The 71784-nt window shown below is 43.8% G+C and overlaps 5 protein-coding genes across 6 annotated transcripts; all 5 read left to right on the plus strand.

The window, feature by feature from the left end:
- Positions 1–16225: 16225 nt before the first annotated feature.
- LOC124667055 (general transcription factor IIF subunit 2-like) lies at positions 16226–19725 on the plus strand. Its single transcript, XM_047204387.1, has 6 exons — positions 16226–16483; positions 17253–17361; positions 18706–18836; positions 18933–19007; positions 19207–19356; positions 19453–19725. Exons 1-6 carry the CDS (start codon positions 16277–16279, stop codon positions 19570–19572), a joined length of 792 nt encoding a protein of 263 aa, XP_047060343.1. The 5' UTR covers positions 16226–16276; the 3' UTR covers positions 19573–19725.
- A 1948-nt stretch (positions 19726–21673) lies between these two features.
- Positions 21674–23825, plus strand: LOC124662849 (histone-lysine N-methyltransferase SUVR3). Its single transcript, XM_047200636.1, has 2 exons — positions 21674–22289; positions 23420–23825. Exons 1-2 carry the CDS (start codon positions 21674–21676, stop codon positions 23806–23808), a joined length of 1005 nt encoding a protein of 334 aa, XP_047056592.1. The 3' UTR covers positions 23809–23825.
- Positions 23826–25417: 1592 nt separating this feature from the next.
- LOC124662850 (LOB domain-containing protein 20) lies at positions 25418–26086 on the plus strand. The gene has a single exon (XM_047200637.1). The coding sequence runs from the start codon at positions 25418–25420 to the stop codon at positions 26084–26086; it is 669 nt and encodes a 222-aa protein (XP_047056593.1).
- A 532-nt stretch (positions 26087–26618) lies between these two features.
- Positions 26619–29801, plus strand: LOC124665585. Of its 2 annotated transcripts, XR_006990632.1 has the most exons (7): positions 26619–26731; positions 26818–27035; positions 28070–28162; positions 28309–28401; positions 28640–28904; positions 29029–29113; positions 29160–29801. XR_006990632.1 is itself a non-coding variant. In XM_047202984.1 (6 exons), exons 2-6 carry the CDS (start codon positions 27016–27018, stop codon positions 29047–29049), a joined length of 492 nt encoding a protein of 163 aa, XP_047058940.1. In that variant the 5' UTR covers positions 26619–26731; positions 26818–27015; the 3' UTR covers positions 29050–29794. The 2 variants fall into 2 exon arrangements, 1 of the variants encoding a protein (XP_047058940.1); XM_047202984.1 differs by having other exon boundaries at positions 29029–29794.
- A 22109-nt stretch (positions 29802–51910) lies between these two features.
- Positions 51911–54080, plus strand: LOC124665462. Its single transcript, XM_047202879.1, has 2 exons — positions 51911–53332; positions 53659–54080. Exons 1-2 carry the CDS (start codon positions 52210–52212, stop codon positions 53700–53702), a joined length of 1167 nt encoding a protein of 388 aa, XP_047058835.1. The 5' UTR covers positions 51911–52209; the 3' UTR covers positions 53703–54080.
- The last annotated feature ends 17704 nt before the right edge of the window (positions 54081–71784 follow it).

The following is a 71784-nucleotide window of genomic DNA, read 5'->3' on the forward strand; positions in this document are numbered from 1 at the left end:
AACTTCTCCCAACACGTGTGAACTAACAAACACACCACAAAATCTCAGGCTAGCTTGTATGAGGTCAGATATCTCAAGTGAAAGAGTGAATTCGAAGTGACACAGGCTACCAAACACACCCTAAGTTGCTCGCCATTCCACGCTCGACCTTCTAATGCAAAGAGGCTCGGCTAGTGAGTGTTGGCCATGTAAAGTTCCTTTTGAAGCCTTCTTCTTCTATTTTGTTTGGCTTTGTACTTTAACTCCTTCTTGATGTCTCCTTCTAATACATTATGATACACACTTTTCGTGTGTGTGTTTGACATAAAAACATCAAACTAGCAAGCATATGGTAACTAAAAAAGACCAAGCAATGTAGTTATACACTTAATTAAACGTGATGTACTCCCTCGAGTGACTACTACAAAATGATTGTTGGTTTTTTACAAGGGGGTTAAGATGATTCTCAGCATAAAATTCTCCAGCGCGGAAATAACTTGTTCCCACATGTTATTCGCTCAAATATGATGAAAATATGGGCCAAATGTTAAAAGGAAATGTCAAGTCATGGTCTCGATCTCAGATTATGTCAATGATTTTGACCTTGTATTTCATCTTGAGGTTGATTATCTTAGAGAATGCTAATAATGTGCCCCGTCTTTCCAAGAAAAGATAAGTACAACCTTTAAGCTAGAAGTTAACTAGGCAAAAATTCTAAACAAAAAGCAGAAATAGCGGTTCAGGGTCTCTACTGGAGAAAACCTTACTCATTTTTTTGGGGAGTAGGGTATTACTAAGTTGGATGTGGAAGAAGAATATAAAGACCAACATAAACCAAGGAAAAAAATCAATTGGATTAGTCATGAGCACTAAAAATATGATTTCTTGAACTTTGTTACTAAAATGCAGCTTAGAGATTTTAGTGATTGTTTTAATGAGGTAAACTGGATTCTTTTTCCCAAATAGTTGCATCCTCCTTAAGGATTCTTTGATGTTTTCAAAAGTGTGAGCTTGGTGGATTTGGCTAAGTCTTATCCAATTGATTTCAATTCCATCAAATAGAAGGATATTGCTCATCGGCTTCCTTTATAATGTGTAACCATACCATATTTGCGAGTATGGAAAGAATTTTTGAACTTACTAAGCTGATGGTCACTACAAAAAAACATCTTGCATTTCCTTTGTTCTATGAACTCCTCAAGCTAGTATTAGTTTCTTCTGTCGCTGCAACATTTGTGGAGAGGTGTTTTCAGTAATAAAAACAACCAACACAATACTATGTAATTGCATTACTGATAGTTTCATGAACCATTGCATCGTTTGCTTATTGGAGCAAAGATTTATATTTTCAATTCCAAGGAAAGGATGTGATTGATCACTTTCGCAAGGTAAAAAGCTGTAGAAGCCAACACAAATAAAGAGGCAGTTACTCTTGAAATTGGTCCCTATTAATTATTGTTGGAGTTTACTTGTGTGAGTTTGTTGATTTTTTTATTATATATACGGTAGCTAATACCAGCTAAGCATTTGAGTGTATGAGCTATACGTTACTGATCATTTTTAAGGCACACAAACCTCTACTTGTTTGTGTCAACATTAGGGACCTTTTTGCCTGACTTTGCCCCTGGTTATGCCCACAACTCATGGCTTGGCCAGGCCATGTTGGCATGCATCATGTACATGCCATCCTAGACGTTCGCGAGGGGGATGGGGAACGAGCACGCGCGTGTGTGTGTGTGTGAGAGAGAGAGAGTGAGAGGATGCAACTGACATAGGCATCCCAAATGGGCCTGCCAAAGATAGTACCCGGGGTTTAATGGAGGCCCACTACCCGAAGAATAAGAAGGTTCGAGAGCCCAAGATATATTAAGGAAAGTAGAATTGTAATAGGAAGTATTGTTTGTAATCTGGCGGGATGAGTTAGAAACCGTCCCGGACTCTGTAACTTGTACAAAACGAAACCCTCGGCTCCACCTCTTATATAAAGGGGGAGTCGAGGGACGAGGAGATCATCGAATCATTGTTCACAAACCCTAGTTTTCGTAATCGTCGAGTACTTTTCGGCTGAAACCTTCGAGATCTACTTGCCCTCTACTTCTAACTAAACCCTAGCCTATAACCCGTAGGCATTGACAAGTTAATCCCTTGTCAATTGGCGCCGTCCGTGGGAACTAGAGGCGTAAGGATCCGATCTCGATGGCACGTTCAAGATCTTCGACATCGTCAACCGGAAGCAACACTATGGATCGAGGTAAACAGATCGCTGCTGGTCTTGTTGATTTTGTTCCTCACCCACCCTCCCGTTTGGATGCATATGCGTATCTGGCGGAGCCCATGGAGATGACGTTCGGAAGGTTTCACTTTCGCATCGAGAAGGAAGGATCGTATCGTGTCGAAATTCCGATTTCGTCGGGATCGTCGGCGGTCGATTCCGATTTTTCAAGCTATGCATCGTCAACCGAGTCGAAGAAGAAACTTCGGCAACACGTTACGTCGGCATCGAGCAAGAGAGAAACTCGCCAAGATCTTCGGCGACACATCGTTTGAGTCATCTGCGGACTCATATATAGCGATGGCTCAAGCGATGTCGACGAGTTACGACTTCATCGACAAATCCATCACAGTGGGCAAGGTCTTCATCAATCTCAACAATGATGTCACCAAACCCAACATAGATCTGAGTACAAAATATCATCAGATTTATGCTATCGAAAATCAAGAAGAAACATCGGAGGCTTTCGACGATTTGGGTAATCCCTATGTCGATCCCTCGGATCTAAGGAGAGGTATGGGCACTAAATATGACGGGCCCACACCACGTGTCAGAGTTCAACTTCCGCAAGCAGCCTGGGATAGAGCCGCAAAAGCTTTAGATGGTTCGGAGCCAATGACGACAACGGCTACAGCTCAAGAACTGCAAGCTTATCAATATAGGCTCGCACGCACTGCCAGAAAAATCGAAAAACAGACGGCTGAGTTGAACAGGAGAAAGGAGGCAGCTTCTGCATCCAGCAGGAGAAGGGCAGATCTAAGTCGACAATCTAGAGTTTCGGATGATAGCCACAGGGAGGCTCGGAACAGAGGAAGATCAAGGTTACAACACATACCCGAAGCGTGAAAGAGAGCACTTGGTTCAAAACCTCGACATGTCCTTTATGTCGATAGATACAAGAGGAAACATTATCCCTAAGACACCGGAAGCTGGGTATATGGCGACACAAGCTTACATCCTCGCATCTAGGCCACCCCCGGGAGATCCAAGGGAAACATTATACAATATGACGTTAGCGGGGGTTGGAGCTATGGGGACAGCGTTTGTATCAACGCCTCCCGAAGGAGCGGCAAGGCAAAATAGTCCACGACCTGCGGCGAGCAACGGCGGTGGTTCTCGAAGGACCAAGCGGAGCAAGAGACACAGGAGCACAAGCAAGGGTCGATAGAGCGAGGCAAAGCAGAAGGGATCATCGGCAATCCCCGGAGCTTAACGACGAGGATATGTGCGGCCTGCCGTGCTTCACAAGGAGAGTACGAAAAACTCGAGTCCCTTCGGGATTTAAGTTGCCTGATCACTTCAAAAAATTCGACGGCCTGCAAGATCCAGAGGATTGGCTAATTGATTACCTCGAGACGGTGAAGTTAACTGGAGGAACTAGAGCAACAGCCATGCAAAGTATTCAGGTGCACTTAAGTGGAGCCGCACGATCTTGGATCAAAAAACTTCCGCCAGGATCTATCGACAGCTGGGAAAGTTTCGAGGACGTATTCGTCAAAAACTTCAGGTCCACGTGCAAAAAACCTGCGTCGTTAGAAGAACTGAGAGCGTGTCGACAAAAGCCAGATGAGTCAATGAGAAAATACATCCAAAGGTGGAACATCATAAAAAACTCGGCAGAAAATATATCTGACGAGAGAGCAATAGATGCGTTTGTCGCAGGAATTAGGCGTGGAGATTTTGTCGAGGACTTGGGAAGGACCAATCCAAAGACAGTATCCGCGTTGATGGAGATAGCAAATAGATGGGCAGATGGAGAAGACGCTGTCCACAATAAACGACACGAGGTCGCCGGAGGACGACCGTGGTCGAAATTATCAATCGAGGCGACGATTTCCTCGGCGGTATCCAAACTATGACGCTCCGGGGCAAATTTCGGCAGGATTTCGGGCAAACACAGGAGGAAACAACGAGAGATGATTATCGGAGAAGCAATGAGCAGCGAAGCGATAATAGGGACGACTCCCGCAACGGACAAAATAGTGGGCCAAGGTTTCCAAGACCTTTCGTGTCCCCCGAAGAAATGCTGAACGGACCGTGCCGGATGCACTTTTTCCTCGACAGACAACGGGAAAAGACAGTCGGGGCACCTGCGGAAAGACCGTCGAAATTTTCAGGCAATGTTCGGATGTGCGAGAAACGCTCACGCTCGAGCAGCACGGAGAAATCCTCGGGAGCCCGGGAGCGAAGTTCACCTACCGCCACCTCCCGCGATTACGGACGACAATCGGCATCAGCTCGGAATAGCGGCAGCACCTCCACCACCACCTTATGTCGATCCTAACTCAAACGGAGCGGTGTCGATGATTCGAAGGGAAGGCCGTCCAACGGAACTCAAAAAGTAATCTCGAGACAGGTGTTCATGGCAGAGAAAATGCCCCCACCAACGAGTTGAATACCTCAATTGGTCGGGGCTAGACATCGGCTTCACCATAGCGGATCATCCGCAGCAAGTTCCTCGACCGGGGCGGTCGAGCACTTATTCGCCGGCGAGTTATTGCGGGATTCGATGTTTCTCGAGTATTCATAGATGGTGGCAGCAGCTTAAACCTTATGTATGCAGATACATTGAGGAAGATGAACATATCCTTAGCAAACTTGAAGCCAACAGACACAAGGTTCCACGGCATCACACCGGAGAAACCAAGTTACCCATTGGGAAAGATCAACCTCGACGTTCAGTTTGGAACCCGAGAAAATTATAGAATCGAGAAACTGGAGTTTGAAGTCGTGGATTTTCCATCGCAGTACCACGCTTTGTTGGGACGACCAGCATATGCTAGATTTATGGCAGTACCACACTATACATACCTGTTGTGGAGATTGCCCGGACCCAAGGGACCAATCACAGTCAAAGGGAGCTTCGCCTTAGCTGATAAGTGCGACAAGGATTTCCATCGGTTATCAGAAACTTTCGGGATGCAAGCTGAGTATTTGGCGTCGAAAAGTATGACCGATTACGACGTACTGCCCGACGTTGGAAGGCCAAATAAAGAATCAACTTTCAATACAGAGAAAAATTCTAAGGAGGTGCAGATTCACCCGACGGACTCGAAAAAACGACATCCATTGCAAACAACATGGATATCGCATAGGAAAGCGCGCTCGTCGAGTTCCTCCGTGAGAACTGGAAAATCTTCGCATGGTGTCCAGCTGACATGCCAGGAGTACCCAGGGAACTTGCCGAGCACCACCTAAATTTGGATCCATCAGCGAGACCAATCAAACAACCTTTGCGGCGTTTTTCGGAACCAAACCGCAAAGCTATGCTGTCAGAAATCAATCGACTACAAGAAGCTGGTTTTATCAAAGAGATATTCACGAAGCCACATGGGTAGCAAATCCCGTGATGGTGCCAAAGAAAAACACTAAGGTCCTTCGCATGTGCGTCGACTTTACGTGTCTCAACAAACATTGTCCAAAGGATCACTTCCCCTCCCGAGGATCGATCAAATTATCGACTCCACGGCTGGATGCGAACGTCTTTCCTTCTTGGACGCGTATTCTGGTTATAACCAGATCAGGTTGAAAGAAGAAGATGAAGTAAAGACTGCGTTCATTACACCTTATGGCGTGTTTTGTTACAGAACAATGCCCTTTGGTCTAAAAAACGCGGGAGCAACATATCAGAGGATGATGCAGAAGTGCTTGGCGACACAGATTGGAAAAAACGTGCAAGTATACATCGACGACGTCGTCATAACATCAAAAGAAGGAACAACACTGATCGAGGACCTCAAGGAAACGTTCGACAACCTCAACAAATTCTGCCTGAAGTTAAACCCGACGAAGTGTTCCTTTGGTGTCCCAGCAGGAGAACTCTTGGGGTTTCTAGTCTCAGCAAGAGGGATTGAAGCAAATCCCGATAAAATACAAGCTATTGTAACAATGAGAAAGCCAACAAAGTTGAAAGAGATACAACAGACTAACCGGGCGAGTCGCAGCTTTGAGCGGATTCGTCGCCGGGCTAGGAGAAAAAGCGTTACCATTCTACGCTTTGATAAAACAAGGAGACAAATTCCGAGTGGAACGAAGAAGCCGACAGAGCTTTCGAAGATTTGAAGCGCAAAATCTCGACACCACCAATCTTGGTGGCACCGAAGGAAAAGGAACCTCTCCTGTTATATATCGCAGCCACGCCCCAAGTGGTGAACACGGCGCTGGTTGTCGAAAGAGAAGAAGAAGGAAAACTCCACGGAGTACGAGAGGCCGGCTTACTTCGTCGGCGAAGTTTTATCGCCGTCAAAACAAAGGTACCCTCGGTACCGAAGCTAGCATACGGAGTGTTCACAACGAGCACGAAAATTGCGCCACTATTTTTCGGCACACCCGATCATAGTAGTCAATGAGGCTCCTCTGTCAAATATACTGAACAACCCAGAAGCTACGGGTCGTGTCTCCCTTTGGGGAATAGAACTTTCCCCTCGGGACATCACATATGAAAAAAGAAAAGCAATCAAGTCGCAAGTTCTGCCAGACATCATCGCAGAATGGATGGAGTTGCAAAACACAGGACCCCCAGACCTATCGAGAACCTGGAGCATGAATTTCGACGGGTCCAAAAGAGTAGAAGGAGCTGGCGCAGGAGTAGTATTGATATCACCTGAAGGCGACAAATTGAAGTACATCCTTCGGATGACGTTCCCCAACGCATCCAACAATGAAGCAGAATATGAAGCCCTCATACACGGGATGAAGATGGCGAAAGCATGCGGCGCAACTCGACTAAAAATCTTTGGCGACTCACAATTGGTGGCCCAGCAAGTAATGAATCAATGTGATGCAGTCAATGATAGCATGGTAGCATACAAGGAGGTGTACAATGAACTCGAGAAGCTATTCGATGGATGCGAGGTAAACCACATCAGTAGATTGAGCAACGATGAAGCCGACGTCCTCGCAAACATCGGGTCGCAGTGCCTCCCAGTCCGCCAGGAGTGTTTTGGGAAGAAATATCGGAGAGATCTACAAAACCAAAAAAGGTGCAGAAAAAGAAAAAACTTCGACACCCCTCACAGAAACCACGGAGGATGAAGAGGAACAAGAGCTTGTGATGATGGTACAGGTTCCTTGGATGCAAGCATATATATCATACATCCTCAGGAAAGAAATACCCGACGATCCAGTTGAAGCAAGGCGAATAATTCGACGGTCTAAAGCTTTCACGGTAATCAAAGGAGAACTGTACAAGCGAAGTATTTCAGGCGTTCTGCAAAGGTGTGTAACACCCGAAGAAGGAAGAATAATCCTGAAGGATGTACACGAAGGAATATGCGGCCACCACGCGAGTAGTCGAGCCATCGCAGCCAAGGTTTTTCGGGCAGGATTCTACTGGTTGACAGCAATCGAGGACGCCAAAGAAATAGTAAGGACTTGCGATGCGTGTCAAAGGTTCGCCGCAAAACCTCACTCTCCGGCAGCAGAACTAGCACCAATACCATTGTCGTGGCCCTTTGCACAATGGGGACTCGATATGGTAGGAAAGTTACACAAATCATGGCCAGGCGGAAAGGAATACATGCTAGTAGCTGTCGACAAATTTACAAAGTGGATAGAAGCGAAGCCGATAAATTCGCCGGATGGAGCATCCGCAGTAAAATTCATAAAAGGCCTCGTCTTCAGATTTGGAGTGCCTCATAGCATCGTCACGGACAATGGCAGTAACTTTACATCCAACGAATTCAAAGATTACTGCAAAGAAGTGGGTATCAAGCTGCACTTTGCGTCAGTTGCACATCCTCAAACCAACGGGCAGGTCGAGAAGGCCAATGGCATTATCTGCAATGGCATCAAGAAACGCCTGTTGGGACCACTAGAAAAAGCTCGACATACCTGGCCTGAAGAACTACCAAGTGTGTTGTGGAGCATCCGAACAACACCAAATACAGCGACACAAGAAACCCCGTTTTTTCTGGTCCATGGCGCGGAGGCAGTACTACCAATAGAAATAGAGCACGACTCCCCGAGAGTCACAGCGTATAATGAAGAAGCTTCAAGGACAGCATTGGAAGACGACGTAGACGCACTCGACGAAGCTCGAGACGAAGTATTATCAAGGGTCACCAAATATCAACGGGACTTGAAGAATTACCACAGTCGACGTTTGCGGCCAAGATCCTTTCAAGTGGGAGACTTAGTTCTTCGGCTCACGCAAAAAAGTCATGAAAAACTCGAGTCACCATGGCTTGGTCCCTATATCGTCACGGAAGTAATCGGAGGAGGAGCATACAGGATAAAGGACAAGAAGACGAGGGGTGGAGGAGCAAAACCCCTGGAACGTGGCGCAACTCGGGCGGTTCTACGCCTAGAGCTAAAATATAGTCCTTGTAAAACTTCAATGTACTTGAAACGCCCACGAGTTTTCGGACGCACTCTTTTCCTTTTTCGGGGCACCGAGTGGGGCCGGGAAAGGTTTTTAATGAGGCGGGCTCGTGGTGCTGCAATATAATAAAGATAGTGGAGATATACTTCTTATTTTTCGACACGCTCGGGGGCTCAACGCCTAAGTCTCAAAATACATACAATATAGATTCACCGAAATATTTCGCCTTGGTACATTAATACCTCGCCAAATATAAAAATCGGAAGCCAGCAATCATAAATATAGTGTACACGTCAAAAATCTTAAAGTGCTCTGGTCTAAGAACCTCGCAATAAAAATATAGAACTTCGACATCAAAGATACTCGAAGATTGGCAATCCATCCAAGGGAAAAACAAGGATGTCTTATTACAACAAGACAAGATAGATTTCAAGGAGGAAAAAAATAGTACAACCTTTGCCCAGTTAGGCTCGGGGGCTTCAACAATATAGAGGGCTTCGGCAATATACAATAAATTCCTTCGGAAATATAAAAAAAAAGGGGAAATCAAAAAAGAGTGAGATACAAGGTTTCCAATATAATACAAGTCAGTTAAATCCCAAGATACTATCTACGGACAAGCCTCTGGTTGTTTTATGTTCAGCATAAGAACCCTTGATAAAGAACTCTGAGTCCATCCGAAGAAGTTCATCTATCATCGATTCGGCCACGGGAGCTACCATATCATCGATTGAGTCAATATCATTTTTCCGACGCGTTTTCTTGGCCAGGCAATCAGCAACAATCTTCGTCGGGTCCAACTTTGGATGACAGATGTTTATCATAATCATGGCGAATCTCGCTCCAGCGAGAGAGTTGAGCCCGCACAAAGTTATGAATGCGGGGAGCATCTCTGAATACCTCTAATAATTCGGGAAGAGTTTTGGGAACCTCGTTTCGAGGAAATAAATTCCTATAGACAAGGGTTAATGTCGTCGTGCAAAAACCGAGAAATTCGCGCACTTGGCAAGCACGGTCTTGGAACCTAACAATTTGTTGGGTTCGTTCAGGAGTGGCCCAGAACAAACAGCCATGGTTAAGGGAAAGATTGACAAGAAGATTTGTTCTCTCATTCACTCTCTGATCTTCGGCAGCAGAATCAAGAACTGAGCCTGTTAAAGCGACAGGGCAAGAAATTGGAAGAAAGGCACAGCAAAATAAAGAGAAGGCATCATAAGATCGCAAAAACGTACCTAACATATCTGTGCTAGCTTCCAGCATTAGCTCAAGCATACTATTTTCTCGGGTCGCAGCAGCATCCTTAGCAGCCATAGCTTCTTTGGCTTGATGAAGAGCAAGTTTTTCTCGTTCAGATGCTTTCCGAGATTGTTCCATCATGGCCAAAGTCTGTTTCTTCATAGATTGAAGTTGTTGTCGAAGTTCTTGCAAATCTTCCGACAAATGTCTGCTTGACGAACTTTCGAGAGGATTATGGTCGACTAGTACTATCTTCGAGAAGGAAGATGCAGGTGAAGCAGCGGCAGAGCAAGGAGTGGTCGAGTAATTATCAAATATTAACTGGATAAGAAAGGCCCAGGATCAATGAAAAGCACGAAGAGGAATTTCATTACTTTCTAGAAAATTTACACGGACATTACAAAAGAAAGTTCTCCAGAGGGACTAACAGAGTAATTGTCGCCAAGGCTAAAATGGCGACAAGAGCAAAAGAAACAGAGAAAGAAAAAACAAGGAGGCATGCAACTAGACCTCCGGCCTCGAGGAGCTAGGAGTCGAAGCTGGCTTGATCCCGAGATACGCCAAGATCTTCTTCGTGTTGGGCTTGGCCGCCTTAATCAGCGACCTCCATCTCGACTGCTCTATCTGATCGGTGTCGCCAACTTCATCCAATCAAGCATCTGTTGGCTGTCAGCAACCAGGGCAACAGTGTTTTCGACAGCAACCTTCATATTTTCCTGACGCATCTTCAGTCCAAGGTCTTCTGATGAATTGAAAATCTTGGCAAGGGCAAGGAAAGTCGAAGGTTCCTCTTTCTTCGGGAAGAAGTAGGGGAACAACGCCGACAAACCTGCACTAGCATTTGCCACGCCTTCACGAATCTCGCGCCCATGAAACTCCAGAAGAGAAAGTGCGTCAAGGAGAGGGTCATTGACGGGATTCTCCAGATCAAAATCTTGGTTTGTTTGGGCTGCCACACGAGACAAAACATTAGTCAAAAATCAAGAAACAGGAAGTACAATAAAATAGAAGGGATTGATAATATTACTCGTAGTACGTCGACTTTGCGACTTCAGACGCTTGAGGATCCCTTGCTCACGAGCAGCTTGTGCAGCTTTCTGCTCGTCTAAAGCAGACTCGGCATCTTTAAGCCTTTTCTGCAGTTCCTCGACACTAGCAGCTTTTGCTTTGGCATCATTAGCCTCGGCTTTAGCTTTGCTAGCAACAAGTTCGGCTTTCTCGTGAGCCGCCTCACTTTGCTCCAGTTTATGAGCAAGTGCGTCGGCACGTTTATTGGCCTCTGCAAGTTTCTCTATCGAGATAAAAAAGGGGGAGGAAAGATCAAAAAATCGCGACAAACAACAGGAGCAAAAGCCAGGAAGAACGGCAAATATAAAGGTTGTTACCTTCGGTTCTGCTGGCATACTCGCGGTACCCAATAAATTGGGATCCGATGCGGATAAGATCCTTGATCATAGGCTATCAAAGAAGAAGAACGCAAGAGAAAACATCGGCATTAAAAAAAAAGTGAGGGCAAGCAAAATAGAGGAAATATAGATGTCGACAAACTTACATCATCCAAGAGCTGGGACGAAGAGCTGCTCAATTGAGGGGGAGGCTCAATGATCATTTCAACCCTTGCCCTTTTTGGTGAAGGGACAAGGGGGCTCGAAGGAGGAGGAGATGTGCCAACATTTTGTTGAGGAGGCGACGATTCTTCTCCTTCAACGGGCTTCTCCGAAATAACTAAAGTATGTGACGTGCTCGTCCGAGGAGCCACGTCACGAGTTGGTACTTCTTCCTCGTCATCACTGCGAGTGAGGATCAATAGCATAAAAAGCAAGACAAGAAAAAAACTTCGACTACAGAAATAAGGGGAAATCAAGGTGACTTACGAGCTGACGAGGGATTCAATATAAGGATCGTAAGCTGCCTTCGGATGAGAAGGAACAACTTCTTCGGCTTTGGATGTGCCGGAATCTTCGGCATTGCTCCTCTTCCTTTTCCTTTGTGGGGAAACAGCGGGAGGAGGAGATTGGACCGACGTAGTGTCCTCGGAAGATCCCGCCGATTTTCGAGAATCCACGGGATCATTCACAAAGGATGGAGCTTCTTGATTGTCGTCAGTGACAATGCCCATTTCTTCGACTTCTCCATCCTCAGGAAGAGGAGGAAGGGAAGCCATAGTAGGATGATTCTGCAGGAAAATAGCGGTAAAAGGAAAATTAGAGAGATGTCAATACAATGAGATGCAGGGAAAGTTCGGAACAAGATAAAAATTCGAGAAGACAAAATACCTCGGGGAGAGGATTGGCGGAGCTGTATGGTTCCACGCGACAAGAGGAAGGAATAGGATCCTTCTTGTTTAGCGAGGTAATTCTTCGAATTAACTTCTCCAAGTCCTTCAAAGAAAGATCATTGGAGAGTCTATTGGCGTCATTTTCACCAGAATACATCCAAAGGGGATTTTTGCGAGCCTGAAGAGGCTGCACTCTAATCCTAAGAAAATAAGCGAGTGATTTGAACACCGAGAAAGTTCTTTGCCCCGAGTATTTTGAAGTTGACGGATGCGAGACATAAGAGCTTCGTCGCCTTTTTCTCTTCTTCGGAAGCTTCGAGCATCCCGAGAGTGGCGGCGTTGAATTTTTGCGTTTCCGTCGAAAGGAACTATGTTGTGTTCCACGGAATTGGCGCTTTCTTCATGTATATAAAGCCACCTTTTGCGCCATCCTTGGATAGAGTCAGGAAATTTGACGTCGAAGTAATCAACGTCGGTTCGGACACAGATAACAACGCCGCCTATGTTGTAGGTGGCGTTGTGAGCGCCATTACGGCGGAGGCGAGAAAATGCGTTTCCAAAGAGCCCAATTAGGAGGGACTCCAAGGAAGCATTCGCAAAGCGTGATAAAAATAGAAATGTGGAGGATGGAATTGGGAGTCAACCGGTGTAGTTGAATCCCATAAACAAAAAGAAGGCCGCGGAGGAAATCATGAATTGGGGCGGAAAGGCCGCGGATGAGGTGATCAACGAAACTAACCCGATACTCCATTGGAGGGTTTGGGTAGCTTTCTTCGCTGGGAAAGCGGATGGCGTCTTCCTTCTTCATCAGGCCAAGCCTCTTCAGCATATTGACATCTTGGTTGGAGATTTTAGATCTCTCCCACTCAAAATCCTCAGCGGCCATCTTGGATTCTGGAGTGCTGTGGCGGGTGAGTCGCGTGCGCGGTGGCATCAACGGCACTGGAACAGCAATGTTCGTGCGTGCGGAAGATCAGCAGGAGTTGGGCGCAGGGGAGTCTTTGCAAGGAAGATTAGATGTGCGGCGCAAGCGAAGGAGCGAACCGAGGTTGAAGAAAGGTATATATAGAAATCGGGCGAAGCAGTGCACCGTTGGATGAAGAAATCGTGTGGTGAAATAAGGATCTCGCAGTGAAAAGGGTAAAAAGGTCTTTTTATTGAGATAGAATGGAACAGGCGTTACCGAACGTGCGCCAGGAAAAGCGGAGGACGTGTGTCCCCCACTTGCACGACGTGTCAACGTGGTGGGAACAATGGACCCACAAGGCAGAAAAATCCCGACTATTAATAGAGCTGAAGAGAATTTGACAAAGGAAAGTATGTCGACAAGAAAAATAAAAGGAGAATGGCGACAGGAGAAGTTATTGGAATACTTCGGGAGCCTTTGGTCAGAAACAAGTTTTTGCCCAAATGCTCGGGGGCTACTCCCATCGGGAGCGCTGTTCGCGCACCCGAGAGATAAAAAAAAAGAAAGAATATCGGGAAATAATGGCAATATAGCGACAAGGTGGACTAAAATGTTGAGCCTACAACCAAGCACAAGTTCTTGGCTGTAGCCTCGGGGGCTACTCCCATCGGGAACGCTGTTCGCGTGCCCGATGAAATTTAAAAAGGAAAAAGAAAGAAAGATAGAAAAGCAAGAGAGTATATTTCGAGTTATAATTAACTCTACATATACTCCCATCGGGAGATTAATATAAGTCATATTTGACTCGATAAAATGTGCCATTCCAACAGCCGGAAAAGCACTCGACAATATATTCTCGAACGCCAAAGTTGCGATCAATTTCTGAATGCCGCAAATTTGCGAAGGTAAGACCCCGGATCCATTCTGCCGGGCGTGGCATCGCCGAAGACTGCGCTCTGCTACTTTTATCCGTACTCAACGGATACGAAGAAAAATCCTAACGGACGCGTTAGGTACTCGATAAATTTGACCGGGACTCGACAGAATGGTAAGACCTTAAGCGGCACTCGTCGAAGTTTGCACCGATATCCCGAGATCATGTCCGGGGACGTGATCTTGAAGTAGGTTTTTGCGGATTGCCACTAGAGCGGTTAACTAGTACCTGATCCGTCGGATGAACTAGCCCCAACTACCAATATCCCTGTACAATATAGAAATTTATATAAAGAAATATAGAAAAGTTTAAATTGTCGAATAAGAATAAGCAGTGGAGATTTTCCCTGACTCTACGATTCAAGCAAAATCTCGGGGGCTACTGACATAGGAATCCCAAATGGGCCTGCCAAAGATAGTACCCGGGGTTTAATGGAGGCCCACTACCCGAAGAATAAGAAGGTTCGAGAGCCCAAGATATATTAAGGAAAGTAGAATTGTAATAGGAAGTATTGTTTGTAATCTGGCGGGATGAGTTAGAAACCGTCCCGGACTACGTAACTTGTACAAAACGAAACCCTCGGCTCCACCTCTTATATAAAGGGGGAGTCGAGGGACGAGGAGATCATCGAATCATTGTTCACAAACCCTAGTTTTCATAATCCTCGAGTACTTTTCGGCTGAAACCTTCGAGATCTACTTGCCCTCTACTTCTAACTAAACCCTAGCCTATAACCCGTAGGCATTGACAAGTTAATCCCTTGTCAGCAACACTAAATATCAAACACATTTCGCATGACATAAAGTTATTTTTACGTAAATTTTTGTTCAATTTAACACTACAATAAATTCTACTTGGTCTACATGCAAGTCCTTTGGCACCACCTATTGAGGCACAAATGAGTAGTCGTTTGTGTTCTTTTTAGCTTGCTTTGTACTCTTAAACAATTTTGCTACGCACATGCATAAAGAAAATGCTAGATCTTTACTAGCGGTTGGTGGAGTTCCTCCTTGTTAGCAAAGACGGATGGGCATGTACCGCTAGCTAAAGGAATCAATGGCTTGATTTGCAAATTCTAGTAATAATATAGTACCCGATGTTCTCACGACAAGAGCACCAGTTATTTCCGTTGGGTGTATAGTGTAATATAAAGCATTATCGAGTTCTTCATATCATCTGTTCGTCGCTCCATAGCAACACACGAGTAATTAACTAGTGTGTTAGCGTTATAGCAAGGATAAGTTTCAACCCATTCTTGCTAAGAGAAACTCCCATCCGGTACGTGCGAAGATAACAGGAGGCGGCGGAAAAGGCCACAAAACCTATCTAGGGTTCCGTCCTCCTCACCGGCAACACCGCCGGTCCGCTCCGTCTCCGGTCGCCTTGGGGCCTTGGAGGTGTGGCGGACCACGGTCCCTCGTCCGCGAGGAGTTTCCATTCTCAATTTAGTTTGCTTTTCAGTCTCTTTTTTGGGATGGTGAGGTGACGGCTACATCCTGAAGTCAGAATAAGGTCCTCCCCGCCCTATCCTCGCTCCGGTGGTGCATCTTGCGTCGACGGAGGGCGCGTGGAGTTGTGTGCCCGTCGGATCTCCTGGGATCCGATCGGTTTTCGTGTTTGTTGGTGTGGTTCATGTCAGTATCTTCCGATCTACAGTTGTCATCATTGGCGATGGTTGCTGCACTGGTGCGCTGGTCCTTTGGGACCTTAGCACGACGACTTTCCGTCTATCTACTACAACAAACTCTACGACGACAAGCTTTGCCTGACTCCGGCGATGGAGGGGCGAGGACAGCGGCGCGCCTTCGGCTCGTGCTAGTGTCCGTAGTCGTCGCTAGGTGGTCCGAGTACCGATTTGTAATTTTCTTTACTTTTTGGACTATTTGATGATTATTAATAGATCGGTGGATTTGTCGCAAAAAAAGTTGCAACCCATTCTTGACCAACATAATGTCCTGATGTTCCAGGAATTCATAAATATGTCTATTTATACAAATCAGTTATCTAGGTTCTGGATACATTTTCTTCTTCTCTTCCTTTAGCCCATGGCTAACAACACCATGAGCTAGAATCTTGTTCCAAAAAAAAAACTAGGAGTGGACATGGCGTTTACTATTCTGGGCCGAAATGCCATTCAATCTGCTACACAAATCCCACAGCCCACGCCACGCTACTGTACCCGACCGCCTCTTCTCCTCGCCAACCCGTCCTGAACTCCTGATTCTGTGATTCCCGAGTTAAAACGGAAAAGCACCTCGACTCGCGGCACGCAAGCCGGCGAGCCGTTCAACCTCCGACGCCGTCCGAGAGGAACCGCTCCCTCACCGGAGCACCACCGACCTGCGGGCATGGCCGAGGAGGCGAAGCACCTGGAGACGGGCCGGGCCGACCGCTCCGTGTGGCTCATGAAGTGCCCGACCATCGTCTCGCAAGCCTGGCAGGAGGCCGCCGCCACCGCCTCCGCCACCGGAGGGCCCAACCCTAACCCTAACCCCGTCGTCGCCAAGGTCATCCTCTCCTTCGACCCGCTCAGCCCCGACGAGGAGCCGAAGCAGGCAAGCTTCCCCCCCTTCCTCCTGTTGCGCGCGTGGTTTGGCTCGATCCGAACGCAGCTTCTCTCCGGAACAGTAACGTGGATTAGTCTGTCTACGGTTGTTTGGTAACATTGCCGAAATGATGAACTATTGATACTAGTATTTTTTGTTTGTCTATAGCACCTGAACTTCTCTGTCACGCATTGCTACAATTAATGGTGAACTATGCTTGCCCTCGGTTGCGGTACTGTTTGGTTTAATTGCTGCTAGTTCTTACAAATATTTATGGTATTTCTGTAGTCATAGGCTTTACTCCGTACCACACTGCCACCGAATACACCTGAAAGAATTTGAGGGAAATATAACCACGTCCTTTGGATCATTGCCACATAACATATTTGCGTTAATTCAGAAATTTCCAGCTATCATTCTTTGATGAGTACCCGGCATAACTTAGTTCTACTTTCTTGGAGAAAATTTTGTGCGGTCTGGGAGCATTAAACAGCATGCTGGACTGATACAACCCGTGAAAAGGTTTTGGATACTCATGTTCTACCGCCAGGCTTAAAAGCTACTGTTATCCTGGGTGGTAAAGTTACAAAAACGCTCTGATCTCCATAGTAGTGCCTTGGATATGTCTTTTCCATGTTTTCATAGAACTTTGCTGTCAGTTTCTTTATGCCCCACTTTTCTGAGACATTTCTTTTCACTAAATGTGTACAATAGCGTCCATTTGAGATGTTCTTTCTATGGTACCTGTGTTTCTTACATGGTGTCAGTGAATAAACAGTTCAAGATGGAGATGGCTCAAACCGACAGTGGCAATATACCTAAGAACTACTCTCTGAATATGTTCCAGGATTTTGTGCCAATGTGTGTTTTCTCAGAGTCTAAGCAAGGTAAATAATTATGCTGCGTTTCACCTTTCTTATGATATTCACATGCTTTTGTTTGTTATTTTTCTTAGTTGAAATCAGTTGTTTCTGTAAGTGGGCAGCAAGCAAAACTTGATTTACCAAAACGCTTCTAGATGTTTATATGTACTGCATTATCTAATTATTTAAAAAACTAGTTACTTTGGGAGTCTTGAGTTCTGCTGCCCCAGTTATTGCTGGTTATTGACATATTTATGTTTTTTTTTCTTTGGTCAACCATAACTGATCAATTCTGTATAATGGCTTCACCTCATGCTAACCAACTTCACCAAACTGCCTTCCGCCTTTGTTCGTGGGAGAGCTCTCACTTGCAATTGGCTGCAACGGATTTGTAGTTTTATCTGTAATTTTATCGCCATTCTTTTCATGAATGAAGCCATTTAGATGCTTTTGGAGTCTTGAGTCCTGCTGCCCCAGTTATTGCTGGTTATTGACATATTTATGTTTTTTTTTCTTTGGTCAACCATAACTGATCAATTCTGTATAATGGCTTCACCTCATGCTAACCAGCTTCACCAAAGTGCCTTCCGCCTTTGTTCGTGGGAGAGCTCTCACTTGCAATTGGCTGCAACGGATTTGTAGTTTTATCTGTAATTTTATCGCCATTCTTTTCATGAATGAAGCCATTTAGATGCTTTTGGAGTCTTGAGTCCTGCTGCCCCAGTTATTGGTGGTTATTGGCATAGTTATGTTTTTTTCTTTGGTCAACTATAACTGATCAATTCTGTATACAGTTCAAGTTCTGATTGTACATATTAGGCTACTTATTGAACTCTAGAGGATATTGCTTATCTTTTGATTTCATTGCACTGTTGCCTGGTTCACCAATCCAGTGCTCTTGGGTGATTAATGCTAGTTCTTCTCAATGTGTTGAACTATGTCCTACAGATTCTGTTCTGTTTGAACTTATTCTTTGAGCACCCTGTTGATGTTTCAGCTCTGTTGACTTTTTACATTTTGCAAGAAACTTCGTACTTAGTCATTTCAGTGTGCCTACTGACTCATGTTATGTGTACCCCATCAAATACATGTTGCATAAAGCTAGCACACTCAAGCTTCGGTTAGTACATGATCAGGCAATAGAGCAGATATCGTACTTGTTAATTGACGAATCTATTTGGCATTTGCCTTATCATGCCTGTTGGCTGTTGCCCTTGTGCAAGGTTAAGAACAATGACCAACATTTGGCCGAACTGCATGCTTACCATTTTAGCAGAAGTGCAGAACTTCCAGTACAAGCTGTTCATTCGAAACAACGCTGTAATTATTTTCTGGATCACAAAATTATAACAGTTCTATTTTTGGCAGGGAAGCATGCATGCGAAGGAAAAGTGGGGCACAAATTTGACATGGAACCTCACAAAGAAAATCTTTCAGACTATGCAAAATTATGCCGTGAAAGGACTACAAAGTCTATGATCAAAACAAGAAAAGTGCAAGTCAGATTTTTAATTCAATCCTGCCCTCTTTTTTCTTCTTCTGCTATGTCCTCCCAGCGTTATTATGCAAGCTCGCCTTTCCTCCTCATTTGTTAGGTACTTGACAAGGGCCATGGAATGGGCGTGCGTACATTGCTTCCCCTTGTTGGTGGGGCTCAGTCTGGTGCAAAGGTAGTAGTCCTTTCTCAAGATAGCCAAGACAATTGTCAAGATTGCTAGGGGTGACTCTGTTTTCTGAAATTAGGATTTCCACCTTATACCTGACAATGCCATGCTATGTTCTCAACAGTTACCTTTTCTGGCAAAAGCATTCCCAGACAACGAAACCTTCTGAAAGTGTTTCCTTACTTGTAATTGTCGTGCTTGTCAGGAAAAGAAGAAGGCAGCAGCAACGAAACCTTCTGAACAGAAAAGAACTCGCAGGGATCGCAAGGATTTGGAAAATATCCTGTTCAAGTTATTTGAGAGGCAGCCAAATTGGTCACTTAAGCATCTAATGCAGGAAACAGACCAACCAGAGGTATTTTGTGTGCGACTGCCAGAAGCATTTATACAGTAACTGCATTTACTTCAACTGATACTGCACTAACCGCTTGCCCGTACATGACTTATGCAGCAATTCCTGAAAGAGATAATGAACGATCTCTGCGTCTACAACAAACGAGGACCAAATCAAGGGACGCATGAGCTCAAGCCTGAATACAAGAAGTCTGTTGAGGACACTAGTGCACCTTGAAGTCCATACCATCTTTTTAGGCTATGCTATACCGAAGCTAGAATTAGAACAGGAACTAGTATTTCTCTGATGAGTTGAATATGGTTATGTCTCATCGGCAAATGACGACTCCAACCTGCTGCGTGGTTGTTCTTGACAAAAGTAGCTTTTGAGCATAAGCCTCGATACATCTTGGTATATATTACTGATTGCCGCATCAACGATCTTGAATTTCAGCATCCTTTTTGTCATGAAGAAGCAAGTTGTCCAAATTTTGTCCCGAAGAAACAAACTGTGCAAATTTGTGTGTATCAAGCATTGGCATTTTTTTTTCTTCTGGGCAGAATAAGATTTTCGTCTTCTTTTTTTTACAAGTGAATAAGATGGATCTCATGGCCAACGAAATGCAATGTCCACGCAGTCATCTACCGTATTTCTTTGCAAATTGCTTGTAGTTGTGCTTCCCATGATCTTGATTTTTTTTTCCACACGATCCACCAGGGGGATCGAATTTCCATTATCAGAGAGATAACGAAAATACAGACGAGTTCAGCAAAAGGAAAAAAGCAAGGGGAGGGAGCGCCGCCTAATGAGTTTAATTACAGACCCAGCAACACCACAAAAAGCACCTCCACCATGAAGCTAAGGAGAGCTAAGTAACAAAACTAGAACAGGAGGCACACAACAACAAAACGAACGTTTTTCCAGAATTCAACTTGCTTCTTGAAACAGCAACAGAGAGAGCTTCATCTTTTTCAGGAGGCATTCCCATCGTCAGCATCATCAGGGTTCTTGTCACCCAGGCGAGGCAGATCAACACGTCCAGCATTTCCTGATGAAGAAGTTTCAGCTCCAGGCGCAACCAGGCGCATGAGTCCGTCAGCTCTTGCATGAATATCTGCTGCATCTTTTTCCCCGTGAAGCCCTGCCCAATAATTCATGAAGACAACAGCATAACTGATCAAGTCAAAAGGAGAACTAATGAGTTTTTTTTCAAAGCAAGCTCTATTCCCAATCTTCCAAATAGCCCAACAAATAGCATCCAAACCAGCTATCTGGGTGTTGCGACTTGTAGGAACAAAATGTGGGAACCACCAGAAAAATTGCGAAAAACTCCCATGGCGAGTGGGAGAGTTGATGGCATGGCGACAGCGCTCCAGACAAATTTAGCAGCTGAGCAACCAAAAAACAAGTGACTGATGGTTTCCTGTTCGTTGCAAAACTGACAGGTAGAATCCCCTGACCAATTGCGCTTAATCAAATTATCTCTAGTAGCAATGGCATTATGCCAGATCATCCATAGCCAGACTTTGATTTTGAGAGGAATCTTGTTTTTCCAGAGATGTCTAAAAGATCTGTCACTCCCATTCCTGCACAGATGTTTGTAAACTGACTTTACAGTGAATATGCCATTTTTTTGACCATTTCCAGCGAGGTGAATCTTTTTCCTGGGACAACCTCACCTGGTTCATAATCTGAAGAATTTCAGCTTCTTGGATAATAAGGTCAGGTGTCAGCCACCTCCTGTATGTGAATCTCCATCCCAGGACAGCTGCTTCAGCCACAGTGATGTTCTGATCATTGCAGATATCAAAGAGAACAGGGAACATATCCTTCAAGGGACTAATACTGCACCAAGAATCACCCCAGAAACTAGTTAGGATCCCATTCCCAACTCTCATCCTTCTACCACAGAGATAAATATCTCTCACTTGCATCATATCAGCCCACAATGTAGAGTCTCCAGGTCTTCTTTTTGTGTAATAGATTTCTTTATCCTTAAGATATTTTCCTTTCATAAAATCTTACCAGGGGCCGGTGTCATGCTCCAGTTTCCAATTTCCACCACCATTTGCAAATCAGGCTGATATTAAACTTGAGCATGTCTTTAACACCTAATCCACCTTTCTATTTTGGTTCCCATGATCTTGATGGAGGCCTGGAGTGGTACAATGGCTAGTGCATGAAGCTTAACATGGTATCAGAGCCCCAGGTCTCGAGTTCAAATCTTGGTTTTCGCAATTAAGCCTGGCTAGTGCATGAAGCTTAACAATTACCTGGGTACCATTTCGTATTTTCATAGTCCTAGAAAACTAGGAATGACCTTTCTGTCCGGAATCGGATGGCCGGGATGAGAAATCCAAGAGCAGCCGGAGCGGTGAGCGAGTTGGCGGAGCTGGTTCTGCCGTGGCTACCGCCGGCCGACCTTGCCGCGGCGGCTTCCGCCAGCCGCGCCATGCGCGCAGCCGCGTCTGCGGTCACCGCCCGCCGCGCCGCCGACTTCTCCCGCGGGCTGGAGGCCGTGCCCGTCCCCTTCGACAACCCCATCGACTCCAAGCCCTACGCCTACTTCCTCTACACCCCCTTCTCCCTCATCCACCCCGCAGCCTCCGCCTCCGCCCACGCCCAGCCTTGGGGCTGCGCGCAGGCCCGGCCGCCATGCCCCACCTGGCCCCGCCCCGACCTAGGCCTCCCTTCCGCCGGCTGCGCGTGCGCCGAGGCGGACTGCGGCGCCGCGGGGTGCCCCTGCGCTGACGCGGAGGCCGAGATGGCGGCGGCGGAGATGGGGACCCTCCGGGAGTGTGGCGACGGGTGCGCGTGCGGGCCTTCGTGCGCGAACCGGCGGACGCAGCGCGGCGTCACGGCGCGGCTGCGAGTCGTGCGCCAGCTGAAGAAAGGGTGGGGGCTGCACGCTGCCGAGGTCCTCCGCCGGGCGCAGTTCGTCTGCGAGTACGCAGGTACAGTAGTAGAGCTCTCTAGTTCCCATGAGGTTGCTGAATCCTTCGCAAATTTCTCAATGAATGAGTGCTTGATTGATGATCTATGAAGTTACGCTATAGTAATCCAAGCAATTGTTTCTTTACAGTTTTCTTTAATCAGACGACGATGCTTTGATGAGCATAAGTTCACCTTCAGATTTCCCTGTGCTCTCGGCCTAGTACTGGCTTATTTAATTGCCGTACTCATTTTTGTGTCGGTTTACATTGAATTGTGTCGATGCTTCTACAAAGATCCATGGGCCTGACGATTAGTTGCTTACAGGGCACGAACTTGCTACTGTATCGTGGTTCATGTCAAAAGCATTTTCAGCTTGGTAGGATAGCGGAGCCCTTTAAAAATAACTAGAAGGATCATGCATTTCCAGTGTAAGGTCTTCTCCGCGACATTAATATATGCTCTTTATCGAAAAAAAGTGTAAGGTCTGGTTCAGAATAGGTATCAGTATGCAGTAATAGTGTGGTCACATTGATAATATTTGAAGGAGGTTTAGACTGTCAAATCCCTGTTTTGTCGGACACAATCACGAGTTTCGAGTGCGCACCAGCAATGCAAAAGCCTACTTTGTGGGCGGTTAGAATTCTTTTTCTGCTGCATTAGAACATTGTTGTTGGAAAAATGTACTTCACATGCCAATGCCTGGGATCACTGAAAACGCATGTGAGCCCTCATCATCATTACCTTGCATCATTTAAGTTTTGGGTACTTGCCAAATAGTGGTTGTTGTTGTTGGCCTAGTCGTCGCTTTGTTAAGTTACATTAATTCTTAAATCCGTTTTAGATTGTGAATGGATGCACATAAGTTGTTTTTGGCTCAGTGGTCATATGTGCTGATGTTTGGTGGTTATAACAATAGTATGGTAACTATACCAGTTTATATTATTTATGGCAGACTGAGCTTACCATGAATGTACGGCTGTTGGAATTAGAGGTGGTTCAATTGGAAATTCCCTATGCCATCTTCATGAACCTTTTTATGGGATCCGCTTTAGTTAACAGTGGTTAATAATTGATGGGCTACCTCCATGCTAACACTGATATTCAGGTTATTACTTAAACTTTGACTATGATATATATGTTTGGACTACAGGTGAGTTCCTGACGACAGAGGAAACGCGGAGGAGACAGAGGCTGTACGACGAGCTTGCCTCTGCCGGTAAGCTCTCCCCTGCGCTCCTTGTCATACGGGAGCATCTTCCTTCCGGGAGATCATGCATGCGGGTTAACATTGACGCTACGAAAGTGGGAAACGTGGCTCGTTTCATCAACCATTCATGTGATGGAGGCAACCTACAGCCTGTGTTAGTTAGGAGCTCTGGTGCATTGCTCCCAAGGCTCTGCTTTTTCGCTGCCAGAGATATAGCGGAAGGGGAAGAGATCACCTTCAGTTATGGGGATGCTAGGCTTAAGACTAAGGGCTTACCATGCTTTTGTGGAAGCTCGTGTTGTCCTGGTGTACTTCCTGCGGAAGAAACATGAGTTCATGCCATCGGCTGCAATTCCGTCCGAACAAATTCTTAATGAGCGGGCAGAGCTGCTGCCTTCTTCTTTAGAAAAAAAATATGTAATACTCTATTTACCAGAACATGCTGGCTTCAGGAGTAGTTATCCCTTATTTTGGATCCTTTGTAATTTCTTCCGAACAAATTGATAGTGTACTCTTTTGATGACATTCGCTCTAACAATTTTTGAGCTTGTACTAACAAGAAATTGGCTTTGTGGGAATTTTTTTTTTTTGACATTGTCTGAATATCACGAAAAAATACAAAGTTGTAGACCCTTACAAGCACTGAGAAACACAAACACAAAGGACCAAGAACACCTAGAACACCCTAAAACAACCATAATCCATAAGGATCTCCGGAGCCCTGTGTCATCATGACATTCGCTCTAACAATTTTTGAGCTTGTACTAACAAGAAATTGGCTTTGTGGGAATTCTTTTTTTTTTTGAGATTGTCTGCATTCATATCACGAAAAGATACAAAGTTGTAGACCCTTACAAGCACTGAGAAACACAAACACAAAGGACCAAGAACACCTAGAACACACTAAAACAACCATAACCCATAAGAATCTCCGGAGCCCTGTGTCATCATCCCAAAAACTTGAAAGAAGACCCATGCGACAGAAAAAACTGCAACTAATTGGGAAGGCAATTTTGCACAATAAATTGACTTGTCATAATAATGAAGTTGTTTTCGTATTGTCTGATACTCCCTCCGTCCCAGTTCATAGGGTTTACGCGTATTTCTAGGTTATCAATTTGGCCAACATAATATCATTTGTATAATATATAAATTATATCATTATAAAGTAGAACATCTAAGCTTTTCTAATGATATCTATTTTAATGATATCTATTTTGTAATACAAATGTTGCATTATTATCGTCAAATTTACGACCTAGCGATACGCGTAAGTCCTGGGACGGAGGGAGTATGGCTGTTGACAATGCAGAGGTTTGTGTTGGCAGTTGTGCACGCATTCCCTGCATCTGTCGTGTGAGACATCAAGAATGCTGGTTATGTAGTACTGTCTTTACAAGAATGCTGGCTTCAGGAGTAGTAGTAATCCCTTCTTTCATCCTCTGTAACATCTTCGGAACAAATTGATAGTGTAATCTTTTGATTACATCCGCTCTAAGAAATTTGTGCACAGTAAATAGACTTGCCACAAGAATGGAGCTGGTTTCGCACTAACCTGCACATTGTCTGATAAAGATGTTCACAACGCAGTTTGTGTTGGCAGTTGTACTCGCATTCCCTGCATCTGTTGTGAAGAGAAAATCCGAGCTTCCGATCCGATGGTCTCCCCTTCGCAGCAAGGCAAACAACCCCGCGAGCTAACACCGTTGCCTTCCGTGCCCGCGTGATCAGCGGCCGCAGCTAGCCGTACCCCGCGCGGCACGGCCCTCATAAATCTTGCGTGGACGCCACCGGAACTCCGGTTGCCGCGATCGACCCCGGCGAGGACGGAGGACCCGCCCACCAGACCAGCCCTTTTAAAACTCCTCGCCCCGCCTCACGCCACGCGCGCGGCCGTGGCGCACGCAGCACACGTACGTACGTACGTGCATGCGAAACGCGATGCAGCAGGAGCCGGAGCCGCCCAGGAAGCCCGGCTCCGCGGCGACGGCGGCGAGGCAGCAGGAGGACGAGACGTCGTCGGCGGGGCCGGGCGCGCCGTGCGGGGCGTGCAAGTTCCTGCGGCGGCGGTGCGTGCCGGGGTGCGTGTTCGCGCCGCACTTCGGCGGCGGGAGGGAGCGCGGCGCGGCGCAGTTCGCGGCGGTGCACCGCGTGTTCGGGGCCAGCAACGTGGCCAAGCTGCTGTCGCGGGTGCCCGCCGCGCTGCGCCGGGACACGGCGCGCACCGTCTGCTACGAGGCGCAGGCGCGCATCGCCGACCCCGTCTACGGCTGCGTCGGCACCATCCTCGCCCTCCAGCACCAGGTGGCGCTCCTCCAGGGCCAGCTCTCCGTCCTGCAGTCCCAGCTCTTCAACTGCAGGCTGGCCTTCGCCGCCACCGCGCACCCGGACAGCACTACGGAGCACCTGGCGGCCTACTCCGCCGCTTCGGCGCCCAGCCAGATGGTGAACTACGACGACCTTCCGCAGGCCCTGGATTTCATGGACGTGGAGCCCCAGATGAGGGGCCTTGAGTCGCTCCAGCTTTCGCAGCCGCCGCACCGGGAGGAAGATGACAGCCAAGGCATGAGTCACTTCTCGGATAATGTAGGCCGACAACGGCAACTGTAAAACCATTGTACTACCTCCGTTTCAAGGAATAAGGCGCTCTCGTTTTACGAGCTTTTTGTTTGACCAAGAATTACTTCAAAAATATAGAGATTCTTTGTATGAAATTAGTATCACTAAAAAGTGTTTTTCAATACGAATCCAACGATACTATATACATATAATACAATTAAGATTTTATTGCTTACTTTTTATGGTCAAAATTTGTCTTGAAATACGCGTGCGCCTTATTCCTTGAAACGGAGGTAGTAGTTGCCGGCTAGCTGCTGTGAATCTGTGATAGTGTGATCTATGCATTAGAAAATTCGAAAATGCGTTCGCGGAGCTGATCTGGGGCGTTGTTGATATCAACCGCCGTCCGTGCCGCTGTAAGATTCGGGCGCCGGGCCCACGCGCTGCAAGGTTTGACCAGCCTTTTTCTCCAATACGCGATGCGAGCAGTACCATACGGCGTACGATATACGGTCGGGCCCCGCAGACGACGTGTGGTATCGTACAAATCATGGGCTCGGTCAGTTCGAATACCACTCGCCTGCTCCCTGCGGCTGCAGCACACAAGCGACCACTGCCGACTCCGCCTAGATCCCGACGGGAGGCGGCGATGGAGGTCCATGGCAGCCCCCAAGGGTTCACTTAGCTCCTCCTAAGGTTGGATCTCAGAGTCCTGTTTCCTCATTCGAGTTCGTTTTTCTCGCCGGCGACTGTCTGACTCAGTTTCTCTCGTCTGGCTCCAGCATGGGAGTTCCAGGCCTAGATTGGCCAGGGCTAGATCGGGAGGACGCAATCCAGACGGAAGATGAGTGCAGCAGCCCAAGCTGGAGCGTCGAGTCTGGGAGATCTGGAAGCAGCGGCGATTTCACGGAGAGCTCGGCGCTGAAATCCGACCAGTAATCTGTAGCGGAAGCTCCGATCTCTCCGAGTCACCTCCATCGATGGGGTCAGGGAACAAAAGGTGCGGAAATATGTTGTTAATTCTCGAGAGAATTCAGTTGTTGTTGTCCCATGGCTAGTATGATGGTGCAATTGAGATTAATTATGTTGCTGCCTCATATCTGAATTTGAGTAATCATGCACCTGTGGAGGCGTTCTGAAAGTGAAATGCTAGTATGTTCTATGGTTATTTTAAAATCCCCCAAGCATGCCACATTCAGACCGCACCTGGTCATGGCCCATACTAAAACACATCTGTTTTGAAGGAAGTGTGGTTGAGTTGGAATTTAGGTCCACATTAAACGGTAATTGCTAATTAGATGTGTGTGTAAAGAATCAGAAAAAAGGTGCACTGGAGCATTCTGGACATGCATTAGTATTCATGCTTGCCCCTGTCGTGAGGGAGCCTGCTTTGCTGTTTTTGCTTTGTTGTAATTCATCAAGACAAGTTATTTCTTTGGTGTAATAATTGGAGATTCATTTATTTTACAGTACAGAGAATACTCCAGTATCCTTTCATTTGATCAGTAGCCTTCCATTTAATGTATAGTTCAGAGAATACTCCAGTATCCTTTCATTTAATTTCAAGCTACATTGGTCTTGTGAAACATACCTATTAAGCCAACTGCGCATCTATTAGGAAGAAATGTGGTCGTGTTTAAAAAGTACCACACATAAATGCTTCGTTGTCATGCACCTGTAGAGGCGTTCTGAAAGTGAAATTCTAGTTTGTTCTATGGTTATATTTCAAAATCCCCAAGTATGCCACATTCAGACCGGACCTGGTCATGGCCCACACTAAAACACATATCTTTTAAAGGAAAATCAGGTTGAGTTGGATTTTAGGTCCACATTAGACGGTACTTGCTATTCTTGAAAGAAACGTGGTTGAGTTGGAAATTAGGTAGACATTCTCTTTTGTGTTACGCCTATTGCGGAGTCAGGGAAATTGGGGGCTTTTAGGAGATGGAACGATGGGCATTTTATCATATGTTATATGAGTATCGTTTTTTCAGGACACCATGAGGAGTGAGTAATTTGATCTCTTTTATGCAGTTCACACGATTTCGAAGAGGAACAACTGACGCCAGAGTATTCCCATGATACTGCATCAGAATCGCCCAAGTCTACACATTATACGAATAAGAGGTTTGTCGTTTTTTTTATGTTTTAGGAGTATCGTCCATTCTGGTCCTATATGTGTCGCAGCTTTGCATAGCATGTTTATATTTAGTTTTAAGGAATATGGCTTTGCTGCTTAGAGCATAACATGGGCTCCCGAATCCACAAAGCAGGCCATATGATGGCATAGTAGAAGACGACTATCTGGACGTTCCTGCAGTTGGATCATCTGATTCACCGACAGAACCTGATACATGGGTGAAGAGGTCAGTTGCCCTTTTTTCAATTGCAAACTGATTGATTAAAAAATGCGGGTTCAGTATATGAATTTTCCTTGCTTTTGGTTTTTAAGAAACGGTATGAAAGATGTGGAATAGCCTGTAGTTTACATTTGTAATGGGCTGTTCTCGACAATCCTGAGCACAAGCTGGTTCAGGGTAGCATCAGGTCCCACTAGGAGATATCACACGGCCATTCTCTTATTGCTATACTTCTGTTTGACAGGCCACGATTCGGGAAGATCCCTGATTTCAGAACAGCAAAAAATGGGAGGAAGAGCACTTTGGAATTAAAAATGAGAAAATTTGGAAATAGGAATTCAGATGAGGTAGTTGCTCCTGAACCAGGAATGGAGTTTGATTCTTTACCAGAAGCATTCGACTTCTTCAACCTCTACTCCTGGGAGGTTGGCTTCGGCATCAGATATGGGGCGTCTAGGAAGAATAAACAAGGGAGCATGACGATGCAGGAGATCCTGTGCGGATGCGCGGTATGATTTCTTATCATATAGTTTAATGCCTATGTAAACGAGCACCCCGAGTCTGAAAACCATTGTTGTCAGCCTTTTTTCATGCACCCAAATGCTGTTTGATGAGTTCTCATTTTCAACCCAGAGTCATTCGAAGTTGCAATGAGCAGTATGTTAGATGCAATCCCCAAGATCACAGAGGCAAGCAGGATTTGTGATGGTCTTGGGCTGGAACAGAGGCTTCATGCATCAGGCCTGGGAGGAAACATAAATGCCGGATCAGGACATGGAGATGCACCCGGACGGACTAGCCTAACCCCTGGCATGGTTGCTCCATTCAAGAAAACGGATTTAGGCCGCCCGACTTCAGCAAGAGCCAAACCTGGCTATGATGTTAGCGTGCCAAGAACACGTTTTTGCACTGTATGCCGCAGCAGGTCACATAACTCTGGAAGTTGTCCCTCTGTCGACAAGAGCACTAAGAAGCCTAGGAGGGAGGCACGGTGTTCTAACTGTGGAATACCAGGACATAAGAAGAATGTATGTCAATCGCGGGGATATACCGTGATGAACCAGTGAGATGTCTTACAGCCCTTTATTCAGTTAAACACTGCTCGTGTTCACTGATGCCATTTTTTCGGATCAACGACGCCGGCTTTTATTCTTTGTGTTTGGTGGTTTGCACCAAATCTGTACTAACATTATCATTCATTGGCAGATTAGACTAGCATTGTAAACCACTCTTGGGTTATCTGTCACACACGGCATGAGCCTATCTTTTTTGACGTGTCACCATTTTTAAATCTGTTCAGTTGTAATGCATCTGGGGCTAGTTGGCCCTACTATATGCGAGGAAACAGTGTATGTTCCGAGTGTAATCCGAAAGTCTTTTTTTGTATGTCTTTTGGCTCCTCATTTAGTCGCAATACAACTCTAGGGGGGTGTTTTATTTATCCTACAGGATTAAGTAACTTTCGTTGGCCAAAAGTACAATAGAGCATGTATGCAGGTACTTTACGATTCTCTCAATGCACGGTATGATTTTGACGTGTAGAGCATCGCATTTGAATTGAGAGGCCCCTGTTCATTTATGCATCAACGAATTGTCGACATACATTGTCACCTCAAAAAAAGCTGTGTACAACATGTATATTCTAGTTAGGACCACATGTAGCATCACTGCTTGTGGACCATGAGGGTACGCCATGGACCTTATAGTATAGCATATTGTACTATGTGGGAACTTTCAAAAGGACCACATGAATTTTTATGATGGTGTTTTATCTTCATAGAAGGATAAGGACTTGTTAGCCACTAATCCGTAACTATTTTTTCACTGACTTGTCACCGTATTTGGGTTAAGTCATGCGATGACTTGTGTGAATATAATGTGTGCGCACACAACCATGCTAGGGAGCGATGCACATTTTCGGGGGTACGACATGGACCTTTTAGTATAGCATTTTGTACCATGTGGAAACTTTCTTAAGGACCGCATGGCTTGTGGAGAAGATGTTATCCTATGTCACGGCTACGTCACGCACCCGGGTTTTTTTTGTTTTGGTTTTATTTTCTTATAGTAAAAATGGAGGATTTTTTTATCGTAATGGGCTTCATAGGTATGAATTTGATGTGCTCAAGCATAATCCTTAGATGAATCGCCGCATCATTTTTATAGAGACAAATCAGTGAGAAAAAAAGCACGTTAGAGAGCGATGCACATAAGGGGTACGACATGGACCTTATAGTATAGCATATTGCACCGCGTGGAAACTTTCATAAGGAACATTTTCCGTATGTGCATTAGGTGACTAGTATTTTTTTATAATCGTGAATTACAAATCATATGTGTTTGTACTATAGAGCCCTTGGCCAGCATTTATTTGTTGTAAAAAAACATCAATTTTAGTCTCAGTCTCGCCTTGACTACTATAAATTAAATGAATGTAAACACCATCTATCATCGGAGTCAGGCCGATGCATAAAGGATACCTAAGGACTACATGATATTACCCGAAGGTATTAACAGGGCTATCATAGAAGCAACTGTATAAATCTTAAACAAAATTAGTTCTGACTTGTCTCGTCTATGAGATGCGACAATGTATGCATGTATTCTGTCTATTTGATTGTAGCATGCGAGTGTCTTCTCGATTAATTCCGCCAGTATTTGAGGATACATGAAGGACTCTATAATATTACAATGTGAACGAGATTTTGATAAGGACCGCATGAACTATACAAGGTCAAATCGACAAGACGACAATATCACACCCAGAGGTATGAGGATGGCTAAAAGAGATTCAACTGTGTAAGTCTTAGATAGTTATTGTCTTGACTTGTCAACTCTATGAGATGCAACAATGTAGTGTGTGAGTGATTCTTTGAGAGCGGCATGCCAATATCTTCTCGATTAATGCCGCTTGTATTTGAGGGTACACGAAGGACTCTATGATATCACACTATGAACAATATATATGGAGATTTGATAAGGACCGCATGGACTATACAAGGTCAAATCCACAAGACAACCATATCACACCTGGAGGTATGAGGAGAGCTAATTCTTAGATAATTCCTATGTTGACTTGACACCTCTATGAGATGCAACAATGTATTAACAGGGCTATCATAGAAGCAACTGTATAATTCTTAAGAAATTTTAGTTATGACTTGTCTCGTCTATGAGATGCAACAATGTATGAAAGTGTAATTTTGTAAGTTTTTTTTGTGTGTCTCGTCTCCTCTTCGTGTTCCAACAAGGTAATATGCGGGTGTTTTAGTTTATTGGAGGGTTAAGGACTATTCTGGCCACGAAAAAGATATAGGATATCTCATGTACTTTACGATCGACCTAGTGCACGGTATGGCTGGCGTGGTAAGGACCGCATAGCTATTTTTGACCACCAGGATATGAGTAATACATGAGATGGTTGACTTGGAAAAGTCTGAGCAAGGTACCTTATGAGTAATTTCTTAAGGACAGAATGCCGCTAAATGAGGTACCGCATCCTTTTATACGGAGTCGAGACGCCGACACATCTATGTCACACCCTGAGGTATCCGGGTGCCCCCGAGGGTTTCGTTTGTTATTTTTTATGATATAATTAAAGGATAATTTCATGTTGGACAGGTATAGTATGAAATTAATGTATGCTAACATAATCCACCGATTACTCAAAATCGATGACCGGAGGATATCATAAGGTCTTTATTCATAACCCACAACGGTACGATCTAGGTTTAAACGCGTGGAAAGTGTAATTCGTAAGTTTTTTGTGTGTGTCTCGTCTCCTCCTCATGTTTCAACAAGGTAATATGCAGGTGTTTTAGTTTATTAGAGGGTTAAGGACTATTCTGGCTACAAAAAAGATATAGGATATCTCAAGTACTTTACGATCGACCTAGCGCACGGTATGGCTGGCGTGGTAAGGACCGCATAGCCATTTTTGGCCACCAGGATATGAGATATACATACATGGGTGACTTGGCAAAGTCTTCGTAAGGTACGTTGTGGGTAATTTCTTAAGGACCGAATGCGGCTAAATGATGTACCGCATATTTTATACGGAGTCGAGACGCCGACACATCTGTGTCACACCCAGAGGTATCCGGGTGTACCTTACGGAGTCTTTTTTTGTGTCTTTTCTCCTATTTGAGTTGTGACAAGATTATATGCGGGTGTTTTAAGTTCCTAGAGGACTAAGGACCTTTTTTGGCAACAAATACCATATAGGATTTATCGAGTACCTTATGAGTAATACATTCGTGTGTGACCTGGCAAAGTCTTCGTAAGGTACCTTATGAGTAATTTCTTAAGAACCGAATGTCGCTAAATGAGGTACCGCATCCTTTTATACGGAGTCGAGACGCCGACACATCTATGTCACACCCTGAGGTATCCGGGTGCCCCCGAGGGTTTCGTTTGTTATTTTTTATGATATAATTAAAGGATAATTTCATGTTGGACAGGTATAGTATGAAATTAATGTATGCTAACATAATCCACCGATTACTCAAAATCGATGACCGGAGGATATCATAAGGTCTTTATTCATAACCCACAACGGTACGATCTAGGTTTAAACGCGTGGAAAGTGTAATTCGTAAGTTTTTTGTGTGTGTCTCGTCTCCTCCTCATGTTTCAACAAGGTAATATGCAGGTGTTTTAGTTTATTAGAGGGTTAAGGACTATTCGGCTACAAAAAAGATATAGGATATCTCAAGTACTTTACGATCGACCTAGCGCACGGTATGGCTGGCGTGGTAAGGACCGCATAGCCATTTTTGGCCACCAGGATATGAGTTATACATACATGGGTGACTTGGCAAAGTCTTCGTAAGGTACGTTGTGGGTAATTTCTTAAGGACCGAATGCGGCTAAATGATGTACCGCATATTTTATACGGAGTCGAGACGCCGACACATCTGTGTCACACCCAGAGGTATCCGGGTGTACCTTACGGAGTCTTTTTTTGTGTCTTTTCTCCTATTTGAGTTGTGACAAGATTATATGCGGGTGTTTTAAGTTCCTAGAGGACTAAGGACCTTTTTTGGCAACAAATACCATATAGGATTTATCAAGTACCTTATGAGTAATACATTCGTGTGTGACCTGGCAAAGTCTTCGTAAGGTACCTTATGAGTAATTTCTTAAGAACCGAATGTCGCTAAATGAGGTACCGCATCTTTGATAAGAATTCGAGACGCCGACACATCTAGGTCACACCCGGAGCTATCCGGGTGCCCTCGAGGGTTTCGTTTGTTATTTTTTACGATATAACTAAATGATATTTCATGTTGGACTAGTATAGTATTAAATTAATGTATGCGAGCATAATCCACCGATTACTCAAAACCGATGACCGGAGGATATCATAAGGACTTTATTCATAACCCACAACGGTACGAGCTAGGTTTAAAACTGTGCGAAAGTGTAATATGTAAGTTTTTTGTGTGTCTCGTCTCCTCTTCGTGTTCCAACAAGGTAATATGCGGGTGTTTTAGTTTATTAGAGGGTTAAGGACTATTCTGTCCACGAAAAAGATATAGGATATCTCAAGTACTTTACGATCGACCTAGTGCACGGTATGGTTGGCGTGGTAAGGACCGCATAGCTATTTTTGACCACTAGGATATGAGTAATACATTCATGGGTGACTTGCAAAGTCTTCGTAAGGTACCTTGTGAGTAATTTCTTAAGGACCGAATGCCGCTAAATGAGGTACCGCATCCTTTTATACGAAGTCGAGACGCCGACACATCTATGTCACACCCAGAGGTATCCGGGTGCCCCCGAGGGTTTCGTTTGTTATTTTTTACGCTATAATTAAAGGATAATTTCATGTTGGACTAGTATAGTATGAAATTAATGTATGATAGCATAATCCACCGATTACTCAAAATTGATGACCGGAGGATCACATGGCTATATTACGGTTCGACCCGACTCAGAGATATTCCTCATTGACGTAGGAGCAAGGTCTCAAATGTGTATTTTTTCATTAAAATAATAAAAGAATTAATTTTAATAGCGTTCTAGCAATGACTAGTATGAACTTACTGTAGGCAAACATAATCTATCGGCTACTCGAAACCCATTCACAAAGGATATCATAAGGACTTTATGATAAATCAGTGTATGATATGACTAGATTGTTAAGGATCACATGGCTATATTACGGTTCGACCCAACTCATAGGTATTCCTCATTAATGTAGGAGCAAGGTCTCAAATGTGTATTATTTTATTACACTAAGAAACGCATTAAGTTTAGTAACGTTCTAAGAATGACTAGTATGACATTAATGTATGCAAACACGAAGTTGTGATCCAGCCTAAACCGATGCTCATAGGGTACGACACGGACTTTATGGTAAATCCTAATGTATCATGTGGCTAATTTCGTAAGGACTGCATGGCATTTGGTGAGGCACCACATTCTTTATAAAGAGTCGAATCATCGACATGGCTATGTCACACCCGGAGGTATCCGGGTGCCCCTAGGGGATTCGATTGCTTAGAGTTTCTTACCCTAAGAATAAAGCATAATTTCATGTTGGACTTGTCTACTTTTAGTTTTTGACATGACTTAGAACGATGACGCTCCATACTTCTTTCACTAATTTCTTTGGAACGTCTTGTTGCCCATTTGAGACCAAACAATGCAATATAGAGGGTGTACGATAAAACTGATGCACACAAGATATCATCGGGACTTTATGATAAACCCTTGTGTACGATATGGCTAGATTGTTAAGGATCACATGGCTATATTACAGTTCGACTCGACTCAGAGATATTTCCTCATTGATGTAGGAACAGGGTCTCAAATGTGTAGCATCATTGAATAGAGGATACAAAAAAGGACTATGGTGAGGTAGGTATCCATGTGACTCCAAGGGATTCGATTGTTTATTATCTCTTACACTAAGAAAGCATAATATCATTGGGGTCTCGACTAGTATGAACATAATGTATGCAAACATAATCTATCGGCTACTCGAAACCGATGCACGAAGGATATCGTAAGAACTTTATGATAAACCATAGTGTACGATATGGCTAGATCGTTAAAGATCACATGGCTATATTACGGTTCGACCCGACTCATAGGTATTGCTCATTGATGTTGGAGCAAGGTCTCAAATGTGTATTATTTTCTTACGCTAAGAAAGCATTAAGTTTAATAACGTTCTAGCAATGACTAGTATGAACTCAATGTATGCAAACACAAACTACCGCCCAGTAAAAACCGATGCACATAGGGTACGGCAAGGTCTTTATGGTAAATCATATGTACCACATGGCTAATTTCTTAAGGACTGCATGGTATTTGGTGAGGTACCACATCCTCTATACAGAGTCAAATCGTCAACACGGCTATATCACATCCGGAGGTATCCCGGTGCCCCGGCTAATGGATCTGATTCTTTATTATTTTTGACACTAAGAATAAAGCATATTTGCATGATGGACTTGTCTAGTATGAAAGTAATGTATGCAAACATAATGTATCGATTAGTCGAAATGGTGGCCAGAGGATATCATAAGTACTTTAGGATAAACCATAGCGGTACGAGCTAGGTTTAAAAGTATGTGAAAGTGTAATTATTAAGTTTCATTTGGTGAGGTACCACATCCTTTATACATAGTCGAATCGTCGACATGGCTATGTCACACCCGGAGGTATCTAGGTGCCCCCAGGGATCCGATTACTTATAAAGAAAAATTTCATGCTGGTCTTACCTAACCGCATTGTTTCTTTTGCTCGTGTATGATATCACAGGTATCACTCGAAAGTATCTGGGTATTCGGACACGGCTACGTCGCATCCAAAGGTATCCAGGTGCCCCGAGGGATTCGATTGTTATTTTTACTTACACTAAGCATATAGGAAATTTTGCATGCTGGACTTGCATACCATGAAATAAATGTATACAAGCATAGTTCAACGATGACTCGAAACCGATGGTTGGAGGATATCATAAGGACTTTATGATAACCCATGTCGGTACGAGCTAGGCTAAAAAGTCAGTGAAAGCCTAATTCGTAAGACTTTTTTGTTTGACTTGTCACCTTGTTGAGTTGCGACAAGGGTCTATGCGGGTGTTTTAATTTCCTAGAGGGTTAAGGACTTTTTGGCCACAAATACCATAGAGGATACATCAAGTATTTTATGATAAACCTAGCGTACGTTATGGATGGCAAGCTAAGGACCGCATAGCATTTGGTGAGGAACCACATCATTTATGCATACGTCGACACAGCTACATCGCACCTAAAGGTGTCCGTGTACCCCAAGGGATTCAATTGTTATCTTTTCTTACACCGAGAATAAAGGAAAATTTCATGCTGGAATTTCCTACCATGGAATAAATGTATACAAGCATAATCCATCGAAGACTCAAAACCGGTGGTCGGAGGATATCATAAGGAATTTATGATAAACCATATCGGTATGAGCTAGGGTAAAGAGTGAGTGAAAGCGTAATTCGTAAGAATTTTTCGTGTGACTTGTCACCTTTTCGAGTTGCGTCAAGGTTCTATGCGGGTGTTTTAAATTCGTAGGGGGTTAAGGACTTTTTGGCCACAAATACCATAGAGGATACATCAAGTACCTTGTGATAAACCTAGCATACGATATGGATGGCGCGCTAAGGACCGCATATCATTTGGTGAGGAACCACATCCTTTATACAAGCTACGAACTGTCGACATGGCTACGTCGCACCCGAAGTATCCGGGTGCCCCAAGGGATTGGTTTGTAATTTTCTCTTAAATCAAGAAGAAAGGAAATTTTCATGCTGGACTTGCCTAACATGAAATGGATGTATAAAAGCATAATCCATCGATGTCTCAAAACCCATATTGGTACGAGCTAGTCTAAAAAGTAAGTGAAAGCGTAATTCGTAAGAAATTTTTGTGTGACTTGTCACTTTTTTGTGTTGCGACAAGGTTCTATGCGGGTGTTTTAATTTCCAAGAGGGTTAAATACTTTTTGGCCACAAATACCATAGAGGATATCTCAAGTACTTTATGATAAACCTAGCATACGATATGGATGGCTCGCTAAGGACCGCATAGCAATCGGTGAGCAACCACATCCTTTATACATAAAAGAATTTTCGACACCCGAAGGTAGCCGGGTGCCCCAAGGGATTCGATTGTTATTTGTTCCTACACTAAGAACAAAGGAAAATTTCATGTTGGACTTGCCTAACCGCATTGATTCTTTTGTGCGTGTATGATATCACATGTATCACTCGAAGGTATCTGGGTATCCGGACACGGCTACATGGCACCCGAAGTTATCCGGGTGCCCCGAGGGATTCGATTTTTATTTTTCCTTACACTAAGAATAAAGGAAAATTTCATTCTAGACATGCATACCATGAAATAAATGTATACAAGCATAGTCCATCGATGACTCGAAACCGGTGGTCGGAGGATATCATAAGGACTTTATGATAACCCATGTCGGTAGGAGCTAGGCTAAAAAGTTGGTGAAAGCCTAATTCGTAAGACCTTTTTTTAGTGACTTGTCACCTTGTTGAGTTGCGACAAGGGTCCTTGCGGGTGTTTTAATTTTTTAGAGGGTTAAGGACTTTTTGGCCACAAATACCATAGAGGATACATCAAGTACTTTATGATAAACCTAGCGTACGTTATGGATGGCACGCTAAGGACCGCATAGCATTTGGTGAGAAACCGCATCATTTATGCATAGGTCGACACAGCTACGTCGCACCTAAAGGTGTCCGTGTACCCCAAGGGATTCAATTGTTATCTTTTCTTACACCGAGAATAAAGGAAAATTTCATGCTGGAATTTCCTACCATGGAATAAATGTATACAAGCATAATCCATCGAAGACTCAAAACCGGTGGTCGGAGGATATCATAAGGAATTTATGATAAACCATATCGGTATGAGCTAGGGTAAAGAGTGAGTGAAAGCGTAATTCGTAAGAATTTTTCGTGTGACTTGTCACCTTTTCGAGTTGCGTCAAGGTTCTATGCGGGTGTTTTAAATTCGTAGGGGGTTAAGGACTTTTTGGCCACAAATACCATAGAGGATACATCAAGTACCTTGTGATAAACCTAGCATACGATATGGATGGCGCGCTAAGGACCGCATATCATTTGGTGAGGAACCACATCCTTTATACAAGCTACGAACTGTCGACATGGCTACGTCGCACCCGAAGTATCCGGGTGCCCCAAGGGATTGGTTTGTAATTTTCTCTTAAATCAAGAAGAAAGGAAATTTTCATGCTGGACTTGCCTAACATGAAATGGATGTATAAAAGCATAATCCATCGATGTCTCAAAACCCATATTGGTACGAGCTAGTCTAAAAAGTAAGTGAAAGCGTAATTCGTAAGAAATTTTTGTGTGACTTGTCACTTTTTTGTGTTGCGACAAGGTTCTATGCGGGTGTTTTAATTTCCAAGAGGGTTAAATACTTTTTGGCCACAAATACCATAGAGGATATCTCAAGTACTTTATGATAAACCTAGCATACGATATGGATGGCTCGCTAAGGACCGCATAGCAATCGGTGAGCAACCACATCCTTTATACATAAAAGAATTTTCGACACCCGAAGGTAGCCGGGTGCCCCAAGGGATTCGATTGTTATTTGTTCCTACACTAAGAACAAAGGAAAATTTCATGTTGGACTTTCCTAACCGCATTGATTCTTTTGTGCATGTATGATATCACATGTATCACTCGAAGGTATCTGGGTATCCGGACACGGCTACATGGCACCCGAAGTTATCCGGGTGCCCCGAGGGATTCGATTTTTATTTTTCCTTACACTAAGAATAAAGGAAAATTTCATTCTGGACATGCATACCATGAAATAAATGTATACAAGCATAGTCCATCGATGACTCGAAACCGGTGGTTGGAGGATATCATAAGGACTTTATGGTAACCCATGTCGGTACGAGCTAGGCTAAAAAGTTGGTGAAAGCCTAATTCGTAAGACCTTTTTTAGTGACTTGTCACCTTGTTGAGTTGCGACAAGGGTCCTTGCGGGTGTTTTAATTTTCTAGAGGGTTAAGGACTTTTTGAACACAAATACCATAGAGGATACATCAAGTACTTTATGATAAACCTAGCGTACGTTATGGATGGCACGCTAAGGACCGCATAGCATTTGGTGAGAAACCGCATCATTTATGCATACACGTACTATCGACACGGCTACGTGGTATCCGTGTGTCCCAAGGGATTTGATTTTTTTTTCTTACACCAAGAATAAAGGAAAATTTCATGCTGGAATTTCCTACTATGGAATAAATGTATACAAGCATAATCCATCGAATACTCAAAACCGGTGGTCGGAGGATATCATAAGCACTTTATGATAAACCATATCGGTACGAGCTAGGATAAAGAGTGAGTGAAAGCGTAACCGGTAAGACTTTTTTGTGTGACTTCTCACCTTATCGAGATGCGTCAACGTTCTATGCGGGTGTTTTAATTTCCTAGAGGGTTAAGAAATTTTTAGCCACAAATACCATAGAAAGTTATCTCAAGTACCTTGTGATAAACCTAGCGTACGATATGGATGGCGCGCTAAGGACCGCATGGCATTTGGTGAGGAACCACATCCTTTATACAAGTCACGAACTGTCGATATGGCTACGTCGCACCTGAAGGTATCCGGGTGCCCGAAGGGATTCATTTGTAATTTTTTTTCTTACACTAAGAAGAAAGGAAATTTTCATGCTGAACTTGCCTACCATGAAATAGATGTATCAAGCATAATCCATCGATGTCTCAAAAACCTAAATCGGTACGAGCTAGGCTAAAAAAGTGAGTGAAAGCGTAATTCGTAAGACTTTTTTGTGTGACTTGTCACCTTCTTGATTTGCGACAAGGTTCTATGCGGGTGTTTTAATTTCCTAGAGGTTTAAAGGAATTTTGGCCACAAATATCATAAAGGATATGTCAAGTACTTCATGATAAACCTAGCGTACGATATGTATGGCTCAGTAAGGACCGCATAGCAGTCGGTGAGAAACTGCATCCTTTATACATAAATGAATTGTGGACACCCGAAGGTATCCGGGTGCTCCAAAGGATTCAATTATTATTTGTTCTTACACTAAGAACAAAGGAAAATTGCATGCTGGACTTGCTTAACCGCATTGTTTTTTTTTGCGTGTGTATGATATCACAGGTATCACTCTTAATTGTAGTATGATGTGTACCATATGGATATTCTAATAAGGACCACATGTAGCATCACTACATAGAGGATACCAAATTGTACTATGGTGAGGGTAGGTATCCATGTGTCTCCATGGTGTTCGATAAGGACCTTAATTATGTTAATCAAATGTATTCCTCATTGATGTAGGAGCAAAGTATGTGTGTATTTTATTAGGTGACGGACCTTATATTCGTTTGTTATTTTTTCTTACATTAATAATAAAGGATATTTTCATGGTGGAGTTCTCTGCTATGAAATTGATGTATGCAAGCATAATCCTTAGATGACTCAAAACCGGTTATCGGTGTATATCATAAGGACTTTATGATAAACCATAGCAGTACGAGCTAGGTCTAAAACTAATAACGGTTCTAGCAATGATTTGTATGAAATTAATGTATGCAAACACAAATTTGTCATTCAACCAAAATAGATGCACAAAGGGTACGTCAAGGACATTATGGTAAATCACAATGTATAATGTGGATAAATTCTTAAGCACCGCATCCTTTATACGAGTCGAGTCGTCGACACGGCTATGTCACACCCGGAGGTATGCGGGTGGCCCGAGGGTTTCGATTGTTATTTTTTTCTTACAATATGAATAAAGGATAATTTCATGCTCGACTGCTGTAGTATGAAATTAATGTATGCAAGCATAATCCACCGATGACTCAAAACCGATGACTGGAGGATTTAAGAACTTTATGATAACCCATAGTGGTACGAGCTAGGTTTAGAAGTATGCGAACACGAACTTGTCAGAGAGCGATGCACATGGGGTACGACAAGGACCTTACAGATAAGCTTATTGCACCATGTGTCTACTTTTAGAAGACAACATAGCTTTAGGTGATGAACCACATCCTCTATACATAGTCGAATCGTCGCCACAACTATGCGAAAGTGTAATTCATAAGTTTTTTGTGTGTGTCTCGTCTCCTCTTCGTGTTGCAACAAGGTAATATGCGTGTGTTTTAGTTTACTAGTGGGTTAAGGACTATTTTGGCCATAAAAACCATATAGGATATCTCAAGTACTTTACGATCGAGCTAGCGTACGGTATGGCTGGCGTGATAAGGACCGCATAGCCATTTTTAGTATTCAAGCTATCTTAGAATAATTCAATTGCGTAAATTTGTTTTGGCATTTTTACTTTATGTGTGTTTTGTCTCTCCTTTTGCTAAAATGCGATCTGGAGGTTGTTTTTCTCAGTCCAAAGCGTTATGTATGCGCGATCAATGGGAGACTCCTATTCACACCTGACGGGAGACCATCTCTGAAGTGTAAATCAACCAAGCTCCACAAGTGAATCAAGAACCTAGTTAAAACAGGATTCCAAGGTTCATCGACCAATACGAGGAATGAGCAGCGATCAGCCCCTGCATGTTTTTTTTCAAATGGCAAAAAATAACACGGTTAAATTTTAGCTAAAATTTATTCACTTCACAGAACATCTCATGTTTGTAAGTATACCATAATAATAAGCAGTCGAACAATCTAATGCAATCCATTTGAAATGGTAATCGGCTTGTGCGTCTGCTGTATTGGATATAGAGCATTAGATTAATTAAGATTTCGTTATGGGGCGCGGTTGAAATCGTTCTTCCGTCCAGTGCTGCTGGAAGATTGCCACGCCAGGCCCACACGGTGACAGGTTTGACCGGCATAGACTATATATGTTGCAAATATGTGGGAATATGTGTCAATAAAGTACAAAATTCATGTATACATTTTACATGCATCAGAGATGAAATAATGTATTGTGTGGGTGATTCATTTTTTTGTTTTGATTTGTCCCCTCTATCAGATGCAACAATGTACTATGCAAATATCTTCACGATTAATACAGCCTGTGTATGAGGTTACATGAAATACTCTATGATATTACGTTGTGCACGCTATGCAGATTTTGATAAGGACTACATGTTGTTACCCGGTGTACGATATGGTTATTTTGTTAAGGACCGCATGGCTATACTAAGTCATGTAATAAGACGACTCAATCATACCTAGAGGTATTAACACGGCTATAATAGATGCAAATGTATATTTTTTATGAATTGTTTTTCCTTATCTCTTATGAAATGCAACAATGTACTATGCGGGTGTTTAATTATTTGTGGGCCCCATGCCAACATCTTCTTCTCAATTAAATACCGCATGTATTTAAGGATACATGAAGGACTCTATATATGATATTTCACTGTGAACGATTTGAAGTTTTTTGTAAGGACTGTATGGACTAAGGAAAAAAAAAATAGCCTCCTATAGTTGCGCTATAGCTTCTCGAACATCCTTTCGCGATGCTAAGCCTGTTTATCCGCTAAAGTGCCGCTAATTATGGCTAAAGCGTGCAACAACTAGAGGAGCTATAACACCGCTAGCAAAATTGCCCCATCAAACTCGAATTTGAAGCCAAATATGTGTTTTCGTCGGCCGAACCAACACCAAGCCAGTTGTATTCCACGGTTGCTCCTCCCAGTCCACGACGGCCGTGACCACGGTTGCTCCTCCCAAGCCACGACGGCCGTGGGTAGGGAGACATGGGCTGAATCGAGAGGAATGGCCACTCCATTGTCATTTACTCTTTGTTCCACTGTGAATTGTTTCAGCTCGCAGACACCAGAATTCTCAAATTTAATTTATGTATAGAATCTTCCAACATCCAAGGGGATTCGCGTCACCGCTCTTCAGTATTCCCTCTGTTCACAATTACTTCGTGGTCCGGGTTTGGTCAAAGTCAAACTTTGTGAACTTCGATTAATTTTTTTATTTAAATATTGACATTTGAGATATACTATCATTGTATTAGAATCATGATATAATACATTTTTATATTATATGTATTTGGTATCATGGATGTTAATATATTTTTCTATATTTTCTATCAAACTTTGTAAAACTTGATTCTGACTAAATCAAGAACGCGAAAAATATGTATTTTATACGCTGGAGCTGGGTCTTCTAGGTGCCGAAGTGCTACACCTCTGACCTGCGGTTTGCACATGCGTAGAGTCCGGCGCGGGCGGTCATGGGCTCAAGGCGGAGCTCTTCAACACGCTGGAGACGGTTGAGCTGTGAGAGGGAGGCATGTCAGAGCATCTCTAGCAACTTCCCAAATTGGTCAAACCCAGATATTTCAAGTCAGTTTGGGGGTTTTGACTTTTTTTGGCCAGATCAGACATCGCAAAATGGTCAAACCTGTAAATTTGTTTATAGGCCAACCTGCATATAAGCCCACGATCTCCATAATTAGGGTTTCGGAGTCGATTCTACAGGCCAATCTGCATACGGGATTACGCGGGTCTACGGCGAAATGTGTTCGCGCGAGGTGATTTTTTCAATCGACAGGGCGACAGGAAGGCAGACGGCTCAGACAATGCCTAGAGGAAGAAGAAAGGAATATTCCAAAATATGCATTTTTAGTGTCTAATTTTATGGTGTTTTGCTCTGCGGAGGCTTTTTTCGACTCGTAAATCTCATTTTTCCCGGTGTGCATCCACACATTCTTTTTTAACACAAATACAGTAGGGAAAGACTCCCTACTGCATCCACATTTTTGGGGTTTACGGTTTAGGATTTCTGCTAGAGATGCTATCAAGAATCTGGTTTATGTTTTTCTTTATCTAGAGCCACCAATTTTTTTTGGGTGCATATCAACTGCACACAGGTTTTCTTGTGTTGCATCTTATTTTTGGCAGGATCTAAATAATTGGGTCGCTACTACTATTAGGATGGGTCCAGAGATTGTAGGTAATTTGCTATGTGTTTGGCGAATTAGCAAAAAAAAAAAATCAACAGCGAATTAGCTAACTTGATTTGGGGTTGCTCTGTGCTTCGGTTTGGCCATGACCAGATTCCGTTGATATGATTTGACACCCGAGTTCATGAGATAAAAGCATGGAACCTTGTGAAGATAGTGTACGGACTTGGTAAAAAAATGGAAGGACTCTACAATCGCAGTGTTAAAAATCACTGCCATCTATGAATGCATAGGACTTTATAGATATGTTATATGTACTCTGTAAGACAAAAAAAGTAGAACTCCTCACATCAGTATGTAGAGAATCTTTGCAATTTATGGATAAGCACATAGTTTTTTTTTTTTGAAACACACAGGACTTTATGTGCATGTCATATGTACTTTGTAAGAAAATTTTTAAGAACTCTACAATCTGCAATGTTTTTTTCTAGACGAACAGATGAGACTAATATTAAAAAACAGAGTACATCCAACGTGCACACATCAGAAGATTCCAAAAGTACATGAACAGCCCCTTGGAAAAAAGCACAGACAACCTCTATGAAAATTACGAAAAGCAATCAGATCCTTGACGTTGCTGTGCAAGCGAACTCGCCGCAGGCCTCAGGAAGAAACCTGAATTTCGCCAGGTCCGGCTCCTCTTCCACGCTGGGAATAGCCACCGGAGCTAACCACCCCTCTTGCCCAGACCATAAACGGGAGGTAGGTAGCTACCGCCTACCGGAAGCCACCGTGGACACGAAGCGGAACGGGCCGGACTGCCGTCGCTGCCCACTGACTACTATACAGGCCTCCAGAATTTCGTCAATGGCGACGGAATCCAACGCCATCGAAGCAAGGCACGAGCCCGAGGACACAAGCCGAAAGCCACCGCTGCCGCCTCGCCATCCATGCCCAAGGGCACCAAAAGGGCCGTTCCCAGGACCGGACCAGCTCCTCGATGCCGCCGGCAAAGGCGCCACCGAGGTGGGGTAGGAGCTGCCAGAAACTTACTCGATGCGGCGGACGGCGGCGGCGCTGCCACCACCAAAACGCGGTTGCCGTAAGACCTCTCTCACCCGCCACCGAAGCAGCAAATGGAGATGGAAGGAAACAGCGGTTTGGCCTTGGCCGGCGGCGGAGAGTGCGAGGGAAACGAGCGAATATTCTTCTACATCGAGCGAGCTCAGACAGGGGCATGTGCTGACTTGCCCTGTGCAGGTCCGGCCCCACCCAAAGGGAATCTTCCGTGCAATACATACGTCCAGAAAAGCTGCCTCAATACCCGGGTATATAGACACATGCATGCAGTTTGGTCAACAGATAACTCGAATCCCTATGCGATAGCAACGGCCGCGATATCCCCTATGCCCGAGATCAGCAGCGAAATCTGCGGGTCGTAGAAAATTGGGAAATTTGTACTTGAAGTGCACCAACTGAATCAATTTTTTTTTTGCAAGATGTATATGTATCTCTAAATGTTGTACGGAGTAAAAGAAAATCAAGGGTGCGCCGACTGAATCATTTTTCTGCAAGCTTCAGAGTGCAACCTTATGAAACCGTCCGAACCAACAAATTCGCTAGAAATGTTTTGAAATGGAGATTATTCTCTCTTTGATCAAGGATTGCTATATGAAAAGAAGTGGAGTTTGAAAAAGAGAACATAGTGCTCAAACCGAAACTGCTGGACGAACTAATTTTCAATTAGGCGGTTTATGAACTGTTGTAGCTCTCCACTGGGCTTTTGCACTAATAGGTTTCATGTTTCATGTTACGTCAATTTGAACTTGCTCGGTCTATTCAATTGCGGTCTTATCATGCAATCTCATTCTCTAGTCAAATCGCGTTTTTTGTTTCTTTATTCCTTATTTATCCACTGGGCGTAGCAGCGATATTTCGATTCATTCTTTTCTTCCAAGAATTTCATAATTGGAAGTTGAACCCATTTCATATGGCTTGAATATTTTCTGGTTTCTTTATCTTTTTTTTTCTTTCCTTTTTAAATAATTTTTTAATTTGAACTATTTTTTGAAATATCAACTCTATAAAATTTGAAAATTTTGAAATATGAATTGTTGAAATTGTGAATTGTTTACAATTTTTGAACATTTTTTTAAAATTATTTTTTACTTGAACAATTTTTTGAGTATGAACATTTTAAAAAATTTAAAAAAATCGGATTTGAACAATTTTCGAATCTGAACTTTTAATTTTTTAAAATTTTTGAACAATTTTCGGATTTGAGGTTTTGAATTTTGAACTTTTTAAAAATGTTGAAAATTTATTGGATTTGAATAATTTTTCTATTTGAGCCTTTTCCATGTTTGAACATTTTTAAAGTTTTTTAACATTTTTTTATTTGAATAGTTTTCTAAATTTGTAAATTTTGAACATTTTAGAATTTTGGAATTTTTTTGGATTTGATCGATTTCCAAATCTGAACTTTGTTATTTTTGATTTTCCCAAATTTTGAACGATTTTAAGATTTGAACATTTTCAAATTTGAAGTTTTTAAAAATCTTAAAAAAATTGGATTGGAAGAATTTTTGTATTTGAACTTTTTTTTTCATGTTTGAACTTTTTAAATTTGTAAATCTTAGTCGGTCTTGCTTTTTTAGAAGGTCTCAGCCGGTCTGCTTTTTTTTTTTTGAGGGAAAGGGAGCTTTTATTCATCAACCAGTTTATAGGGATAAAGTGTTTTCTGGCGTCCCTACCAGCAAGATGCAACGCCCGGCTGGTAAAGATACATCAGCTTTTACAAGAGAATGGGCATCACTATTTGACTCCCTAAACTCATGACTAAAAAGTAGCCATCCGAAACAAAGAACTTCGGTACTCAATTTCCTTCAACACCATGACATATCTGCACGACACCTTGTTGTTCAAGTTGTTTATTACTTCCAAACAATCAGAATCAACCTTTATTTTATTAAATTGAAGATCAAGAGCTAGCGATAGAGCTTCATTGCAAGCTAGAGCCTCCAGACTAGCCGGATCATTTTGCCCCTCGTACACCACAGCAGATGCTCCAGTATACTTCTCTGTTTCGTCTCGACATATCGTTGCAACGGCTCCCTTGTCCCCATGCCTCGAGATACCTCCATCAACATTGATTTTAAAATGACCTGCCTTAGGGGGAAACCACTTCTTCTCCCTTAGTCTGCTACTACTTACCTTGGTAGATGATGATGCAGCCATCGAAGCCACCTCCAGCTCCTCTAGCAGATATTTGTTTACGAAACACAAGGTTGACATAGGGTTTTGAAACTCATTATCATGAATAGCTTTTCAACATGCCCACCATATTGCCCATAACATGACCAGAACCCTTGCAAGATCATCCTGGTTCAAAGTGTCAAGAAGCCAAAAGATCCAAAGTCTTGCATCTTCCGTTTGGTTACAAATCAAGTGCTCTGTTAGGTCCTCGTCAGCTAGGACCCAAACACTCAGTGCCATGTTGTAATTGAGCAATGAATGAAATCCTCAGCACCATGACACAATGCACAAACCTTGTTGTCAGCCATGTTTCACCGCATTCATACATCTCCAGTTGGTAGTGACATGTGAGCTAGCCTCCATACAAAAACCTTGACCTTTGATGGGATTTTAACATTACACATCTTTGTCCAGGATTTCTTTTCCGCTTCAATATTCGAACCACTCGCGCTATGATCAATCCAATCACCTCGTTGTTTCTTAATAGCTACTAGCAAGCGGTAAGCTGATCTCACAGTAAAAACACCCTTACTCTCATAGTGCCAAGACCACACATCCTCTTGTCTCCTCGTACAAAGAGGTATTGCCATAATTGCCTCTTTGTCCATCTGGATAAAATGCTCCTCTACCATATATTCTTTCCACTGACCCGAGGAAGTGTCGATCAGCTCACATACCCGAGAAGGGGGGGGGGGGTTCTCACTTCTAGAACATATCGGCCTTAGTTTATAATCTCTTGGGATCCAATTAACATCCCAAATGCTCATGTTCTCTCCATTCCCAATCCGTTTGATCATACCTAGAGAAAGAGTATTCCTCCCTTCAAAGATTGCTCTCCGGACTTGGGATGGCGATGAACCCAAGCTAGCTTCAAATAAAGACACTTTCAGGAAATATACTGCTTTGAGGATACGGGCACTCAAACTTGTAGGATCCTGGGTTATGCGCCAAGCTTGCTTAGCCAACAATGCTATATTAAAAAGCTTAATGTCCGGAAAGCCCATTCCCCCCATGTTCTTTGGTTGCGTCATATCTACCCACGACACCCACGGAGTCTTCCGCTCCCCTTTCTTACTTCCCCACCAAAATTTTCTTAATGCTATTTATATGTGAGCATAATCCTTTGGGAAGCCTGAAGCATGACATCAAAAAGGTTGGGATGGCATGCGCCACAGATTTGATCAATCGTTGTACACTTCTCCATATTTTGTCCTTTAAATATTTAAAGCACCCATTTTTCGATCGACCAACATCTGAAGGGAGCCCAAAATATTTTGCCGAGCGAGATTCATTGGGCATCTCAAGAATCTACATAATCACATTGCGCCTAGCTTCCGAAACACCTTTGCTAAAAAAAAAATCGAGGACTTATCTTTATTAATACGCTGCCGAGACGCATCACAATATTTTTTCAATATTGCACCAATAAAGGCAGCTTCACTAGTATTAGCTTCAAAGAAAAGAAGACTGTCATCCGCAACTAGAAGATGGTTAACAGACGGCACCGTAGGTGGCGCCTTAACACCGTTGATATCCTCAGCCCAAGCATGAACCTGAAGAAGACATAATAAACCTCCCGCATCAATGAGAAATAAGTAGGGCGAAATAGAGTCCTCCTGCCGTACCCCTCTCGAAGGCTTGAAACTTTTCAATTTTCCACCATTAAACAAGATAGAGAAAGAAACCGGTTTCAGTAAACCGAGGGCTAATACCAAGCTTTAACATAATTGCTCGAAGATAGTCCCAGTCAACATTGGAAAATTACGACCGAAAATGTCGAACAAACGAGAACGGTGGACACTTGAGCGGGGCGACACGATTGGGCCGGCCCACCCCGGTATTGTAGACGCGAATGCTCTTTCTCGCGACGCTTCAAGCGTCAAATAGGAGCCCCCTTACTCGGCAAAGCCAGCCCAGCCCAGCCCAGCCCGCTTCCTGCCCGTACAAAAACCTCCCCAGCCGGCCCCGAGCGGCAACCGGAGAGGCATTTGGGGTTCATCGCCGAGCAGGCCAGCAGGGTGGTGCGGGAAGAAGGCGGAGACCGGTGCCGCCGTGCTGGGTGGCGGCCGCCGAAACTCCGGTGCGTGCGGCGCTCGGAAGGTGAGCACGCTATATCCCATTCCCACGCACTGATTTTTCTGGTCGCGGCGGATTTTCGCCGATGGCTTGTTTCCTCGCGGCGCACCTCCGAGCGCGGCGCGTGCTGGGCACGCGAGGACGGCCATCGTGCCGGGGACAACCTTCGCCGTGCGAGCGCGGGGAGCCCTCGTCGGAGGACTCGCCCCGCCATGCCGGTAGTCTTCACGCCACGAGGCTAAGGAGGGAATCGCGCGCGTCCCCGGAAGATTAGGGGTTAGGGCCGGGGATTTTGCGTGAGCACGCAGTCGTGGGTTGATTCAATCCCGCTTGTTTATGTTCATCTGTTGCGCATAAAATCCATGCCCTAATGTGCTGTTGCTGATTTTGCTCGGTCGAATTATTTTTGCTGTTCTCCAGTTTGGGACCCGACGATTCTTCAAGCCGTGCGAGGATATCTTGGGTTTTCAGGGTCACTGATTCGTGTGTTGCTTTTGTCCCCTGGACATCTTCTTCAGTGCAGCAGAGTGCAGGGTGAAGGTTGGTGTCTGTGCGCTTAATCTGCTGTCATACACTGCCTGAATAATACATCTACTGCCCTGATTGATTATGTACTTTTCGTTGGCATCATGATGTCTGATGTAGCTCGTGTTAAGCGATCTGTTTTTTCGGGATGATGTTGCCATATAGTTTTGGATTGTTGTATCTATATGATATATGAAGCCACGGACACAGGAGATTCCATAGCGTTTTGTTTTGTATGTGTCTTCAGCTTATGCCTATTCTTTTTAGAAATTCAGTTAAGTATGACAATAAAAGGTGCAATAAGAAATTCAGAACTTGTTGTTTCATTTGTGTTCAAGGTTTAGTTTACCGTGATGGCATTTGTTTAGCTATGTAAAATGTTAAGTAATAACTTTTAAGGGCGTCATAATTATTTCTGAAAATATGAAGCGACGGACATGGGAGATTCCATAGCGTTTTATTCCATAGCAGCGGCTCACGGCGCAGGAGGGGGAGTTGTCGAGTGGTCAGGCATGCTGAGGTTTGGTGGTCATAGCAGTAGTTTGCTGAGTATATTAGTTCATATTATCTATGGCCAACTGAGCCTACCTTTTCTAGCGGGAATTAGTTCATATATAAGGGCTGTAGGAATTAGAGGTAGGCTGACTGGAAATTCCCTACTTTATCTTCACGAAGTTCTTTCTTGGATCTGCTTTAGTTTACATTGGCATGTTATTTATGGTTTACCTCCATGCTGCCATTGATATTTAGGTTATTACTTATTAGAAGTATGACTTTGCTATCTATGCTTGGACTACAGCTGAGTTGCTGACGACAGAAGAAGCACGGAGGAGGCAGAGGTAGTACGACGAGCCGGTAAGCTCTCTCTGGCTCTCCTTGTCATACGAGAGCATCTTACTTCTGGGAGATCATGCATGTGGGTTATCATTGATGCGACGAAAGTGGGAAGTGTGGCTCGTTTTATCAACCATTCGTGTCATGGAGGCAAACCTACAGCCTGTGTTAGTAAGGAGATCCAGTTCATTGCTCCCAAGGCTCTGCCTCACAACTGTTGTCCGTGGCCAGTGGTCTCAACATGGCCTTATTTAGCTGTGGCTCTCGTGTTTGTGTCAGTTTCACATTGAATTGTGTTGATGCTTCTACGAAAATCAATGGACCTGACCTGACAATCAGTTGCTTAGAGCGCAAGAACTTCCTACTGTACCGTGGTTCATGTCAAAAGCATTTCAGCTTGGTAGGATAGAGGAGCCCTTGAATAATAAAAGAATCATGCATTTCGGTGTAAGATGTGGTTCTCGATAGGTATCGGTATGCAGTAATAATGTGCTAAAATGAATATTATTTGAAGGTGGTTTAGACTATCAAAGCCCAGTTTTATCAGTACATAATTGTGAGTTTAGAGTGCGCACCAGCGATACAAAAGCCTACTTTGTGGGCGTTTACAAATTTTTTTCTTGCTGCATTAGAACATTGCTGTTGGAAAAACTATACTTCATATGCCAATGCCTGGGATCACTGGAAATGCGTACAAGCTCTCATCATCTTTACCTTGCATCATCTAAATTCTGGATGCTTCCCAAATAGTGGTTGTTGTTGGCCTAGTCGTCGGTTTGTTAGGTTGCATTACTTTTTTAGATCCCTTTTAGATTGTGAATGGCTGCATATGAGTTGTTTTTGGCTCAGTGGTCAGGTGTGGTACTATTCGGTGGTCATAAGTAGTATGGTGGGTGTTGAAGAGGTATTGGGCCTGGCTGTGTGACTTACCTACTTGGCCCATGTGGCCCATGTTAGAGAGTGTTCTGAAGATGCTTTATAAGGGACTCGTTCCCTTCTTCCTGACCTAGCCGCCACAGCTCTTAGAGCATTCAGGTTAGAAACTATCTCTTTGTACATCATGGTATCAGAGCAAGGGGCGATGGAGGTGGCGATGGTGACTGCAGCAGTGGCCTAAGGTGGAGCTGGGAGGACTGCGCAGGTGGTGGTGGTGTGCTGAGAGGAAGTGGACTGGAGGAGTGTCTGCTAGTGCTGTGCAAGATGGGGGACGAGCTCACAACAGCTCTTGAGAAGCTGGCCCAGCTTCTCGTGGCCAAGAATGCTGAGAGCACTTCTGCTGAAGGGGGTGTTGCTCGTGTTTCACAAGCAGAGATGGTGCAGAAGGTGGAGCTCATGCAAAATGAGGTAAAGTTAGAAGGGATGAGCAACTACCTGAGTTGGTCAAGGAGAGCATTGCTCATTCTGAGGACAAAAGGCCTGGATGGGCATGTTCAGGGAAGTGCTGCTGAACCGGAAGATAAGGGGAGTGCAGACTGGAAGAAATGGAGTGCGACAGACTCCTTGATTTTTGCTTGGCTGCTGAACTCTTTGACCCCCTCTATTGCTGCTTCAGCTGAGGGGCTTCCAAATGCTGCGGAGGTTTGGAGTACTTTGTCGAAATTGTACTCGGGAAAGGGAAATCTGATGCTGATGGCGCAGATTGAGGATGCTGTGCACGATTTGCGTCAAGGTGAGAAGGACCTGATGGTGTATGTGGCTGAGTTGCAGCGTCTCTGGTCTGATTTGGATCACTGTGATCCCCTAGAGCTTCCTCATTCAGAGTGTGTGGTGACTGTTAAACAATATGTGGAACGCCGCCGTGTGATGAAGTTTCTGAAGGGGCTGAACTCCTGTTTTGAGAGCAGACGTGCTACCTTACTGCACCAGCCCAAGCTTCCTTCCCTTGATGAAGCTATCTCAGCCATGTCACAAGAGGAGGTCCGTCTAAAATCTGCTGGACGCAGCGAACAGTCTCTGCAATCTGCCTTTGCAATGACAACAAGGAATGAAACAAGAGACTGTTTTACCTGTGGAGAATCAGGGCACTTGAGCAGATTCTGTACTTCATCAATAAGGGGAAGAGGAAGAGGATACAACTACAGAGGTGGCGGTTACAACCACAGAGGTGGCTACAACCACAGAGGTGGTCGTGGTTGGGTTGGCAACAACAACAGAGGTGGCCGTGGCTGGGTTGCTGGTCCTTGGCATGGAGAAGGGGCTCATAGGGCAAATATGGCTGCATCAAGTGAAGGCAAACAACCTGTAACCATAGAGCCTAGAGAGGGATCAGAAGCTACTACTTCAAGCTTTGGCAACTTCGCCAACTTTGTCGACACCAATAAAGGTAATACTGAAAATGCATCAGTAGCAGCACATTCAATTAATAGAGGCTGGGTATTAGACTCAGGGGCATCCAAACATGTTACTGGAAATCTGAAGGAATTTGAGTCCTATATTCAATATTCTCTTACACATCAGGAAACTATACATACAGCAGATGGCACAGCACAACCTATTAGAGGAGTTGGGACAGTTAAATGTAATCCTGTTATTGAACTATCATCGGTGTTATATGTGCCTGCCTTTCCTGTGAACTTAGTGTCTCTCAGTGCACTGGTTGATCAGATTGACTGTCAAGTGACCATTAACAGATATATGTGCTCGATACAGGAGAGGGTGACGAGCAGGAAGCTTGGGACTGGGACCAGGCATAGCGGACTGTGGTACATGGACCGCAGCGTGCCAAGCGAGGATGGGAATCAAGGACTGGTGGCTGTCACTGAAGACAAGGAGACTAGAGCTCTAATCCATCACTGTCGAATGGGACATGTCTCTTTTGACAAAATGTATCAAATATTTCCTGATGTAATGAGGGGTGTTGACAGAAGCAAGCTCAAGTGTGATGCTTGTGAGTATGCCAAACATACTAGAACCTCTTATGTGAGTAAGGGGATCAGAAGTATCTCTCCGTTTGTGTTGGTTCATTCTGATGTATGGACATGTCCAGTGGTATCTATAAGTGGCGCAAAGTATTTTGTAACCTTTATTGACTGTTACTCACGGATGACTTGGATCTACCTCATGCGACACAAGGATGAAGTGTTCCCGTGTTTCAAAAAATTCTATGCTCTTGTGCAGAATCAGTTCAATGTACAAATACAAGCTATTCGCACTGACAATGGTACGGAATATGTTAACAAAATATTTGGTGCTTTCATGTCTGAGCAGGGAATCTTGCATCAAACATCATGTCCAGATACGCCTCAACAGAATGGTGTGGCTGAAAGGAAAAATCGTCACATACTGGAGGTTGCTCGGGCCTTAATGTTCACCATGAATGTGCCTAAATTTCTCTGGAGTGAAGCTGTCCTGACTGCAACTTATTTGATCAACCGTACGCCATTGAGGGTGACAGGTATGAAATCACCATGTGAATTAATTCTGAAGGATAATACATTTGTTGTTCCTCCAAAACTATTTGGATGCACATGCTTTGTTAGAGATCACAGGCCCTCAGTGAGCAAACTGGATCCTCGAGCTCTGAAATGTATTTTTCTCGGGTATTCTTCTGGACAAAGAGGTTACAAGTGTTGGAGCCCTTCAGAACGAAGAACATTTGTGAGCATGGATGTCACTTTTCGGGAATCTGAACCATTTTATGGAGAGAAGACTGATCTGAGCATATTATTCGAAGATCTTGACCATTTTCCAGCTCACGGGACTGGTCAAGAGGGGGAGAGTGAACTGATGCAGGGGGAGACAATCTCAGAACCACAACCTCAACCAATAGTGGGTCTCATTCCAGGAAGACAGGATGGAGATGGAGAAGGCCAGAATTTACCGCAGAGATGGAGAAGGCTGAATGAGGAACAAAATCTTCAAGTTTATAGTAGAAGACCGGTGGGTGCGCAACATGTTCAGGGGGAGCAACAAGAGTTACAAGTTGAACATCAGGACAACTCTGAGATCGTTTCATCGAGTGAAAGTCAAGTTGACCGGGACTCGACAACGATGGGAGAAGGACAAATGGATCTACCAATTGCTTTAAGGAAAGGAACTCGGGCTTGTGTTGGGAGACTACGGAAAAAGTATGATGAATGCGACATAGGCAACTTTGTGTCATATGAAGCCCTGTCTCCTTCCTACAAAGCATTTGTTGCTTCCCTACGGTCGGTATCTATTCCAAGCGGCCGGAAGGTAGCAAAGGAGGACAAAAAATGGCGTGCTGCCATGTTGGAAGAACTACAGGCATTGAGAAAGAACAAAACTCGGGAGTTAGTAACTCTTCCAACAGGAAAAAGGGCTGTCAGTTGTAAATGGGTTTACACTGTGAAACAAAATGCACAAGGAAAGATTGAAAGATACAAGGCAAGACTTGTGGCAAGAGGGTACACCCAGACCTATGGCATCGATTATGATGAGACCTTTGCACCAGTGGCGAAGATGAACACGGTGAGGATTTTGATATCATGTGCAACAAATTTTGGGTGGCCGTTACACCAACTTGATGTTAAGAATGCTTTTCTACATGGAGATCTGCATGAAGAAGTTTACATGGAAATTCCACCTGGCTTCTCTTCAGCTGAAACCACAGGCAAGGTATGTAGACTGAAAAAATCTCTTTATGGACTGAAACAGTCCCCGAGAGCTTGGTTTGACAAATTCAGGCGTGCAGTTTGTGACATGGGATACAGACAGTGCAATGGGGACCATACAGTGTTTTATAGACATTTTAAGGGAAAGATTACTATTCTTGTGGTGTATGTGGATGATATCATTATTACTGGGGATGACGAAGGAGAGATAGCAAGGCTAAAGAAGTGTTTGAGTAAGGCCTTTGAAGTAAAGGATCTTGGCCGACTAAAGTACTTTCTTGGTATAGAAGTGGCCAGGTCAGCAAAAGGAATAGCTCTGTCTCAAAGAAAGTATACTTTGGATCTTCTCAGTGATGTTGGTATGCTGGGCTGTCGTGCAGCTTCAACCCCAATCGATCAAAATCATAAAGTGACAGCACAATCAGGGGATCATGTGGATAAAGGGAGATATCAGAGACTAGTTGGGAGGCTGTTGTATCTATGTCATACACGACCAGACATTGCCTTTGCAGTGAGTGTAGTGAGCAGATATATGCATGAGCCTAGAAGTGAACATCTTGAAGCGAGTCTACGAGAATCTTGCGATACTTGAAAGGAACTCCGGGAAAGGGCTTGTGGTTCAAGAGCAACGGACATCTTGATGTCGATGGATACTTGTGATGCTGATTGGGCAAGTTGCCTAGATGACCGAAGATCAACTTCAGGGTATTGTGTTTTCCTTGGAGGAAACTTGGTGTCATGGAGGAGCAAGAAACAACAAGTGGTTTCCAAATCAACAGCTGAAGCAGAATATAGGGCCATGTCTCAAGGGCTGAGTGAAATGTTGTGGGTAAGGAATCTGTTAAGTGAACTAAAGGTGTTGAAGAATAGCTGCATAAATGTATGGTGTGACAATGTGTCTGCTATTAACCTAGCACATAACCCGGTGCAGCATGACGGAACAAAGCATATTGAGATAGACAGATTCTTCATCAAAGAAAAACTCGATGATGGGATCATTAAGATAGAGCATGTCGGATCAGCGCAACAAATTGCAGATTGCTTAACCAAAGGTTTGGGAACCAGAGAATGCAACCTGGCATGTGACAAGATGGGAATGATAGATATCTATCACCCATCTTGAGGGGGAGTGTTGAAGAGGTATTGGGCCTGGCTGTGTGACTTACCTACTTGGCCCATGTGGCCCATGTTAGAGAGTGTTCTGAAGATGCTTTATAAGGGACTCGTTCCCTTCTTCCTGACCTAGCCGCCACAGCTCTTAGAGCATTCAGGTTAGAAACTATCTCTTTGTACATCAGTGGGTATATCAGCTCATATTATTTATGGCAGACTGAGCTTACCATTTCCATTTATTAATTCGAAAGATGAATGTAAGGCCTCTAGGAGTTAGAGATTCTCTGAGATGTCCCATATTGGTGTTTAATCATGCGTATTGCATACTAAGGGATTATATTTCCAAAAATATAGTGCTTGTTGGTTGTGTTTACTACATGTCTATGACCTGTAATCCTAATGGTTATACAAATGGATAATTAACTTGGTTTTGGGCTTGGATGAATTCTTGCATAGTTCGATTTCTGTTGCTATAGGATAATGGGAAGTACATGTCTATGGTATATGGCGTATAACCAAATAGGTGTACACATGACTTTAGGTGTGCATACATATTTTCTTTGTCATACTCCTTTCTATGTACATATATGTTATTACAAAGCTAGGTTAAATACTATGGAATTGCTTTGCACAAAAAATTATGTTGTTTGCATTTGAGTGTCTTATGTATATATACTATTCCTCCGTTTCAGAATATAAATATGTAAGCATAACTACCATGGCTTATAGGAGTTTCCGAATTATTCTGTTTGGTCTTTTTGTGGATCTTTTAGATCATATAGTATTTTCTTTGTTATATTTTTTACCTAACTTAAACTTGGTTGTGTTTATTGAAGGGCATGGATCAGTCGGACATCTGGGGTATGTTAGAAAATAACCTTTACCTTTTATGTTATTACCATACTTCTATTCTTACATATTTGTATACCTTATTTCAGCTATTTTTGCTGCCATCGTCACCACGGTACCATCCATGTAAGTTTATATACTTGGAGTTCAAAGAGACATGTAGCTTGTGGTCCACTAAATAAACTAATTCCACATTGGAATTTCTCCTAGGAAATCCTTATTTATTTTGCACTTTAAAAAGTTTAGTCCTAACACTTCACTTCTTTTATATGTGGAAAGGATTCAATGGAATATATCATATTATATGGATATTGATGGATTTACTACTAATTGATGAACACTATTATCATATTATCTGGAACTCGATGGATGATACTATCACATTATCTGGAACTACATGGATGTTCTCGTGGAATCAAGAATACAGATTTTCATTATTTGATGCTTTAGCGTGCCAGAATTTCGTCAAGATGCACAAACATGAATGTTATAATATTGTTTGTTTCAAGCACATGGAGGGAATTTTTAGGTTACTATTTTTCGACATAGGAGGTAAAGATGTGTCTACATGCCATATTTCTGATTTATCTTTTATGACTTTGTACTATATATATACTTACATGTGAATCTGCGGAAAGGTTTCAATGGAATATCTACATCATATTATCTGGAACGATGGACAGTATTACCAATGCATCTCAAACTTGATGGATGTTGTCATGGAATCAGGAATACAGATGTTCTATGTTAATTGATGCTTTAGCATGCTACAAAATTTCATTACGGATGCACGAACGCGAATGCTATTTCGTTGGTTTCAAGCATACGTATGAAATTTTTAGTTTGCTATTTTTTCAACTGAGGAGGAAATGATAAGTATACCAGCTTCACTTCTTGTTTTATTTGGTATTAGTTTCCAACTATATCTCTTACTTACAAGTGATTGCACACTTTCGACCATACTTTTTGACAGGTGGCGGGTTTGGCATATGCGACCGGCGGTGGCAGCTGCACCAGGTGTAAACGATGACCCACTTGTCGTGCCACTTCTCCATGGGCCTGAGTTCAACCTTGCTCTCGCTAGGAGGCTCCAGTGTTGGCAGTTCTCTGTTATTCTTCACAGCTTGACTGCCATCATATGCATATGGAAGGATAACCATACAACTCCTCCAAGATATTTCGGTCCTGCAATTCTTCTTGTTGGCAGCATCATGCAGCTAGCACTTTTGCTATGGCGCTACCCTCTTATTGAGGTATGAATAGTTTCACACGCTGCGTTTGTCCTTTTGGTCAATGAGGCTAACTAACAACTTCCTATGCAGGATGTGTTCACTATTGGGATGAATATATGCTTGGGTTGTTGGTTTTATGTTCTTGTCGCATTCACAGATGTGGTTTACTTCAAGAATAGCCATATTAGCATAACATTGGAGATATTGCTCATCTTTTTTACCGTGTGCATGCATGCACTGCGGTTTGTCTCGCAGGTTTGAAAATTCTTTTTCCTTTTGTTATTTATTACTGAAGGACAACTTTGTTTATCCCATGCAAAGCTTCAAACTTCTCTATAATTTTCACTAAAGTCATTGATTTCATTATCATTAATTCCCAGACACTAATTGTTGAATTTACACATTCTGGCATCAAATCATACTACATATGGCGATTTGCTGCTTTTTTTGAATCAGTGCAATACGCCAGTACTCTCTGAGTACAGAAAATAAACAATGAGTTTAACTAAGATAAGATGGCAATATTGATCAGTACCATGGCAAATATCACTGAATTGAAAGTTGAAAAATACAACCCAATGTGTCACTAGCATGTGACCCTGCATACCCACATGTGCCTTTTTACACCTCTTTCTGATGTTATTGGGCTAATTTTCTCAAGATAAAATTAAGGGCCATGTACACATGTGGGCTGTGTACCATGTAACCCACTATTCATACGCGTGATTCAGATTTGTTGAGTATATTTGTTGATTCATAAGGTTCCCTAACTTTATCAAACATGGGGACTCTTCGTTCGTGTTAGAAACTTAAGTTCCCATGGACAAAATAGATTCCTGACAAGCATGTCTGCGTCTATCTTGAGTGCACTGTCTTTGCCGGCCCCTAAGTGCTATTTGATGACATGTGCCTATCACTTTTAATCTTAACATCTGGTTAGTTCGAACAACAACTAGTGTGACATGTTGGTATCTCAAGCATTGAGCGAATAGATCAGGAGTATAGCCGACGGGAGCACAGGAATATTTCCTTTTGTGGGATGTATATGATCTGTTCTTTTAACACGCACATTTGCTTCTATATAGGATCTGTTCATCTTCAGCAGGGTACGCTTTTCCATTGCTCTTGCGGGATGTATTCCTGGAGGCCTAGCACTGTTTGATCTGTTCTCCAAGGCAGATACTGCCTTGCTGTCCTCCAAGACTGATGATAAAGTGTTAGATCTTATAATAGATGGTCACATACTGTTGAAGGTAGAGGGTCTCAGTTCACAACTGATGCTCAGACATTGATTTCTTCTTTCTTTTTACGAGTCTTAACTTTGTTCGCATTTCTAGATATCAACTATCATCGGTGCGCTATTCAGGCTGCTTGATATGATGTTCATAACTATTGCTGTGATTGGAGATGTTGCCAATTACCTACAGGGAAAACTACAGGAGTTTTTCAATTGATACATGTTCGTAAGTTTGTTTTGCGTTTCACAGTTCATAAAAAAAAATCTGTAAGCAGCCATGCCCATGCAATTATTAACCAACAACATTATTATCCAGGCATATGGTTATAGCTGAAATGTTTGTTTTTTCTTCCATCAGGCGATGATAAACTGGAGTTGCTGTGACATCAACCAAATTCGGCATTCCATGATATACAAAGAAAGTGGTGCTATGTACTGGGTTCTGCGTTCATCTGTACATATGTTTTCGTTACCAAACATATAGATCAGGAAACTTTCTCAAAGCCGTCCATCTTGACTTTTGAGATGTCTTACTGGAATGTATGTAAAATAGGGAAGAACAGTCTTACCTGCCTCTGCAAAACCCATGTAAACCAGAGCTCTCTGATGTAATAAGGTACCACGTGTCCACGTACCTGTTGACAGCACTTGAGTTGTGACTGTTAAGAATGCTTCAAAACTTTTACATCTAGCTCAACTGGGCTGAATTTTAGATCGCACAACAGACTGTCATTTGGAACATCACTTTCTTAACTGTAGTACCTAGCAGTTTCACTGAATGGTCTGCCTCGCCATTTTCTTAGACTCTGTATTCTTAGTACTAGTTGAACTGATATGTTAGTATTTGGTGTATATTCTTCAGAATGCCGGTATCTATGCACTTTTTTAGTGTGTGGATACATCCTTATCTAAAAAAAAGTCAAGTCACTCACTTTTGGACAGAGGGAGTAGATCTGAACAAATGCAGAACCGTCATTCTTTTGAAAAGCTGTTGAAGATCTATAACTAAAGATGGTGATGCTTTCTTTTTTACTTCTGTGTGATGTATGTTCAGTTCTGATTGATCTGACAGTTCCTTGAAATGAACGGCCTAAAAGTCCATATCCACACCCAGCAGATGAAGTGACGGTTCAGTACATGATCATGATGTGCTCCTGACCTGTAGTGATAATGATGAATAATCGGTTGCCAGGGGTGCTGTGCTGAGTCATTGTGAACGTGTTGGTAGCCTGCAGCTATTTGGCAGTTCCTGCTTCACGACCCAAAAAAACAGATTTAAGCCACCTTATGCATGATATCGAGGCCAAAATATTGGAAAAGTTTGTTCGTGTGATTCAGAGTAGAAGGTTTGTGTAGAAATTTTTCGTAGGAGTACCATTTCAGATTTATGTATTGACACTTGTCCTATTACGAGCCCATGCAACAATACATTATTATTCTTACATAAATACTTTTTACTATTTAGATATTTTTGATTTTTTCATAGTAAACAACTATGGATAAGGGTAATTAATTATTCTTACATAAATACATTATTATTATTATTTTCTAAATCTAATACTATATTTTAAAAATATATTGTTTTTATTATATAAAAAACTGTACAGAGATCATAATCCAAACAGGTTTACAGCGACCATGGTGCTGGATCTATTTTTTTTTCGAGAATTGGATTTTTTTTCTTAACTTACAGAGAGTCCTTATACTTTTTTTGCGAATAGTCCTTATCCTTTTTTTTTTTCAAACTACTCCATGTACTACGAATTTTGACGGTTTGGGATTCTTATATCGTTCAGAGTCCAAGTCTAACAAGGACCGTAAGATCCCGAAATCTAGTCCACAAGGCACGTAGAGCATATCCAATTGAGGCGATCGATGCGATCAGAACTTGCTCTGGAAAACAAGTTTACCCGATCGAGCATATTAAGTCCGGCGATCCTGTCGTCGATTGCGGCAGCACGTCTCATCATCATCGTTGTCGTCGTCGTCGCGGATATCCATGGGAGCCATCCACGCAGAAGATGAACCACAGGGCTGTGATCCGGAACACCATCCGTGGGCAAGGTGGCTGCTGTTTGCGGCGTCGATGTTGCTTGTCGGCGCGATTTGTACGATGGATTCGAACACCAGGGAGTATCCGGAGTACTTACCGAACTTCTGGGTGAAGCTGCCCGCCGTCGAGGGGCTCGACCGGGCCAGCGCCGGCGCGTCGCGCGCACCCACCTTCAACATCACACTCCGCGTCGACAACTGGGCCACGGGTCCATGGCACTTCAGAGCCAAGACGAACGGGACGGGTCGCGTGGTGGTGGCGTACCAGGGCGTGTCGCTGGACGGCCATGGTGTGCTGCTGTGGTGCACGGCGATACTGCACGGGCGACCTCGGGGGCCATTTGTGTGCCCAAAACTCTATGGCCCAACATTTTCCCCTACGGACCCTCGAGAGCGGAGTTAGCTAGCTTACTTGTCTTCTTAGTACTCATGATCTACATTAATAAGTAGCGGATTATATTTTTGGGATTTCTATTTTCGTGCCCTCGGTTACTTAGTTGTGCTCAGTTTTCCCCAGCTTCTTAGTTTTTCCTCAGTTTTCCCCAAGTGCTTGTCTGAAACCATCACAGGTGCTATAACGGCCGGTTGCCCGACGGTTGACCGTTATCTTCTGACTAGTGGGGCCACGTAGAGCCCGCAAAGACACATCAGACCATCCATCTTTGTTTGACCGTAAGCATCGCTGTATCCCTGACCAAAACACGCACGAGTGGGGCTTCGGTATATCGAATGACAAGTGGGCCATGGCGCTGATACAAGGGGCAATACACGGGTAGGAATAGATTTTTAAATAGAGCTCTACAGCGATGGCACGGAGGAGGTGGCCTGCGGGGTGCCGAGATGAGATCGACGTCCACAAAGAACTGCATGAGGCGAGACCAGACGCATTAGATAGATATGAACTAGACGCGTTTAACCATGCAAAGAAGAGAAGAAATGGTCGACGACATCGACGACTACCTCAAAACTTTGACCGACCGTGTCGGACACGAACGCGAGCAATGTAGAGAAAACTAGTGTCTCTCCTTTCAGGCGTGTATAGATGGGTGCTAGAAGAGTGTGGTGGCGAAGGGAAAGACCTCGCGGTGGTCTGTGGCGTCCAGCATAGCGGGGCGGCGTGGCCGTGCCCACGTCGGCGTGGATGCATGTTCGGCATTGGCATCAGCATGTACGTTCGGCATTGACCTCGGCGGTATCTCTGGTGTGTCAGTGATCGAATGAGGGGACGAGATTGAGGGTGCATCCCGACGGTGACCTAGCAGTGGCGTCGAGCATAGCCGTTCTGACCATGCCGATATCGGCATCGGCAAAGTTTGGAGGTTGTGGTGCTCGAATCAAAGAGGGATTTGTTTCTTGTACGCCAAAAGTGATTTGAAACAAGTTTCGTGTTGAAGGTTAGGTAACGAAAGTTTGTAACTAAGCCCAAAATTATACTAGCGCCATGGTGAGGTTCTTTTTGATAGAGCTATACGGTTGGGCAAACTTTTTTGACACTTTTTAGATAGGGTTCCTTGTTGTTACACGTATGGCATCATGTATGGCAAATTTGGGATCATTTGAAGATGTTCGAAAAAATCACTTTGCTTAAACGCATGCCGTTTCGTCTCACTGAAACCAGCTTTTCTAACAAGGTGATTTATTCTACCTCCTCTAAATGACCTTAAATTTCATACAGCTGATCTTCTATACATAGATAGATAGATTGTTTCGTTTTTATATTTTTCGAACTTTTTATTTCCCTTTATAATATCCAATTGATTTTCAGGTCAAAACCTCGAAAAACAGCATCATGTATGGCATCATTTTCGCCATAAATTTCAAATTTTGTGAAACTTTCCCTTTTAGATATTCCTTGTTGTTATAGATATGGCATAATGTATGCCAAATTTGGTTAGGTCTCACTCGAAACCAGCTTTTGTAACAAGTTAGGTTTTTTCGACCTTCTCAAAAGGGATTTTTTTCTACCTTCTCTAAATAACCTCAAAAATCATACAGACGATCTTCTATACAAAGATAGGTAGATTGTTTCGTTTTTACATTTTTTTGAACTTTTATTTCCCTTTATAATACCCATTTGTTTTCAGGTCAAAACCTCAAATACAGAGATAGATAAATTGGTTCGTTTATCATTTTTTACCGTGAATAGTAATGGCTACAAGAAATCGGTAATGGTCTATCAATTTTTGCGTGAAAAGTAATGGATACAACAAATCGGTGATGGTTTATCATTTTTTGCGTGAAAATTAATGGCTACAACAAATCGGTGATGGTTTATCATTTGGGATTTTCGTGAAAATTAATGGCTACAACAAATCGGTGACGGTTTATCATTTTTTGCGTGAAAATTTATGGCTACAACAAATCGGTGATGGTTTATCATTTTTTGCGTGAAAAGTAATGCCTAAAAGAGTTTATAATTTTTAGCGCGTGAAAATAAATACAGAAAACCGCCCTTTAGCATACTTAGAGAGTGGAAGGTAACCGCCGACAGAGAGAGAGAGGGGTTATCCTGCCCATTAGATCATACGATCAACGGTCGGCGGGCACGATCCGCGTGACATGGGCTAGACCAATCAGGGCAATGTTGCACGTGTGAGAGAATTTGTGGAGGGAGAGGGAAAAACTGAGTAGTATCAAGAAACCAAGGGCACCTATGTAAAAAACAGACTAAGGGATTCAAATATGAGATTTAAAAAATGGAAAATGCGTGTTTTGTACAATAAAACCCATCTTGGCCTATCTCAAACTATTTGCAATACAAATATACATGAGTGTGAGAATTGTGGCCTCATTTAGACAAAGTATGTTTTGGGGAAAGCTGTTTTGGGAAGGGTTTATTGTGGAAAACCATGCACCTTCATAGCTACTAGGTGATTTGAGAAGGCCTTTGAGAAGTGGCAATTTGTGGTAAAACTTGATTTATCTATGACTTATCTATGTTTTGAGAACTGGCAATTTGTGGTAAAGACTCCATGAGTATGTGCCACTATTTTTCGAAATTTTTTGCACATTAAATGACTCATTTAACTAGTTAATCCCATTTGTTGACTGTCTGTTGACCAACTACTTGAGGGTAAAACTGAGCATATTGCACTAGCCAGTATTAGCACTCAAGGGGAAAACTGAGCACACAAAAAATGCTAGTATAATGCTCGAGGTTATACCTGAGTATATCTAAATTTCCAGGGTTAGACTCGAGGACGCGTGTTGCGGTGCAGAAATGAAAGACGTGCAATTGTTGACGCGTAGACGCCGGTCGTGGTGCAGAAGTCGAAGACGTGCAATCATGGACGCGTGGCGCATTGCAGAAGTCCAAGACGTGCAGCGGTGGACGCGTAGGACGCGGGTCGCATTAACCACCCCTTGCCTTTATAGACGCCTCCTCCCACTATCTCTGTCACTCTCACTCGCCTACGCAACGCCGCCTCTCTCACGTCCCATCATCTTCTCCAAAGCAAAAAACCCTCTCCCTCTCCCTCTCCTCTGCCGGCGAGATGGACAAGGAGAATGCCAATCCCATCGTCCACGGCGCCGTCGGCTCCAAGCGCGACGCCTCCCTCTTCGACGCCGTCCCCTCAACGGACGTCGCCGCCGCCTCCGCCGGTGCATCGGAGGCTGCTGCCGCCGGTCGCGGCTAGATCCCGCCGGGATGGGACCCCTACGAGCCGGTGCCGTACGTCCCGCCCCCGAACCGCTACGACACCTCCATAGAGGACCCATGGAACGAGGTAACTACGGTTTGCTTCCTTTTTTTGTTCCCCATTACTTTTTGAACCCTATTTGTGCTGGTGTAGATGGATCTGTGGATGGATGAGTATTGGGCTAACATTTGCGCCGATTTTATTCCATTTTGCTTTGATCCCTCCTTGATTTCGTTTAAGATTTGGGGTTCGGCCGTTCGGTTAATTTATGCAAGTAATAATGGGATCTCAATCGGTTAATTTATGCAAGTAATCATAGGATCTTAATCAGTTATTTTATGCACGAATCAAAAGATATCAACTGTTTAATTGGCAAATAATCTGGAATGTGTTCAAGTTCAGATCTGAAATCTGTTTCTTTGCCTATGATGAATCGGTGGGCACAGATTTTTACAGGGAGGGTTCAGCGAACCATTTCTGTGTACAAATTTGTTGTGCATGAGCTTTGGTTCGCTTACACCGTCCCTGTAGACATATAATCGTGTCCACTCTAACTGAGGCTGCCTCTGTTTTTCCTAACTTTGTTATCATGCACGTTTGCAACTCATTCACTAATAAATTCCCGTTTGATATGGATCAGCTGTCTGGCAGCGACGTCGGCAGCGACGACGAGCACCATGACGTCAAGACTCGCCATGTGCTACGGAGGCTGCAGGTCGGCCAGTACGTCTCCTACCTCGACGTCGCCAAGGGTGTCTACAGGTGCCCCTTCTGCACTAGGAGGCTCGGCGGCACTGACTTCAACTGCGTCCTCACGCATGCCGAGAACATCGGCCACACCAACCCCAAGGTCGGCGCGTCGGTGAACCCCAACTCCTTCCGCGCCAAGCACTTGGCGCTCGGCATGCACCTCCGCGGCATCCGGCGGGTGGAGATCTCCGGCGGGCGCATGCCTCCGCTCAAGCCCAAGGCTCCCAAGGGGAGCAACAAGTGGAGGCAGAGGCGGATGGGGTAGGCGGAGTCCTCGGACGTGTGCTGCTGCTGCCTCCTCCATTTTGTTGTTGGGATCCCTTTGTTGTTAGCTAGGGATCCCTCGTTGTTATGTTGTTAGTATGATGGTACTCGTCTTCGCTGTGAAGAACCTCGAACCCTACTATGTTTGGCTGCTGAATGCAGCTTATTATCTATATTATCTATCCCTATTCTACTATATGACCTTGTGAATTTATCGTACATTCCCTATAGATTTGCTTCTAGATTTAACTACATACATATGGACTAGATGGAGTACTAGATTGGGCTCCCTACTAGATTTGATGCCATATTGGGCAAACAACGAGGGCCAAAAGGCACAAATAATAATTGAAGAAAGACAGAAATGCAAGCTTCTCTAGATTTGATACTATTTAGGTGAAAAAAGGCAGAGAGAAGGAGGCAGAAAAGGTACTCTCAAAAGGGAAATGCCAATGGCCGAGAGAGACAAAACCCAGCTCCTGCTCACGTGCAACCAAATGCTATCTCGTCCTGTCCCACGCGGTCCCTTTCTACCAGCCCCACGCGACGCGGGCCCACACGACGCGGCCCCACACGTCAGCACGGAGCGGTCAACTTAACGGGAATCCTGCCGTCTGAGCTGCCTTCTGCGGGTTTCAAACAAGCACTTGGGGAAAACTGAGGAAAAACTAAGGAGCTGGGGAAAACTGAGCACAACTAAGGAACTGAGGGCACGAAAATAGAAATCCCTATATTTTGAGTTCTAAAATACGGCTATTTGTAGTTTACGGGTTTTACCTTCTTATTATACGTGCGACTTCAAATCTACCTTGACAAGGTAAATATTTTGTATATGTTTTTAGGGTTTAGGGCTGGACAATTTGTTTTGTCAACAGTTGTTCCAATACCGACAAAAAAATGTTTCGCTCGGCCCCCGCTTCGCTATGGAGCGACGAACCATAGCCACTACTAGCCACTCCCCTTCCTTTTCCCTCGCCGCCGCCGCCACGAAAATGGCACATGGCCACCGAGGATGGTGGTTGCAAGGATTGCACTGCTTCGCAGCAATCATGAAGAGCTCATGCATCAACGGCGAGGGAGGCGGGGGTTGCGATCGTGGTGCGGTGCGGTGGGTTGCCTCGTCGGCCTCCGGCCAGGTATGAAGATGACAGCCCGTGCCAGGACAGTTCCCACCCTCTGCCTTTGGATTTGGCATCACCGGATCAGAAGTGTGGTCGTGGTGGCTAGGGCTCGGGGCTTTGACCAGCGCTAGCTGTCACTGCGATGTTAGCGTTTCAGACGCTTTCCCCTCCTTAGAGGTGACGTCCGGGTCCAACCACTATCCCTTCCCCCACCCTCGATGAAGAAAACCCTAAATCCCTTGGATTGGGTGGTGGCAACATTCTAGCATTGTTTCCTCCTTTGAGGCTTCGCCTTGGGACAATGGGATGTGAACGAGGTGATCTATGGGCACCTGGTGGTTGCGTTCTATCATGGTCGGTGTCGGCCTACCTCCGGTTCTGCTGCCACATCTCCTTGTCGTGTCTTCGTTGGGAGGCTTCAACCAAAACTTGCATCGTTATGGGTGGTTAGTGTTGTGGTTGGCAATTTTTGTGGGTAGCTCGTGTGAAGAGTTGTCCCTGTTTGATGTTCTTCTCCTTGGAATCCAGTCTTGTCTGCTCATGCGTTCTCTAGCGTGAGCGTGCTTCATCTTCTGATGGTACGCCGCCCTTTGATCTGGGGCGAGAAGACATGGCCTTTTTTGGAGGTGGAGGCAGATGACACGGCAATAATGACTAGTAAGGATTTGGCGAAGACATGGTCTTTCTCCAGTGGTGTGCCTACTTCCACGACCTCCCCTCCAAGGTTTCTGATGTGCGGATGGATGAAGACTTCATTCCCAAGCGGTGTTTCTTGCTGTATTTTCTTGTTTTCTGTGTGTTGTGTTCAGACAGAACTTTCAACATCATGTATCTGCTATTCGTGGCTTTATTAATTCAAAGATGGGTTAAGACCTTATGTTTAAAACAATTTGGTTTGTGATATGTGCATTTTGTATCGTCATAATAGCAACATGTATGGTCAGTTTTAGAATGATATTTGCATTAATATACCATTTTTATGCATTTTTAGATAATTTACGGGACTTTCCTATAAAGTCCCCTTCATTGGTATTTATATTTTGGGAGGCAGAAAACCTCCTTTGTCGTATTTTGCTATTCCTAGGACCTTCTAGAATCCAAATAATTCGAGGAAAAGTACCATGGTAGTTTTTATCGGGAGAAAGATTGTGGGCAAAAGAATCATGCGAGGGGAGCCACGAGGGCCAAAAGATCCTAGGTGGTGCGGGGCCACATGCTGGTCGCACCACCTAGGCCCATTTGGGCCACGAGCGTCGCCTCAGCTCTCCTTTTTTACAGACGCCTCCATTTCGCCAGAAAACCTATACCATAATTTTCCCACGATTTACAAAGGCAGTGGCGGAGGCGAAAGTCCTCTCCTACTCCGGGAGAGGGCAGATCCTGCTGCTCCGGAGCCTCCAATGAAGGGGAAATTGAAGCTATCATCATCACCATCCTCCTTGGTGTTGGAGGCATCTCCATCGACATCCACAACATCGCATCAGCACCATTTCCATTTCCATTTCCATTTCCATCTCCAAAATCCACCTCGGTCACTCATAGTTTGTGATTGATTGAACCCTGGATATTGTTTAAGTGCTATTTGCATGATTGTGATTGGCAACTTATCTCTATTTGGTGGGTGATGGCTGTGAGATACGCCACTTTTTTCTCACGTTTAAACCTTTAACTATGTCAAGAAATTGACTAAGTTTTCCTATCAATGTGTTAGTAATGACTAATTATTGCAAAACTGTGCAATCGCTTCTATCTTTGAATTGTGTGCAGGAAATTACGTCATCATGGCAAATGAACCTGCAATAACTGAAGAAAATCGTGTCACAAGTACAACAAAGTTTACCAGACATCGAAAGGCGATTCCAGAAGCATTAGCGGACATCGGTACGGGCAAGCCCCGCCCGTACCGTCCGCCCGTACGGTCTGCCGCAGCCTTCCTGAGGTCAAACCCTATTAGTTCTGTGAAGGGACCAACGCCAAAAAGAGAGCCATTTGTCACCAAATAGAGCCGCCATCCATCACATCCATCTACACCACAACGAAGGAGATCCATCACAATAGTTCATCTATTTCATCTCCCATCTCCTCCATAGGTATAGCCGTCACCATTGTAATAGAGGTCTCCTTGAGAATTGGCGAACATTGTAAGAATATTGTGATTTCAATTCAAGTATTTGCAACAATTATTTCTATCTTTGATCTTGATATTATGTGTGAGTAGTCATCATGGGCTACGGGTTGGGGTGAATCCTCGTAGCTTTTTTATGCATCTAATCTCATAAATAGGTGTAAGAATTGAATAGGAGCTTTGCAATCTTGTACCATGTCTATCAGATCAATCAAGGGAAGAGGTGGGATGAGGGGAGAACGGCATGCTACCGCGAAACCTCAGTGACAGCAAGGGAAAAGTAATGGTACATGTTTACTGATTAACTCGGGATCAATGGCATAATCATTTAACTTAGTGCTTTGGTCTGTATTCATTTACTTAATAATTGTTGTTACTCGTGGCTATGGGAACAATGGTTGGACCAAGAGGCTCTTGTTAGCTCTGGCTTTAGGGGCAAGAGTATTTACGGATGTGCTGCTCACAAATCTCTTATCACTATTTTATTTAATACAAATTTGCACTTCATTTCTATATGTATGCATAGCTGCAGGAGAATCTTTAACCCTGGGCATTTCCATCCATTGAACACAACCCAATCAGAGTAAACTAGATAGATCCGGTAAACATAAAATCAAATAAAATAGCAAAGTCTTGTAGACATTACCTTTACACCAAGGTTCGATTAAACATAGGTCTTCTAGGGAAAAAACTTATCGTACTACAATCCATAATCCGGATCCAAGGTATCAGTTGGGTGATTATATTTTAAAATTGTGTTGTAATACGTATGCCACTGATTTGTACCATGTTTAACCGTTGTGAGTTGATCCCCATGTTCTTGATGGCATAGGATAAATTGGCAATGATTTCTATATAATATGCAATTAGTATTTCGTCAAATTTTCATCTTGTATGTGGTTCTATGATGGTGTTTTGCGAATGTCGACTGCATATTACTTCACCTATATGGGCTCATAGGGTTCCACTTTAATGTAATGAAGAGGATTGGAAGAGACGAAATGACAGAAACCGTATTCCAATACTTTGAGTTGAATTAGAGGGTTTAATATCGGGGACCCAAGAACTAACTGCTATGGTGGGACATTTATGTCTTAATGGTTATTGTGTTTGCTCATGAAAATAGCCATAGGAACCATCATAAGGGGTGTCGGGGTTTCGTGACTCGAGAGGAACAGAGGTACCTAGGCAAAACCCTTGAAGTTATCGACCACGGAGGGATAGAACAAACGCTCCAAGTTCCCCAAAGCCATGGCGACAGTGAGGAGCAGGAGAGACATCACCACAGAGAGAGACACGAAGTTACCCAGGTTCAGGGTCCTCGTGGAGAGGTAAAATCCCTACGTCCTACCTTGTGTTGCATTGATGTATCGCCAAGTGAGTATGGTGTTTACAAGGTGGTGGCTTGGAGAATTTAGCCACATCTTGATCGAATCTCCTAAGGTAGAAGAAGATGGGATCTGAAAGGGATCGGCCAAAATATTGGGGATAAGATCCTCTCTACTAGGCAGCTACCCCTCCTTTTATAGAGGCACTGGCCCTCCTCCCTACTGAAACTTGGGGGAGGGGTATCCACAGACATGCGGAAGGAGGACATCTATCCCTAGCTACACACATGAAATGGCGTGTCGCCAGAACCGGGCACCAGTTTTGAAACGCACAAGATTGAGGGAAAACAACACATAATATATAAGAATAAGGGCCACAAACACATTAAAGAGCTAGACACATAAGAACAAGACACTTAAGAAGTAAACCCACACACGAACAAGACACTTAAACAACTAGACCCAGGCATACTAGACTATGAATTAATA

The sequence above is a fragment of the Lolium rigidum genome, chromosome 6, assembly GCF_022539505.1.
Source record: "Lolium rigidum isolate FL_2022 chromosome 6, APGP_CSIRO_Lrig_0.1, whole genome shotgun sequence".
NCBI lineage: Eukaryota > Viridiplantae > Streptophyta > Magnoliopsida > Poales > Poaceae > Lolium > Lolium rigidum.

Coding starts and splice junctions, on each gene's coding strand:
- LOC124667055 (XM_047204387.1), top strand. CDS start 16,277: ATGGCCGAGGAGGCGAAGCACCTGGAGACGGGCCGGGCCGACCGCTCC. Junction 17,362..18,705: donor TTTCTCAGAGTCTAAGCAAG/GTAAATAATTAT, acceptor TATTTTTGGCAG/GGAAGCATGCATGCGAAGGA. Junction 19,357..19,452: donor AGGAAACAGACCAACCAGAG/GTATTTTGTGTG, acceptor TGACTTATGCAG/CAATTCCTGAAAGAGATAAT.
- LOC124662849 (XM_047200636.1), top strand. CDS start 21,674: ATGGCCGGGATGAGAAATCCAAGAGCAGCCGGAGCGGTGAGCGAGTTG. Junction 22,290..23,419: donor GTTCGTCTGCGAGTACGCAG/GTACAGTAGTAG, acceptor TTTGGACTACAG/GTGAGTTCCTGACGACAGAG.
- LOC124662850 (XM_047200637.1), top strand. CDS start 25,418: ATGCAGCAGGAGCCGGAGCCGCCCAGGAAGCCCGGCTCCGCGGCGACG.
- LOC124665585 (XM_047202984.1), top strand. CDS start 27,016: ATGGGGTCAGGGAACAAAAG. Junction 27,036..28,069: donor ATGGGGTCAGGGAACAAAAG/GTGCGGAAATAT, acceptor TCTTTTATGCAG/TTCACACGATTTCGAAGAGG. Junction 28,163..28,308: donor ACACATTATACGAATAAGAG/GTTTGTCGTTTT, acceptor TCCACAAAGCAG/GCCATATGATGGCATAGTAG.
- LOC124665462 (XM_047202879.1), top strand. CDS start 52,210: ATGGGGGACGAGCTCACAACAGCTCTTGAGAAGCTGGCCCAGCTTCTC. Junction 53,333..53,658: donor CTTTGTCGACACCAATAAAG/GTAATACTGAAA, acceptor TGCTCGATACAG/GAGAGGGTGACGAGCAGGAA.